The 71,551-nt window shown below is 46.8% G+C and overlaps 1 protein-coding gene across 1 annotated transcript; it reads right to left on the bottom strand.

The window, feature by feature from the left end:
• Window positions 1-27,416: 27,416 nt before the first annotated feature.
• Window positions 27,417-50,556, bottom strand: SHOX (short stature homeobox). The gene is made up of 5 exons (XM_056861983.1): window positions 50,232-50,556; window positions 46,043-46,251; window positions 35,994-36,051; window positions 35,811-35,899; window positions 27,417-27,885 (listed from the first exon to the last, which is right to left on the bottom strand). Exons 1-5 carry the CDS (start codon window positions 50,554-50,556, stop codon window positions 27,640-27,642), a joined length of 927 nt encoding a protein of 308 aa, XP_056717961.1. The 3' UTR covers window positions 27,417-27,639.
• Between the last annotated feature and the right edge of the window lie 20,995 nt (window positions 50,557-71,551).

Here is a 71,551-nt window from a genome sequence, read left to right as displayed (position 1 = left end):
AAAAAGGACAGGATCTGGCTAAGTGGAGCAAGGCCTAATGTGCTTGATCTCTTTAAAAAGTCTCTGTCTGGGAGAGGTGGATAGGATGGTCTCTCTGCTCTCTCTTGCTTTCTTTTTCTTTCTGTTAAAAGAGGCAGCAGCAGACAGCTGGAGCCAGTTGGATTTCAGTATGGAGGGAGTGGAGATGCTTTCTAAAGTTGGTGCAGATGTGGTACTCAGATTAACTGCCTCCTCCCCATAAAGGATAAGATAGACTTTTTACATGTCCCCTATTTTCCTCCCCACATTAGCATGTTTACATTGTTGTGTCTCACTATATTCAATGGGCTTATCCCCAGCGGCAACTTACCTACATTTAATTTATAGAGCATGGCAGTGTTCTGGCTAAACACACACACCACTCTGGCTGGGGATCCTTACAGATTTTTTCTCTGGGAGTACACACTGTCATTCCCCCCCCCCCCTGTTGTTCACATTTGCCAGTATAGGTGCTCCAAATAAATGACTCCCTGCAGACACAGATGAGTCACCTCTTGGGCTGTTTTAAAGCACCTGCTCCTAGAAGTGGAGGAAAGGCAAAACTCTTTTTTTGGTTCAGAGAAGCAATATTTTGGGGGAAGAAGCAAAATCTCTTCAAATATGTCTCTTCATCTTTAATGTTGACCTGTGCTAGGTTATTGTTATTTGAAAGTGGGTTTTTTTTATCTTGCAATGTGCACTGTGTAAATAAATAAAATTTGTTCTTTAATAATCATGTCCCTTTTCCTTTAAAATGTCTTACCTAATGAGCAATTATTATTCTATTCATGGATGGTAACAGCAAGCCAATATTTTTTTGTTTTGATCAGGGTTATATGGGGGGTCCAGATGGAATCTTTTTCTGGGGCCCATGGTGGCTCTTGGCAGTCTGGCTGCTACTGCACTAGTTTCATGGCAATGTATTTCATTTCTCAGCAGGGATGTATGCATGTCTTTTAAAAATGTCTTTTAAGACTATTTTCATCTTCCCCATTTTTTAGCAAATTTCTCATTTGTGTTTGTGTATGCCATTTTATGCTTCATGTCATTTATACAACATTAATGCAAAACTAGGTATCAGTTTAATGGGACTGGGGTGGATCCAACCATCCTTCACGTAGCCTTCCTCCAACTTAAGTGTCTCTTTGTCCAGCTTAAGTGTCTCTTCCTCCAATGGAAGAGCCACTTAAGTTGGAAGAATTCTCCTTAGATGGGAGGAAGATTCCACTCTTGAGCCAAAAGAAAAGGTTGGGTAAAAACATTTTAACAAATGAATGAATAAATTATGTTCAGAGAAGTGGTAGGATATGGGTAGGATTCACCCCAGTTTGTGTACTGAATTCCATTAATGTGGTCAAAGCAACTTTCCAGCTGGACACAGTCATCATAAAATCTGGTAACATCCCTATTTTTTTGCCCTGTCTATTTTGGAAGGTGAATCTTTCCATAGAAGCGTGAAATGTTTTGATTGGAGGCTAGAGCCCTGAGACCCTCCCAGAAAGTATCATGATTTATCTAGACACCTACCTTGTAGTACTGGAATCAATATTAAAAATGTCTTTTATTCTGTAGAGGAGGAGGAGGAGGAGGAGGAGGAGGAGGAGGAGGAGGAGGAGGAGGAGGAAAAGTAGTAGTAGTAGTAGTAGTAGTAGTAGTAGTAGTAGTAGTTGCCCGCCACCTTGGAGCTGTCCATAGTTACGAAGAACCTACTTCTAGCTCAGGCTTTCTCTTTGCCACCTACGTCTCAGTAACCAACCACCTTTTACTGCTACTAAGTCTCGCTTACCAAAATCTGGTGAATGCAGCTTGTCTTTCTGTGAGTCCTAGGCAGCTTATGAGAACTTACGCACCATCACAAGACAGCAGGATACCTAAAGACGAGCCCAGCTTATGTGTTGTTATTTTTTACTGTAGAGTAAGAAAAATAGCGAAAATATTGCCCCAGAAACTTAAAAAATAAAGTGAAGTAAGTCAACTAAATTAATTTTACTTCTTTCTCTTTATTTTTAGGCACCTTCACGAAGAGTTCCTCTGTAACATAGCTCTAGTGACAACTACTTCAACAAAAATGTCAGAACCTCAGCTCCACATTGAACACTATAGTTTGGTAGTTCGGTGGAATTTTATGGCTCATTAGTTAGCCTGGACTGTTGTAACAATTCACTTTAGCACTTCTATTTTTATTTTGTATGAGCAAATTTCAGGTGGAAAATTGATTGGTTATATAAGTTTTTTTAAAAAATAAATTTTATTGGTTTTTTAAAACTATAAATTCTTCATAATTTTAACAACAATGTAAAAATAATGTCAAAATCACAATTACATCAATTGTTGTCTTAATTTCCAATAAACATAAAAAATAAATTGACTTCCCCATCACCTCCATCTACCTCTTAATAAAGTGTTACTATCCTTCGTTAACATATTCTGATCCTAATATTAATCTCATTCTAAAGTTTCATGTTATATAAAATTTTACATTCTGGATCAGAGTAAAAAGTAACCTTCCATTTTTCCCAGATCTTATACATTGTCACAATGATTCATCCAAGCCTCCCATTTTCCCTAATTTCTCCAACTCCACCAGTTCTAACATTTAAATGATTTAATCCCTTTATTCTGAAACATTTGTCCCTTTCCATTTGGCTGCATAAAATGATCTTGCAGCCATTATAACATAAATTTAATCATGCTAAGTAACATCATCTCCAATATTTTAGGGATATTTTTCTGTTTAATCAATCTTATTTCATTGTAAATCATATCCCAAATCCATATCACAAGTCCACCCCTTATAAAAAAGGAAAAGAAAAAACCAATATCCTTACTACATTCCAACATTTTCCTTGAAATGATAATCACGTTAATATTGATAATTCCAATATACATTTATATCACATCGGTAGTCTATATAAGGAGGACTTGTTTACATAATCCCAAAATGATGTCTAAATCTTAATTCCACTACACCGTAAATAGCCATGCAACCCATCCACACTGTCAAAGCCTTCCAATCCAGCAATCATATTTAAATCAGTCCTTTAACCATGGTCTAATACTTCCTTCTGCAACTGAAATAAGTCAGTCAGGTATGGAAACAGGATCTCTTTATTCTCTCTCATTTCCTCAGGCAGGTTGCGTAACCAAAAATAATTCTTTCTGGCCTTCATCTCCGTCATGGCTTCAATCTGTTTTCCTTGACCTGCTCTCTTCTTCCTTATATCCACACGTCCTTCCATAACTTTTTTAGATGAAAAGTCAATTTCTTGCATGTCTGTTCTCATTGTCACAAGCTGGTTACCTTCTTGGACTTCTGTCTTCTTCTTTGTATCCTTGTATTCTTCCATAACTTTTTTGACAGAAGAATCCATTACTTGCATGTCTGTATTGGTAGCCATCATTTGAACCTTCATATCTTTTATGTCTTCTGTAACCAGATCCAACTTCTGATTACATATCTGTGATGATTGGTCAAGAGTCATCATCATTGAAATCAGTTGAGCCATCTGTGTTGATATCTGTTTTAATTGTTTAATTGTCGCCTCAGAATGTTTAGCAAGCATGTCCTGCACTTTTTTTTCCATGGTTAAATTCTGTAAAGTTTCCTTTAATTTCGTAAAGGCAGGGCTATGAATTAAGCCAGATCAGGGAGAGGTTCCAGACATTTACATAAGTAACTTAGTTAAGAAATTGATGGTCGTCTAGCAGGAGTCCATTGCATGTAGTTAATAAAGAATATTTCATTGACCAGCTTAATATTTTTTCGGGTTGAAGAAATAAGTATTTAGGCTTAAAAGAACTTTTTAAAGTTGAAAATACCAACGAGTTTTACCAGACGCTCTAGATCGGCAGAACCAGGAAGTATTCCAGGAATTACCTCATCGCGGACCTTCTATCGTCTCTTCTCTATGGTTGTTACCTTCAGGAATGGTTTTAGTGTAACACGAGTAAGATGAATTTCCGGTCCTACGACCTGCTTCCTGTTGATTTGCTTGCAGAACAATAGAGAGGGATATTGAATGAAGCACAGAGTCTTCCGGTCCAAGATATCCTCTTTGTTGTAAAACGTGGCTGGAGGACCTTTTTTACACTGGACAAATTCTCAAAGGTTTCTCCCTCCCCTTCCTTTAAGGATGCGTCGGATTGGCAGATCTTAAGTCAATCATTCAAGCTCGTTGTTTTAGTTTGGGCTGATCAGTTTGATAAGGCTCCTGCTGCTTTGTCTGATGGATCTCATGCAACAAAATCATCCAGTTCAATTAAGGGAGGAACACGGTTACCAGGAATGTTTTCTTCTACCCCCTGTTATTCGATAACGCCAGTGAAGAACAAAAGATTCTTATCTACTCACTTGGGCGTCTGGAGGTGAGGTTCTAATCTTAATGTAGTCCTTATGATGTTTATAAGGTGCAGGAGGGTAGAGTCTAATGCCGAAGTTGCGCTCTGGCGATTTCGATCCCTTCGTGCCCACGGGATCAACGTCTGAATCTCCGGGGGACTTAATAAAGCTCCCTCGGAGTATTCAGGAGATCAAACCGCATGAATGGCTGCAGGGAGTTCCTGCTTCCCAGCCCACTTGCAAGGGCTGGATTGGGGTGCGGTAAATCACCCCAAATTACACGCAAACTTGGATTCCCCCCAGGAGCCCCTGGGAGGACGTGGCACTCAGCCCAGCGTCAGCACTGGAAGTCCGATTGGTTATATAAGTTGAACATGTTAATGGGAGGATTCAAAGCTTGGGCTCAATGGTGTTGTTACACATGGCAATGCCCATGAACCATGCATCAGGGACTCAACATGCACATTCCCACTGGCACTGTAATGCATCTACAAAAACAATGTTACATCAACAGCATGTAGTGCAAATGGGATTGTGCTGCACATTGAGATGCACATGGCAATAAATATGCTCATTCAGAGGTGTACCTGCATCAAGGGTATGCACAGGTGCTCAGTCAAGGAAGAGAATTCATGAGCAAAATCTGCCACTACCTGGCTGACTCCCTTTATGGATTGGGGCTACAGGACTTTTCAAAAATTATCTCATGTTGTTTTAAGGAACAAGTAAGAAAGGTCATCCAAATGAGAAAAAAACAATGTTGCTTCATTCCCCAAGGAATGAACACACTTCAGAAGAGAGAAATGGGGAGGGGATACACCCACACATATGAAAGCACCTGAAAAACTAGATGATGTGAAAATATTTTAAATCAAAGCAGCAGGTAAAGCTGGAAATAAGGTTATCCTCACTAAGGATCTGATGTACCACGTTCACATTAATGCTTCATTTCCTGCAGACTGAGAGTAAATCAAAGCCTACTTTGGGTTTCCATATCTGTCTAAGATCTCATCTCCAAGAATTTATTATTTTGGCATTTCCCACATCGGCCTTACTTCTGGTCCAAATTTGAGTAATGGAGTATAACAACATATTAACCCATAATAGGCATAAAAAAATTTATCCTGGATACTGACGTGCAAAAGAAAACAAACATATGAAAAGTGTAAATGTTTCCACAGTAACAGGCAATTGAGAAATGAAAAAACAACAACAAAAGGCTTCAGTCAAAAGTGGAAAATGAAAAGAAAATCTCACTAATTGGTGGCACTTTTGCTGCGAAAGAATGTGAGGAAAACTCCAAAGCCAGCTGGGAAAAGCAAAACAGATGTGTGCAGTGTCTGGCTGAGCTATTGTCTGAGCTGTGTAATCGCCAATTGCTGATTTGATTTCATTTTAACAAGGGATTATTGGAGCAGGCAGTTTAGATTAACAGCAACACATATAAATAAACAGGCGACTCCCAAAACTCAACCATGACACCAAGGAAAGCCTGGACGACACGTACCAGGAAGAAGCTGATCCTAATCATGCAGATTCATCCCACAAGCTAGCTTTCAAGCCATCAGACCACCCAGCGCACACACTCACAAAGAGGGTGCCATTCTCAAAGGCAGAGCAATGATCTGCCCAGCTTGTTGCCCACCCCGCAGAGCATTCAGTGTATGAACTGGGCATCGAATGGAGTGGGAGAGATCAGAAGGAAGTGCCTGCTTCCTATAGGATGGCACCTGACTGATGAAGGGGAGGGGCACGGTGCTCATTTTCAAGTGGAAATCCAGGTATATGTGGCAAAACCAGGGTAGAAACTAGCCATGTAGTAACCTAATTCTGTTGTCAACCTGCCCTGGGTCCTAATGTTTCCGAGAAAGGCAGATATAAATATTCAAAGAAAGAAATATTTTATTATTATGACTCCATTTTGATGAGACTCATGGGCTTAAAATATGCACGATTTCGTTGATGTGCCAGCACTGGATACAAAGTTTCCCTTTGGCCTCCACAGATAGCAGCTGTTGCTAGAGCTATCACATCAATGAATGTGTTTAATCCCCTTTTAAATCATCTACGTTGGCAGCCAGTAGGCATCCTGCAAGCTTTGACATAAATACTGGGTGGACATACCTTTAAACTCCCTTGATTATACATGAGGTGAGCTTCTAATTGGTTCACCTCAATGTTGTAAGATGATGTTCGTTGGCAAGAAGGGTACCATGTTGAACAGCTTTTTGCCTGTACAGTAGCCACCTGGTCACTGCAGAATGCAGCTTCTTTCACTTCATTCAAAAACTAAATAATCTAATTTACCAGAGAAGAGGCAGCATCTCCCAGTGTTACGGTCATTCTGGTCTTTAAATTGGCTGACCTTATGTAAAGCATGGAATCACTTGCAATTGATCCTTTGTCTCCGCACAAATGAATATATCTTTTAAATGACAAACATTGGTTAGATTATATTGCATGTTTTTGTGTCTGTCCAGTAAGTGGTATCTATTCAAGAAGCAGTTATAAGAATGAATTTCAGTATTAGCTAGGTTCATGGACAGACGCTGAAGACACAAAGAGACAACAAATAGTAAGTCTAACCTCAAACTGATTATGAGAACAGTCATAATCATGCAAACAGATACATCTGAATTAATTTAGACATGTCCATATGACTCACTAAATGACTGAGAAATAATGGATCCTCAGCTCATAATCAGTAAGCAGGATGTGCACAAACTGCCAGCTGTTTGAGCATAACTAGATCCCAGTAACTCATCTTGTGGCAACAAATCCTATAAATCATGCATTCTGTGAAAAATTGCTTTCTTTTTTTTTGCCCGAATAGACTGCCAGTCAATTTCATTGAATGAATTCAAGTTCAGCAGAAGGGGAAACAGCTGTATGAACTTGGTATGAGCATCAACCTTTTCTTTTCCATAGATATAGAAAATCCATTAAATCAATTTGTAACAATGACCAGTATTCTTGACTTCCTTAGGGGTGGTTGACCCATTGGCTTTGTTGATGTAGTATTGAACAGCTAAATCATTGACTTACAAATTCTTCATGTTATGCTTTTCAGCTTCACTACAAATGACAGCTAGAGGAACAAAATCATGAACTGGTAGAGTAAACCTATCAACCCCGGTTCTCCAGATTAGAGTCCACCACTCTTAACAACTATACCATGCTGGCTGGAATGGGCTGGAGGCTCACTGGAGGGAAAAGGCATGGAAGCAGAAAGGGAAACTGAGCCAGCAAGGAGGAAAGGGGAGAGGGAGGAGGAGGAGACAAGGAGGAGGAGGAGCTAGAGAGGGAGAAGAGTTGTCTCCTGGAGGTTATTATGCAAAGAGGTGGGTTACTGTATTGTAGTTCTTCTCCCTTGTACACTGTTGTAATCATGAGGTGGGTGAAGCTAACCATACCTTCAGGTGCTTGGAATGGTCAACTGTACAAGAAAAAGTGACTGTGCTGGTGCCTTCAAGACCCCATGGGCCCTAGCATGTTGTTCCCCTACCCAGAGGGCATCACAAGGGGTCAAAGAAGAAGGGCATCGGGTGATCATGACTGTATCTTCCCAATGTTTTAGAATTCTAATTGAAATGAGTGCATGTTTTGGATCAGGATCAAAGAGTGGGAGGTCCAATTCTTCCTCCCAACTTTTACCTCTGCTGTTCTGAGACCTCTGAAAAAGGCAGGCAACATGTCCTCTCACCCTCCCCCACATGGATCTGTTCACATTTTAAAACACCGAGAGGATCCAATCATGGATCTCTCAATTTGACCCAAGGAGAAAATATATTCATGTCTTTAATATCATTAATATTATAAAATATTAATATAATGAAATACTTCCTTTGCATTTATATAAAGAACATTTACTATGAACTTTTCTTTTGTGAGAGAGAAAGACTGAAAGGTTTAATATACCTCCAGGAAAAGTGAAAGGCATTTAACACATTTGGGGTAGGGGGAGAACAATAAAGGTTCACAAATGGCTTGTGAAACTCCATAAAACAGCTGGAGCTTATTAATAGCCCCAGTCTGACTGTGATTGGAAATTCAAGAACCCAACAATAGGATTTTTTTACTGATCCGCTTTGAGCCTATCCTTCCTGCCCTGATAGTTGTGAATATCTAGAAAAGTAATTTTTATATGGGGTAGCTTTCCAACATGTGGTTCCTCTCCCCACCATCTGAAATGATACAGCTTGGTTAAAGGTGCCTTGACTGTACTGATCATATATTTCAAAGATGGTTGCATGAATTACTCCCATTTCTAAAATACTTCTCAATATATGTCATAATGAACACTTAGTGTAAACCAAGGGTCCCCAACCTTGCTGAGCCTGAAAGCACTTTAAGATTGTTGAGTAAGGATAGTTGGTTCCACCACAAAGGAATTGCCTAGGGCTGTTGGGGGAAAAAATTCAGTAAAATTTGGATTTGGCAAATTCAGATTTGGCAAAATTTGGCCCGTTTTTATTCAGGAAATGCCGAAGTCTGAACTCCCCCCGATTCAGATCCATGGAATTTGGTACGAGATTTGGAGTTTGCGAATAAATTTGGCCGTTGAAAGCCATTAGAAACACATTCACGGCTTTCCGTGGCTCCGGGGGGGGGGCATTTTTGGAGGTAGAGGTCCCAAACTTTCAGTGTAGCTTGAGGGGACCTTTCTTGCAAGTTTTGTAAAGAATGCTGGAGCCAGAATATTGAGTAGCATGGGTCATAGGGCCCATATCACTTCAGTTCTTGGCCCCTCTACACTTAGGGTTGCCATTCTCCAGGTGGACACACACAAATTAGCAACCTGTAAGTTAGTTAGCAAACAAAGAAACAGCTTCAAACTGCAAAACAATACAAGTTTGTATTAAACAACAAATAATCATGCACCATACATATGGTACAACAAACATGGATAATGTCCAGCCAAGTAAATTCTATATACAATTGAAGCCACCAAACTCTCGATATATTTCCCAACCCAGAGCTGTCAACCCTAGCTACACTGCCTCTCATTTTGTTTCCAGGCACAATTTAGGATGCTGGTCTTGACCTTCAAAGTCCTATACGGTTCGGGACCAACATACTTGAAAGCTTGTCTGTTCCCTTATGAACGTGCCCAGCCACTACGATAATCTTTGGAGGCCCTGCTTCAGTTGCCCCCACTTCTCAGTCATGGCACCAAAGCTCTGGAACTCTCTCCCCAGGGAGATTTGTCTGTCCCCTTCAGTTGTCATCTTCCACCAGTGGTGAAGTCTTTTCTTTTTTGTTTGGCATTCCTTCGTGGATCCCTCCTTCTTGACCAATATTTAATTGCTGGCTTTCTGTCTCTGTTAAGTATTTTAACTCTGTTTTTAATTGTTTTAATAATGTAAGTTTTGTGAAGGAGAGTGTTAAATGGTTTTAAAATGTAATTTTATCATGCATGTTTTAAATTGGTAGCTGCCTCGGTGGCCCTTGTGAGGGCATAAAAGCAAGTGATAAAATGTAAATAAATAAAATAAATCAATAATGCTGGGAAACACTGGTGTAGACAATATTTGTTTTAATAGTCAAGCAAGCAGATCAAAGAGCTTCTAACATAAGGCACAATGCCAATTACATTACTGGAGAATGAAAGCTATAGATTCATTTACTCCATCTAAAGAGCAAAGCTTCCTATCCACCACCACCAAAACAATAAATAAAATGAATGTTAATCTTTTAAGTGATGAATCAAGGAAGAATTTAGAGTTTTAATGTTTCCAAGATTTCCTAACTAAATACAATAAGTTGGGAAGCCTGTGGCAATATAGTTTAATTTGGCCATTTATCATTGGGCCTGGACTAGCAATCTAAAATGTGAATGAACTGGGCCTCTGACAAGGTTGAGCCCCCAGAGAGAAAAGCCGAAGGAAGACAAAGTAGAAAAAAAAGGATGAGAACACAGAAATGGACCCCAAACAAAGAATTAGAATAACTGTCTCTAGATCTGGTGAATAAGATAAATGAATAAAATCTTATCCAATTTTATTATCTTTAGGTTGATAAACCTTTGGGGGGGAAATAGGAAACACCTGTGTTAGATCAATGGCTAAATATTGCCTAAAGAAAATCTACACTGAAATTCAAAATATAGCCTTTTATGGTTTTTTAGAAGTCTCTGCTCTGTCCTTCGATGTGATTTCTAGTGAACTTTGTGGTGACCAGATTATAAAACAGTATTGTCCAACTTGCTGCTACTGTCTTGGCCATACCCAATGGATTGAGTGCAAGGATTCACTTCCGCTAAGTAAGAAGTGTTCCTCTGACAGAATAAATCATCCTTTTTTTATTTACAAAATGTATGTCCTGCCTTTCTGCCCTCGCAAGCACCACCAAGGCAGCTAACAAATTAAAAAGACATTTTATTAAAAACCAAACATAGTGAATTCTAACACACCCGTGAATCCTATAAGTAAGATACAAATATATCTATGAAACTTAACACATTAAAACATACAACATTAGAACACACACATAAAAGTAGAGTATCCAGTAACGACTGGTCACCTATTTTCAATGTCCTTAGTAGTAGTAGGAATGATATGGTGTAGTCTCATCTGGAGAGTCCATGTGCACATGGACAACCATCTGTCTCTGGGAAATATCAGCTGTACTTGGCAAGGTTCAGTAGAATGTCTGGCCTGATTTTGGCCTTCTGAGTCAAGGAAAGGTATGGCAAAAGGCAATAAACTCTGCCAGGATCTCTACCCCTGCCAGATATTAATCCTAGTAATGTGAAAAGGCAGCATAATTTGGAAATTTCTGCACCACCAGACTTTGGAACTCCAGAAACTAATTCCCTACTCTCTTCAGCTAACTTTTTAGGAGTATCTTGATTTTGTCAGTTTTTACACTCAAGATTGGACTTGCTTGTCGAAATAATGCAGAATATGTGTCTCAACCCCCCCCCTTTGATACATTTGTTCAGGTTGCAGATCTAGCAGTAAGCAAGAGTGGGAAAGTGCTTCAACAATTCTTGTAGAATATGGGAAAGAATTAGAGATGTTGAAAAAAAAATCGGTAAAATTCGGATTCGGCAAAATTTGGCCCGTTTTGATTTGGGAAATGCTGAAGTCCAAACTCCCCCGATTCGGATCTGTGGAATTCGGCGCCAAGTTCTGAGTTCGGGAAAAATATTGGCCAAATAAAGTTATTAAAAACAAATTCGCTCCTTTCCGCGGCTCCGGGGGGGCATTTCTGGAGGTAGAGGTCCCAAAATTCCAGTGTAGCTTGAGGGGACCCTTCTTGCAAGAACCCCCACGTTTTGTCACTAGAGCTATGTTACAGAGGAACTCTTCGTGAAGATGCCTAAAAAATAAAGAGAAAGAAGTAAAATTAATTTAGTTGACTTACTTCGCTTTATTTTTTAAGTTTCTTGGTAGTCCACTCACTCATGCACTTGTACAGGGGGCTGGAATCCTCCAAGGACCATAACAGACAAATTTGCATTTGGATCTTTGAGATGCTTATTAACATGGCAAACAGCCAGGCAGTTTTCCAATTAACCAAACGTTTTGCAGTCCCCCTGCCCCCCAAACACACTGGCCATTCCAGAATATAGAAGAAATGAAGATCAGTACCTGGAATTTTTTCTTAGAATGTCTTATCTTTGATGATATAAGGGGATTTATTATTATTATTATTTTTGTATTTCAGGAAGAAAACCACATCATATATTAAACATACCCATTTGGTAGGGAGGAATGATGTATTAACACCAATACATTAAACCAGTCATTTCCAGAGAGTGGGATAGGCGAACAACACAGAGAGAAAGAGTGAGAAAGGATTCTGCAAGCTGAAAGTGCTACAGATTATTCTGATTTTTGATTATATACATATGCATCTTAAAGCAACATTGAGCCCTTAAGGCAAAGTTCTCTTCTCAGCATCACACATCAATGGGTGTTCCACATGTTTAACATTTAAAACATGCTATTCAAAATATATTCATAACCTTAGCAGCCCCTCCCCATATACTAATACTATCTAGATGTGATCTGTCAAGACGAGCTACCAATGGAGAACACTTGTGGTTTTCCTCTTCTTTCCTTGAGTCTGCATATTAGGGCTATCAATCAATTAAAGATTTTTCAAGTCTATTAGCTGTTCTACTCAAATGGATTAGTCAATTAATTAACTATTCCAACACACTTTAGTACTGACAACAACACACAAAGTGTGGTAGAATTTAGAGATTAAGTGTTGGAGTCAAAGATGCTGGTGTAGCAGCACTTGCCGGGCATAATGGCCCTTCCATTGGCATAGGAAGAAGAGATCTTTGTTGATTCTTCCTGCGCACAGCAGACTCTTCACTTCACCCCATGATGTTTGTGAAGATTCCTTAACCCAAGGGAATAAAATTTCAGGGAGTTCAGTTAACTGCAATAGGATGGCGAAGGGGTAGGGAAGTACTGTTATGCCAGTTTTATTAAACTGCGGATGCTTATACACTGCAATATCTCATCACTCATGAAATGAAATGCAGTGATTAGATATTTAAACATGATGCCAACCAAGCCAGAAGAACTTAGGCTTTTTGTTAAATTTGGGCCCTTGGTCTTTATGCATGCAGTGAGAGCATTCAAATCTCTGAGGTGTTTAAAATCACATACAGGCATGACAGCAAATCTAAACAGACCCTGAGCACATTCAATGTTGCACAGGTAAATTCTTCTGTCTCATCCTATTTTATATTTGAGAGCTGGTGGAATATAGCCTTTACTGTGAAACATTAAACAAAGTTACATCCTACTAAACCCATTGATTTCAACTCTGCCTAGAATTGCAAGAATGTCAGACTAGAACCAGCATGACATAGGTTCAAATTCTCACTCAAGCATAGCGCTCACTGGATGACCCTGGGACAATCACTATCCCTCAAGTTAACATACTTCAGAGGGATGATGGAGGATGGAGAACCTATCTACTTTTAAACCTGCTAATATTTATTTATTTATTTCATTTATAACCCACTTTTCTTCTCCATGGGGACTTAGAATGGCTCACAACATTATCTCCTTCTCCATTTTATCCTTACATCAACCCTGTGAAAGAGGTTTGGCTGTGTAACCTGAGGTCACCCAACAAGCTCCCATGACAGAGGGGGGATATGAACCTGGATCTCCCAAGCATTCAGGCTCAGCATTTCTCTTCATTAATTTATCTTCAATAATTTGTTTTCTTTTCTTTTTTTTAATTTTGAAAGTAACATTTTTACCATATACCTGAAAACCCACGCCCTCAAAGTATGTAGAAAGCCTGGTCCTGTCTTGGAACAGGTCTGTCCTATAAAAAGGCGCAGGACAATCAAGTTCGTAATTAGAAGGGGCAATGAAGGGCAAGTGGTAGCATGGAAGGGCACATGGCAGCATGGAGAAGGCAGCATTGTCTTTTCTCTTTCTCAAGATTAGAAGCCTTGACATTATTGTCGTCAGGTTTTATGGACACAGATTAACAACTCTTGCTAGAAAATAATGAGGAACTCTTGGTAGAACTCAAATAGGCAACAGGTGCTTCTGATAGGGACTGTGGCTCAGTGGTAGAGCATCTGCTTGGCATGCAGAAGGTCCCAGGTTCAATCTCTGGCATCTCCAGTTAAAGGGACTAGGCAAGTCGGTGATGTGAAAGACCTCAACCTGAGACCCTGGAGAGCCGCTACCGGTCTGAGTAGATAATACTGACTTTGATGGACCAAGTATAAGGCAGCTTCATGTTCATGTGTTCATAGGCACTGAACCCCAACCATTTATTTGGGCTTTAGTGTGAAAATATGTTTGCTTTGGAAGAAAGTGAACAGTCCAATGCTTGATTTAACACTGCACCAGCCATTTACATCAGTCTGTACCTACACCATTGCATAATTTGTTATACTGCATAACTGGTGATATTCAGACTCCTGCAGAAGCCATTTGGAACACTTTAGACCCTGTTAAACTCCCTCCCCTAACATGCTTAAGTGATCCTTAGGCCTCATGCGGATCCTCCAGGATGGTGTTCATTTCCCCCTAAAAACTGAGAGTGGGAGTGATGTCACCTCTTTACGCTTTGCAGTTTCACTTAATGTTCAAAGGCTGGCTGTCTTCTCATCCATGCCATTTGGTGTGTTTCGGCGCCTTTGTGCGTGAGAGCTCCCATATTCATTAGTCAGTGTCAGGGTCATTAGTACACAGATTAGGTTCTTCATAATGAAAACCAAGCAGGGAGCCCCAGGATTGCATTTCATATTCTGGTTCTGGAAACAGTTGTTTCGCGTGTAGAATGGTGAGAAAAATCACAGCTTCAGGCAGACAGAGGCTGAATGCCTAAGAACCATATTCTGTCAAGAAAGCGATACTTTTTATTATTAAAACAAACAGACCTAAATAGAGCATCACTTTTAGTATCTTCCCAGAAAAAAATGTTTTTGGGATTTTGTAAACAATTATTCAAATTATCCACCATCCATTCTAAATGTTCTGTTCTGAATGTGTATGTGGTAGAGATTTCTTTTTTTTTTTTTTGCAATAAGCAGAATGGATTTCAAACATCCCCCCCAAAAAAGTGACAGGCATGAAAAAGTTAGCATCACATTTTCTCCTGAGAGACATCAGGCTTTGTTTTCATTAGCCTGCTTTTAGAAAGATGACTTTCTAAAAAGGTGATCTCGCTCAACAGTCCATGAGGCTGTTTCTTAGGAAGGCTACATTCTTTGGGCATTCCTGTTAACCTAAGAGAGATCAGATCCTCATCTGACAGTCAGCCCAGGGAAAGAACTGATCTCATTGGCTGGAATGCAAATGTGCTTTGAACATGGCTTTCCAAAATTTGTAGTGTGCATAAATCAATAATTGAAAGAACCTGTCCTTTTCCAACTGGGCAGCAGCTCATGTTTCTTATTTAAAATACAGTGCCTGTGGGTTGCCATAGTTACAGTGAGTTTCTGAAATAAACTTTACTCCTTTGTCATCCATTTGTATATATACAAATAGCTGAACAGCAGTCTTCAACCCTGGATAGGTTGACAAAATGAAGGCACCATTTTTCATATTTATCTTAGAAAATGAATGAGACTGCTAAGATCTTCTATAGATCTTCTTTGTGTGCCCCCACCTTCACAGGTCAGAGAGAGTGGTCACCAGGGATTAAGTCCTTTTCTGCTTTCCCTTACCTGGTTAGCTCAGGATAGCGTAATCTCATAAGATCTCAGAAGCTAAGCAGGAGTGGCCCTGCTTAGGTGGCCCTGAGTTAATATTTGATTGGGAGACCACCAAGGAATACCAGTTTCGCTATGCAGATCAGGCAGTGGCAAACCACCTCTGAACTTCTTTTGCCTTGAAAACCCTACAGGGTCACCATTAGTTGATTATGACTTAATGGCAAAAAACCCACAAACCCTCCACTTTGGAATATCTTTCACTTAGTACCTGGCCTATCTAGCGTGAGGAGTCAGGTGAAAACTTTTCTCTTTGCTTAGATGTTTTTTGCTGGCTTTGTAGATGTTGTTGATCAAGGTGTATATATGGGAAGTAGGAACTGCCGTGTCTTTATTGTGCTAGACCTACTGTAGAAATGCCCAGCTAGTCAAATAAAGAAAATTCCCCCAGAAATGCATTTTCCTAACAATATGTAAGGGCTTCATTCTGTTACTTGTATTGAATTTAATTCCAAAACGTACAAAGAAAAATAGAGACACCAGCCCAAATTGCTTATGGCATTGGATCGAAACATATGCTTTTGGAATGGAAAATATATTCTCAGAGCCAAAAGCATGCATGGATACAATTGAAAGGGTAAAAGCCTCAAAACTTTATTTTCAGAAAACAAGTGACATTTTATAGAATGCACTTGTTTTCAAAGCACAGAGAGATGATGCCATTTTTAAATAGCTGTTTTACATAATCAGTTAAGCAACACTGATGTATTAACTGAAGGTTTAAAATGTAGACTTTTAATCACATCTGTCTCAAGCCAAAGGTTGCAGGTTGCTAAAGGCATTCTAGTTCTTTGTTAAATGCAGTACGTATTTTTAACATGATTGTCGCAAGCTGTTATTTGTATATGTTATTGAGATTATTCCTATCATTACATCTCCACAAGAACATCATTTACCTTCAGATACTATAAACATTAATCGAACCCATTAACTGGTTAACAGCACCTGTATTAATAGTTTAAAAACATCCAGGCAGTTGAAAAATTCTAACATTCAGCTCATGAGTTTCCAGATGGATAACAGAGAGACAAAGTACAAGCTTCCACCAGCTTTTGCCCTGTTCACCAAGACAGCAGAGTTCTTCTGGTGTTTTCAATTTACACACATTACTAAAATAAATATGGTTCTTAGAAAAAGGGATATGGGCAAAATGTGGAGAGCCAGGGGGTCATGCAATGAGAATAAACAACTTTCTCTCTCTCTCTCTCTCTCTCTCTCCCTCCTCCCTGAAAAGTTAAAATGAAACATTAAATGTGTTAGTAATGTTTTTAAAACTATCTTCTTAGGCGTACTGCAAGAACTCTTCAGGGATTCCTTGATGCCAAGATCGGTAAAGGCAGATATACTTGTCAGAAGGGTAGTTTGTCTCCCATGGCTGACTTCCCCTCAGCAGCCTCAGGGGAGTTGTTGACCACACTGAATTATTCACACTCAGGTCGTATTGGTCAACCTGAGGCAGAAAATCCAAATGGAACCCCATCGCAAAAATGTAACAGTAAACCAAATTAATGGCAATTTGCTTTCCTTTACTGACAGACCAATATCTGCCTCCTGAATTGGGTCACCTTAGTCTGGCTAATTGTAAGATCTTCTCTGGCAGGTATCCCATGTAAATTAAAAGTACATCCTAGATCACACCCCAGAATCCTCTGCTATGTACAGGGTAGGATTGTGCAAAAAAGAAATTCGATAAATTTCGGGTTCAGGTTTTTTCAGCCCAATTTTTTTCAGTAAACCCGAAATAAACTGAATACCCATACCGGTAAATATGGGTATTTGGCTTATTTTCGTGTTTCCCCAAAAAATTCAGGCCTATTATAGTCAATGTAGATTTTTTCAAAGCTCGGGAGGGGGCATTTTTGGAGGGAGAGTCCCCAAATTTGCAGCATAGTGCAAAAGGACTCTCCTTCGATGGTCAGTTCCCTGAAGCTAATAAGTTTAACATTTACGCTCTAAGGTATTAAACAGACTGAAGGAATGACCTAGCTCTGTGGATACAGAATCAGATGAAAGGTCATAGAAAGCTCGACTCACCCTACCAACCCCTGCAGGATGCCTGTTAATACCAGAACATGGGCAGGACTAACTGAATATGTTTTTCTACCCAATAATCATCTAGTGGTGGGGAAAACCGACAATGTTGACCCCACCCACATGTTTCCAATATGGCAGCAAGGCATGATGGCACCACAAGGCATGATGCTCCCTAGCCACTATCCTAGCACGTGACAGAGTCTTCAATTAGAGTGAGAAGTGGAGCCTGTAGAATTGAAAAGGGAAGAAAGAGCAGATTCTGTTTCCAGAGCCTGTTTGTGGTATTTGTCATCCAAAGCAAAGTTCTCCCCGTTATGCCCTCCCATATCTCTGGGGGACTCATTTTGCTGCTCCAAGCTGTCACTTGGGTGGCTTCACCAGAGAACTTGCCCATCCTCCCACCTTCCAAACATTTTGTTGAAGACTGCATCCTGGGGAGAACAGAAACTACTTAAGAATATTTCAGCATTAAAATGTTGGTTTTTGTTGGCAGTCAGTGCTCCCATCCTGCCATATTTAAACTTTTAATTTAATCCATTGGAAGTCCTACTCATAAAGACAGAGCAAGTTATGAATGCACACTACATTAATTTCCTTTTACAAACATAGAAATGAAAAATAATAAGCAATCTTTCTGTACATTTGACTCAAAGAGTCTTGTTATGAAATATTTCCTTTGGCATCACTTCTTCTGAGTCCTTTTTAAGCACAGGATTACAAATATTCATAAGTTTATTCATATCTCACTTTTACAAGATGTACATTCATAACATGAGATTTGGCATAATACAATCGGGAAGAAGTACTTAAGGAGTCTGATGGATTCATAAAGGAAGGAGCATGGAGACATAATGAAAATTATAAAAGATGTCTATTTTCTTTAAATTTTCACAATTGCAGAGAGCTATATAAACCAGTTGGTTTTAGATAGGATATTTCCCCCCTTGTTATAAAATTCCCTGAAATTCCTGTAACTTCAAACTGTATATATAGAATTAATAGTCTACAGTGATATAGTCAATCATACCAACTACCCAAAATCCAGCAAAAGCAACTGCTTAAAAATAGTTTTAAATGCAAAGCAACATCAAACTCAACATAATTAAAATAGTATATGTTTAAGCAAAACAATAAATAAAACATCAAGAAAGAAAGAAAGAAAGAAAGAAAGAAAGAAAGAAAGAAAGAAAGAAAGAAAGAAAGAAAGAAAGAAAGAAAGAAAGAAAGAAAGAAAGAAAGAAAGAAAGAAAGAAAGAAAGAAATTTGCCGCTGGGATGCAATTCACATGTACCATAGGCCAAGATTTATGAAAGTATTGCCTTTCAATAAACTTTTCCCAACTTTAATATATTCTATATTTCTTGGTTGATTTTTGTCAAATACCAAATTATCAATCCAATGTGTCTGAATTAATATTAAGATTAGACTACCACTGTATTATGAGCATGGCTTTACACAAGTGAGACATCTACTCATCTACTGGAGAGCTGGTTCGTAGTGATTAAAGTCATCTACCCAACACTGTCCCTGCAGGCACCCTGCTCATTTCAACAGTGATACTACTGAATAGACAGAACAAACACCCCTCCAAAGCTAATCCTTCTGCTTGGAGTTTGCTTGAGATGTACATTATAAAGAGGCCGTTGATTGATCATGGGCTACTGGCTTATATTTGAGGCAAAACTTTGAGAGAGAGAAATTCCAAATGTAGCATGTTGATACAAAACTGTCAGCTTAAAAAAAAGTTAGGGCACAATCCAGCCAATGTTAAGCATCATCGGGTGCTATCCTAAGCAGAGTTTCGTTGTGTGTTTTTGCTATCAAGTCATAGCCAACTTAGGGTTTTCATGGTAAGAGATGGTGGTTTGTCATTGCCTCATCTACATAGCAACCCTAGACTTCCTTGGGTGTCTCCATCCAAGTACTAATCAAGTCTGACCCTGCATAGTTTGGCAGATACAATGAGATTAGGAGGGTGTAACTGTGCTTAGGAACATACTGATAAAATCTTACTGATTTCTCTGAAACAGTTAAACATGTACCTAAAATATCCAGCTGAAATCAATGGAACTTATGAGTGCCTCAAAGTCATACCTTTCTCAAAATACCTTGACATGATTTCCGTGTTTAGAATTCTTGTTTCTGTCCAATCCTTTCTGATTTATCATTCAGAATTTCAAGATATTGATTGTACCATATTGATGTTCTCACTGGCATTTGAATTCTTGATGATAAACTGTAATCACTGCATATTAAAAGGAGAATACAGGCCAGATTCTTTACAGAAAAGTAAGCCACTGTCTACTTCGACCACCAGTAAGTATGTGGATGATTCCCGGTTGCAATCCTTTTTATACTTATCTAGGAATAAGTCTTTAACACAGCGAGACTTACTTCCAAGTAAGTATGCATAGGCCCAAGCTTGTGTATGCAGCTTTTGTCAAAACCTGCCGTTTCCATAATTTTAATACTGTGTGTGTGTGTGTGTGTTAAGTGCCATCAAGTGGCTTCCGACTCATGGAGACCCTATGAATGAAAGTCCTCCAAAATGTCCTATCTTTGACAGCCTTGTTCAGATCTTGCAAATTGAGGGCTGTGGCTTCCTTTACTGAGTCCATCTCTTGTTGAGTCTTCCTCTTTTCCTGTGCCCTCAACTTTTCCTAGCATGACTGTCTTTTCCAGGGACTCTTGTCGTCTCATGATGTGACCAAAATACGGTAGCTATGGTGCATTAATGCTATAGTGCATTAAAATGATCAAATTGATTCTTTTGAAAGAAGATAAATAATAAGTAATACCACTTTAATATTTCTGAATAAAATCACTTAGAAACAATAGAGTTTCATGGCAAAACATTTAAATATCAGGGACCTGCATCATACCACTTAAATGGGTTCCAGCTGCAGATAATGTTAAAGGTTTAACCATCATTGCAGTCTGAACTCACTTAAACTTTAGTCTCCATTACCTTGATCCATCCATACCACAGAGAGAGCATTAAGCATGCACTACAACCATTTTACATGTTTAACCCTGTTGCACATGGGGGGGGGGGGAAATCCACAAACAATTTCTACATATGCAAGATAATGCACCCAGTTGCTTGATGAAACTTTTGAATCCTAACCTACACAACATATTGTCTCCTTGGGTGTAGAGAAGGATTTGCCCCACAGACTACTCTGGATCAGGACAACTGACAAAAGGACATGGAATCAGAGCAGGCCTTCAGTCATTCTATCCAATGTTAGGTGTATCACTGCCCTCTTGAGAGAGGAAATTCAGAAGCCAATTCTTCTGCTTGCTTTTAGCCCTGCACCCTTGTGGACCCAGGCCTAGCTGGCCTAGACTGTAAGAGAGGTAGCAGTTCTGGAGGGCTCTGCATAAGCACTGTGCTCTTCAGCTCGTTGCGCTCACAGAAGTGTGTGGGTTCTGGTTGAGCTGGGTTCGTTTCAGGTCAGCCAGAAGCAACCACTTTTCAGCAGACCATTTTGCTTCCAGCTGACCCAGAAATATGGCAGGGCAACCAGAGCATATTTACTTCAGTGAAATTGCATTAGAGGGAAATAACACACACACAGAACAGCACAGAGCACAGAGACTTGATCGTAGTGCATGGTTGGCCCTTCACAAATACAACCACCAAAGCCATAATAGCATGCGATTAAAAAGTATATTTAATAAAATCTGCCCACGTTAGGTTGGAGCATTGTTTTTCATTGTTTTAATCACAGAGCCATTTTGAAAATGCAGGGGAACACAGTATAGTCCTCTCATGGACCTAAACCTCCTTTCATGTGAGCGATCACTTTGTTGAAACAATCCTGTGTTAGGAGTGCCCTGCCTATGAAAAGTTAGCATATGATGTACATTTACAGCTCATTTCTGAGCCTTTCGGCAGCCGGGGATGGTGTGGCCAAGGTGCCGTCGCGGCGCCTCCAAAGAGGTTCCCCAGCCTACGATAGGCTTAAAAAAGCCTTTTTGGAGTTAAAATTTCAAAAATGGGGCATTTCCCCCCATTGAAAACAGCAAACCTGAAGAGGAGAAGACTGAGAGGGGATATGATAACCATGTGCAAGTACTTGAGGGGCTGTCATATTGAGGATGGTGCCGAGTTGTTTTCTGTTGTCCAAGAAGGTAGGACCAGAACCAACGGGTTGAAATTAAATCAAAAGAGTTTCCGTTTAGACATTAGGACGAATTATCTAACAGAGCGGTTCCTCAGTGGAACAGGCTTCCTCGGGAGGTGGTAAGCGCTCCTTCCCTGGAGGTTTTTAAGAAGAGGTTAGATGGCCATCTGTCAGCAATGCTGATTCTGTGACTTAGGCAGATGATGATAGGGAGGGCATCTTGGCCATCTTCTGGTCACTAGGTGTGGGGGGAGATAGTTGTGAATTTCCTGCATTATGCAGGGGGTTGGACTAGATGACCCTTGTGGTCCCTTCCAACTCTATGATTCTATGATTCTAAGGCTGCACCAGGAAAAACCTGGCACAGCAACGCTGTTGCTGGAGGGGGCATTCCTGGCCTGAAAGGGGTCAGGAGGCTGCCTACTGGCAGCTCCACCCCAGAATGCCCCAGGAACGCCCCCTGGGATGATGGCGCATGAATGGTTACAAACTATACTATGCCAATAAAGGCATTTGAATTTGAATGAATTGTATGGTGAATTGTGATGGCCTTCGGCCACAGAAAATAAACTTTATCACTGATCACTGATGGCGCAGAAACTTCCACCAGCGAGATGCTGAGCCAACATCCCAGGGCTGTGTTGCTGCGCCAGAATGGGGAGTACGGCATAAGCGCCCCAATGCTGACATTCATGCCACTCTCAGTGGCGAAAGCAGCCTGGATGATGGCATGGCCACTTGCTCACCCCCTGAGCTATTTCAGCCCCAGAGCTCAGGAACAGGCTGCCAGTTTTAAAACTTCCTGTAGGATGGATAGCTTTCCACATGCAGGGAGCTTTTGGGATGGGGTTATTTTCAAAAAAGTGATCCCCCCCTATGTCTATCCTGAGATGGCACAGGTCCATTAGATGCCCTGTGCCACATCCCTCTTGGTACGTTTGAATATGCTGTTTCACTGCTGAACCTGGCAGCGCATGATGGATCATTCAATTTGTATATAGTTTTTAAGTTCTGCGGGACAGTAAAAAACATCATTTGGACCTTATAAATGATATACTATTCAATTCATTCCTTCAACTACAGCAGAACAAAAAATAAATGAGAAAGAGAGACAAAAGTGCAGGAAAGTAAAGTTCTTCCCTAATATGAGTCAAACGTCTGGTAGCACAGTTAGTTAGTACAGCTGCCACCAACAGAAGGCAGATATATTTCCCAGTGAATACACTGAATCATGAGCATTACTTTGTTTCTGCTTTTATAGGACTAGCCATGGAGAAAGAAAATGAGTTGCGTATGTATTCAAAGCTAGGTACCCGCTTCCTTTTGAAATAATTGTCACTCTGATTGTTCATCTGGTGAGTCGAAAAAACCCTGAAACAACGGATGCCTTCATCGCTATGGCTGGAGATAGGCAACTTATTGGGGTGGGGGGAGCGATATGGTAAACCGTTGATTCCAGGTGCTCAATTATTTTTCCCATTTTTTTGTTTCTGGTTAAACAGATTTGCAGGTTTTGGAAGCACTGTGAAAAGTGGGGGGGGGGAGGTTGATAACTGATAATACCAGAATAAATGGGCATTGCGTGGGAAATGATGACTTTGTGGTGCCACCTTTAGCTGTCTAGAAAAAACTGCCTCTTGAACCTTTGTAAGGACAATATCTTCTGTTATGACTGCATGTTAAATGAAAACCGGGAAAGTATTTCTGCTGTTACCATGAGACAGACTGCCCTGTTCTGTAGATTCTTCAGCAGTGCTTACTTCTGACAATCATCCCCAACCCTCTTCCTCTTTTCCGAGAGATTAACATCGCAGTCCTATGTAGAATTATGCCAATCTAAGCCCACTGAAGTCCACAGTCTTCAACTGCAGCATCTTTGCCCAGGATTGCACTATATATCTCTGCAAGCTGTCTGCTGAAATTACTAACTGCTGACAGTTTTCCTACACCAAGGTAACTTCTGTGCAGGGAAAAAGTACATTACACCATCACATCTGAGCTGAAGCAAATGAATTTATTGTGTAGCAAAAACATGGACCAGGCAAGTGGCAAGTGCATTTCTGGAAAAATAAATGTACCTGCCACATTTCATAAGTGATATACTATTTACCAGGGAGATATGGTATATGAAGTGCCCCCTACTAATTGGCAAGAACAGTAATTCCCCAACTCAGTCCTGAACACAATGATCACAGTTCAGTTATGAGCTTAGTTGTATAATGCATGCACAAAGTGCATGGATTTAACTGGGTCTTAGCTGTGCATAACTGCACAATAGATAGCACGATGATATGCAATTTCCATTCTTTAGCATCAGAATATAAAACCAACAGTTTATCTTCTGGAAGGAAAATTAGTACTGGCCCAATTGTATGTTACTAACAAAGAAAACGTCACACCAATGGTCCATTTAATCCAGTATGCTGTCTCCAACAGTGGCCAGGTACTCCATGTTACAAAGCAAGTGTACAGAATTTTGCAGATGCATGAGAATGATTTTATGACATTGGTACATTCTTTATGAAAATAAAAGTATTATTGGCATATGAAGGTCATACTGTACAGATTACCAGTGTTAGAGAACATCTCAAGTTGGTATAAAAGTTACCTAATATAACAGAAACGTGTTGTATGGATAATGGCACACAAAGAAATGCAGCTGTGGGGTTAGGGGGTTGAAGAACCTCTTTTACTAAAGGTGGCAGATAGCTCCCAAAGAGAATTCAAAGGTATAAAATATGGCAGGTCAGCTTAACTTCCATTGTTTTCACGAAGGACCGCCTTTTGTGCTTTGAAAAATGCTCACTGGTGGGCCTGGTTTTAAAGGGCCAAAATGGGTCCTCTTAGCTGACTTAGCTGACTGACCTATTACGTCATGTTGAAAGCCAAGAGTTTCTATTGATAAAAACAGCTCCAGATCTGGAAGACGAGAGTCTTCATTTTAAAGCATGAAACTCTGTAGCAATGAGTGCATGTATGAATCGGGTATTGTATAATATGAATCTTTCATTAGCCCTCTCATAGTGGATAGGGGTTCAGTTCAAGCAGAACATATCTGTCATGTTACTTGGTCATATAATGACCTAAATGGTTGTGAATTCCCCCCCCCAAAAAATATATGTCTTGCCACAGACTTCTGCTTCCTTATGCTGAATTAAAGGGGACAGTATTGACTGCATTGAAATTGACTGGATCCAAAAGTTTCCCTTCTCCCACCTACATGCTGAAGCTGAGTGAAAACGAGAAGAAATATTTGCTATTTTCTGTGATAATATATGATTATCTCTTATTATAAATATGTTTTAATTTTCTAGTTGGAGTTATATACAGGTTCATAAAGTATTTACTGCTTGACTTCAGTTTTTCTATCGTTCTCTAGCATAAAGCGCAATCCAAAATTCGGCTCTTTGTGCTACTCCCGTTAGTTTAAATCAGTGGGACTTTTTGCACAAGACATTCCTTACAGATTATGCCCTTTAGCAGCTGCAACCTCTCCCACTTACCCAGATTTTGCAGCACATTCATGCTCCAAACTCAAAACCAGTTTAACTGTCATGGCTTTTCTGTAAAGAATACTGGGGACTCTAGTTCCATGACAACACTCGAGAGACATCTGCCAGAAGACTTAATGGTCTCAGAAGACTGAATTCCCAGGATTCTCTGAAGCACGTCAAGCTGTCAACCTGTGCAAAGCTGGTTTTAATGTTGCAGTGTGCTATATAGCTTATTTTGTGGTACCTATGAGCATGCATTTGCAGGCAGGATTGCAGCTCTATTTAATTTATGTTAGCACTATAGTCTTGGCATCACGAGGTATTGGGGCTTTCACAAAGAGGTAGGAAAGTCAGGAATCATGTAACAATGTTTAAACATGTCCAAAATAAAATCACTTTACACAAAATAAATATGTGGAGAAACGGGATAAAAATCCCAACAATGAGGTTATATGTTAGTTGGAAAATACCAACACTGGAAGGAGGGAGCAAGAATTGCAGATATCTACTTTTGAAAAAAAATGCAATGATTTTTTTTCTGTCCTGGGGACACTGATCAAAATTAACAGATGTCTCATACTGCAAACAGATTGCTTAAAAAAAGAAAAAGAAAAAGAAATACACCGGAGGGAAACGCGACAGGCTGAATGACTTTATGACATTGCTATCGAAAGGCAAAGATTCCATTAATGAGGCCTTGCTACTAAAGGCATAAACAGAGTGGTAGAAGTTGACAAGACCAGTATTTTTTTTCCAGAAGAAGCACCAGTTAATGCATTGATCTAATGGAATTTACATAAAAGTGAGGGAGACGGGTATAATCAACCCAAACACTTTGGTAATTTTAGTGCAATGGATTTTCTCCCATTTTTATGAGTCCTGGTAAATCATACTATCTGATGTACTTGAAAGGAACTAACGTGTGATGTGTACAAAATTTGTACCTTTTTTTATCTCAGCCACTGAACTTGTCCACCTCTATATGACACTGACTTGGTTGTTGTTTCCTTATTTGAAAACAATTGCCAAATAATAATAACAATAATAATAATTAATACAGACTTTTGAGTTTAGTGCCCAGAAATATGGCACATGAACTGGATTCAAAATCATGGCATTTTCTCTTTTATATTTGCAATTCATATTATTTACCAATCTGTAGAAGGCTCAGAACTATATTATTTTGGCAACAAAACGGCAACTCCCGGGTCTGAGCACACAGGACCGGATAACAGTTCCTACGGAGTTGGTTATGAACAGAATAAGAATGCACAGCTATTTTTTTTCCTTTTAATCTATAATATATACAGTATTGCACTTTACTGCACTTAATTGCATTTCATTATAATTAATGCTGCATCAGTATTATGCCTTTAAAAGTGTGTGTCCATCTTTGACAGATGAATCAACCATTCTAGATCCTGTAAACCAGCATGGTTTTCTATTGAGAGATCCAGACATTTGGAAATTAAAGTGATGAAGTAAACCTGTTCATATGGCAGGAGCAACTTGGCTGGTTTCAGATGATATGTAATAAAACAGATGTGTTCATAATTGTCCCCATTACCACAAATTTGGGTCTCTCTCTCTGTCTGTCTGTCTCTTCACATACACTCTTTTGCTGTTGTTTGTTCCATGCGAAAGATGTAGCCTTTTGGACACATTTTTGTGTTATTGCTGCTTGGCTTAAAGAAGAAAACTGCCTTGTCTCAGATCTGAAATTCCACATCTAAATTCAAACCAGTTCTGCAGCAGCGGTAGCAGCAGCAGTCCACGGCGATGGAAGAAATTCATGGGATTGAAATAATACTGTTGGCAACAAAGAAGAAACATCATCTTAATGGAGACCAGCCCCACGGATACTTTTTAAGCTTTCTTGTTTCAATGTAATTGGTGATTTTTCAAACGGTGTTTAAAGTTAGGCACATGCACAAAATAGCAAAACTGGCAGCAGCAGACAGGATGATCACTTTGGCCAGGGTCAAACTCCAAGTGTTCCAAGAGTCACGGGTTTCACATGAGTTGGTGGGTTTTCCCCCTCACCAACTTTCCTCCAAAGGTTGTCTGGATTTTTGCTTTCAACCAACGCATACTGTTGGGATTCAGGATGTTCTCGCCCTAGCAATATTTGTCTGACGGCAATGGAACGGTTTAATAACTAGCACTAAGTGCCCTTTTGCAAACGAGATGGCCAAGTGGACGAGTCCTTCAGTCCTCAGATCAACTGAATAAGTTGCTGAAAGGAAGAAGGGGGGAAGGATTGGCCAGTGCGGATCGTCTCGAGAAGTACTGACAGGCCTTTTGAAAAGTAACAACTGTCCAGATCCCAGCCAAGCTTGGAGATGGGCTAAAGGAGATGAGGAGGGAGAGTTATTGTCCATCCTTGGCAACAAACAGGCGTCTGGGAAGGAAATGTCAAAGCCCCAGGGCCTCTGCGTGTTTCCTGGCCTTCAGCCTCAAATCCGCGATACTTGAGTTTTTGCTGTTGCTCTTTGCAGCTGCAGCCACCACGGCAGCTGCAGAGGCAGAATCTGCCAAGGAAGCAATTGGGAGTCCAAAAGGGGGAGGAGGGAACATCAGGTAAGGGGCATGCGCAGCCAGGTGAGGGTGGAGGTGAGGGTGTGCATGGGTGACTCCTTCCAGCTGCAGCTGAGCTTGGACCTGGGGAAAGAACCACACAAGAGAGTTAGGCCTGGTCTGCACAATGCAGCTGACCACGTTCCTGGCTGGTGACATGATGTCTGGCAAGTGCAGTGCAAAGGATGATATGTATTGTTGGTGTCAAGCATTAAAAAAAATCCCTTGCAATGTGTGCGTGTGCCTCTCGGAGCTCAGGAATTTTCATATCCTATGAGTCGGTGCTAACTGTCTAAAGGAAGTTGTGGAATCCATCATTTTGAAAGAGAATCATAGACACACAGACAGCTGGATGTCTCCATTCTTTCAGGTGGTCTGGAAACAGAACTCTATGGCCACCTGCTAATAAAAGTGTCATTCCTAGGAGCATAATGCAAATGTTCTAATTGCCAAAAGCTTAAAATATCCCATAATCATCATGAAATCATCATGAAATTCTTGAAGTTGATGCTTGCAATGGCAAGCCACCAAATCAATATGCCAGATCCAGGTGATAACTCTTAAAAATGAACAAATATGTCAAGTGAAAAGAGATATTCCTTTGTGATTACTATATTGTCTAGACTAGACCTTAGGAAAGGGAATTTTCATGATATAGTGGACAAATGGCCCAGCATGTCAGTCAATAGCTGGTCATCAAGAGCAGATGTAATGCTGTTCAGGTGTGGCTTTCTAGGGGAGAAGGCAAAGAAGCATAGCTTATAGTCCCCTTGGATACTGGGACGTTTTCTGTGGTTGGAAGGGAGCACCAAGATCACTTTTTAGGGAATCCATCCTCATCGGTTCAAATGGGTAGCCAAGTTAGTCTATGACTACAAACATAGCTCCTTAAGGACAAGTACAATTTTATTTTGAAGACATGGGCTGTAGTCCACAAAAGCTTGTGCTGGGATAAAGCAAGGTTAGTCTTCCCAGTGACACAGATTTCTGCTTATCATGATCATTAAATAATTGCACATAGCAGTACTGCCTTGCTTTAGGGAACTTTAGGGAACCATGTGGCCTGGTGTGGCACTGAGTGGGCATGGATTTCCTTTAGGGTGGGGCTTACCCTGAGGACCTTGGCTTCCAGGCATCCAAACACTGTGTGTGTGTGTAAGTGCCGTCAAGTCGCATCCGACTCATGGCGACCCTATGAATCAATGTCTTCCAAAATGTCCTATCTTTGACAGCCTTGCTCAGATCCTGCAGATTGTAGCTCTCTTTGTTGAATCAATCCATCTCTTGCTGGGTCTTCCTCTTTTCCTGCTGCCCTCAACTTTTCCTAGCATGACTGTCTTTTCCAGGGTCAGTTCCAACACTAGTAGATATTAAATTATCTGCAAGTTCATGCAGAAGAAATCTGTTTCCTTGCACGGGGAAGATACAGTGCAAGGAAGACATTCTCCCAATGAACAAGAACAAAGAGGAAACAAATGCAGTCAGGATGTGTTTTATAATTTAAAAAAAATTGTCTGCATTTTAATCTACTGCTCACAGTCCCTCAATTTGGGCATGGCAATCAGCAGAAATCTACTTTCCAATATCCCTTTCCTTGTTACATACCCCTGAGACAATGCTAAATTCCAAAGGGGTCATCGTGTTGATTTGCTGAACCAAACCAAAAAGGAGTCTTGAGAAATCTTTTAAAAACTAAATATTTATTATGTCATAAATAAGAAAATGCAGTGTTGCACAAAGAAGAAGAAGAGTTGGTTTTTATATGCCGACTTTCTCTACCACTTAAGGAAGAATCAAACCAGCTTACAATCACCTTCTCTTCCCCTCCCCACAACAGACACCCTGTGAGATAGGTGGGGCTGAGAGTATGGAGAGGTGGGGCTGTGACTGGCCCAAGGTCACCCAGCTGGCTTCATGTGGAGGAGTGGGGAAAGAAATCCAATTCACCAGATTAGCGTCCACCACTCATGTGGAGGAGTGGGGAATCAAACCCAGAGTTTTCCAGATCAGAGTCCACCGATCATGACAGGAACCTTCTTCTAGCAATAGCTCAAACAAGATGAACACTTCCAGGGAGGACAGGAAAGTTCATTTGTTTGTGTGTCTATAATTTCCAGTTTAATTCCCTGGGTGGGGAGTGGGATAGAGAAAGACAGGGCTTTCTCTAAAGTCTTAGACTAGGATACGGGAGACAGAGGTTCAAATCCATACTCTGCCATGGAAGATTAGTGGGTAACCTTGGGCCAGTCACACACTCTCAGCCGACAACACAGGGTCATTGTGAGGATAAAATGAAGGAGAGAACTGTGTAAGTCCCTATTGGACAGAAAGGTGGGGTTTAACGAAGTAAATAAATAAAGGAGATACTGCAGTTTGAAAAGATTAGCAGTGCAATCCGAAACAGAGTTATACTCCTCTAAGTCCATTGTAGCCAATGGCTTAGAAGGGTTTAGCTCTTCTTGGGACTCCATTGCAGCTCATATCAACACCCCCAAACCTTAACAGCAATACTTGCAGCCCCAACCTCTGCAGAAACCACTCTGCAGACCCTATGCACTTCATGGGACGCTTCAGCTAAGGAAATTGGGGGGGGGGGGTTGAATCTGTTTAAGGCTTCATTCTGTTCACTGCTGGATGCATACTGCTGCATTCTCCATCTGGTCTCTTCCCCTTTTTCCTATTTGAAGGTTTTCTGGTCAAAATGGCTATTTTAAGATGTATTTATTTATAGCCACCTATAAACACTCTGATAAAGGATTCGAAATAGCTAGAGAGGCTTAGCTCACCCTGTGTTGGGGAGGGTGTCCCCAAGGGTTGCGGAGTGGAAAAACAAACGCCTGTGGGTGCTCGTGATTAAAATTATCTATTCCACCTCTGATGAAGTGTGCTGTGACTCAGGAGAGCTCATGCTGGAATACATGTTGTTAGTCCTTAAGGTGCCACTGGACTGGATTTTAGTGCTACAGCCCCCAGGAATTTAGTGCTACAGACTATCAGGGCCACCCAACTGGAATTATTGAGTCTGGTGTGCGAGAGAGTGGCTATTCAATACTTTTAATTTGTTTTTAGAAATTGCTAAGTGCCTGTCAGTCATCCTAGTGCTTTTGCATTCATTGCAAGCAGCCTTACTTTTACACCCCCCCTCCCCCCTAGACAGAACGCTGCCTGTGAAAAGGGCTGGAGAATTTGTGAAAACCATAAAGAAGCACTGATAATTGGGGGGTGGGGGGAGCTTGGATATTCTTGCACACATAAGTCCCACCCGGTGGTCTTGTCTGGGGGTTCGTTTATTTTCTCCATCTCCTTCCTTGCCTGTAGCAGGAGAAATCCTTTCTATCCCAGGCAACTTTAACCTTGTGGGGAAATAGGGACACTTCCTTGGTCAATTTCGTTCTGGTCCTTAAGAGGGGAGAGAGATGAAACTGACAAGCCAGCATCCAGGCAATTCTATGCGGTGCAGGGTAGGCAGCAGGCCAGGAAATAAGAGCCCCCCCGCCCCAAGATTTTTGGGTCTCTCTTTACTTCTCCCAGTTTTCTTCCAGAAACCCTGGGGAAACAAGCTGGAGCCAGCCCTACTTTCCTAGCGCCTCCCTCGGCGGCAAGGGGCACTTTGGCAGCAATCTGCCAAAGTCATGGCTTTGTTTTGGTAGGGCCTCCTTCCTTCCCTGACCTTGGCCTGAAGGCGTCTAAAAGTAGAGCTCACCTCTGCCACGTATAAGCTAAACAAGCTATAGCTTAGGGCCCCACTCTCTTGGGGGGCCCCAAAAAAATGTAAAGGAAAAAAAACTGGATGTACATTTCCAAAATATCAGATAAAAAACAAATAAAATAAAACCTACATACAGCAACAGTGTTTTGTGTTGTGTAGGCTCCTATGATGTAAGTAATGGGCTCCGCCTGCTAGCCTACACCCTTCTTAATTGTATTTCAGTTCAACAATTACTTTGATAAAATACATATTTTGTTATGTGCAAATGGCTTTAGATACCTATTAGATCCATAAATTACCATATAGCATATACGGTTTTCAACACAAAAAACAGCGACAATTTGTTGTTGACAAAGGACAGCTGGACCTATAAAGGGCCCCATTACCTTCAATAGCTTAGGGCCTCACCAAACCTAAATCCGGCCCTGCCCCAGGGACTGCAAGAACCGCCTGCTCACCCCATGCGCCCTGCCTGGCGACAGCCTGTGTTGTCGAACTGAATCTCACAGGCGGCTTTTCTGACCAAGTTTGTTTAAAAATCACACCAGGCTCTTTGAAGAAGGTTGCTCGCTACCAGCACCCCTGTTCTGTGACCAGAGAGCGCCTGTGGGATCTGGGGTACTGCTGGAGATCTCTGTATAGGCCTAAGTCTACATTTGTAGATGTCAGCCGAGGAAGCTTTCCACGACATGCGAAGATCAAGGTTATCACGGCCCCTGACTGGAGACCAAGACGCCGTTTCCAAGCGCAGCAGCTGGCTCGGTTTAAAAAGCTGGCAGCCCTCCTGATCCTTGTCCTCCGCCATCAGCAGTGCAAACGGTGATGCGGCGCAGAAAGCGAACCTTCTTCTCCGCAGTTCTAGATGGGAAGTTCTGCCTTGGATTTGCCACTCTCTAGATGCACCTTTTCCCCATCTGAATTCTCAAAACTCTGCATGTGGGGGGCTTGTTTTTGAGTTTTGAGAATTCGGATGGGGGAGACGTGCATCTAGAGAGGGGCAGATCCAAGGCCAAACCTCCTGTGCATAAATGGCACATATAAATGTCATGCCTGGACTTTCCCAAGATGTTACCGCTGTTCTTGGAAAGGAGGCAGAGGCGGCTGCTGGAATAGCTGCTGGGACTTCTGCATCCTACCCTCACCTCCGCGCACCCCCAACCACTTTTCTTTTATCTGCAGCTTGGAGGGGAGGGGCTGTGGCTCAGTGGTGGAGCATCTGCTTGGCATGCAAAAGGTCCCAGGTTCAATCCCGGCATCTCCAGGTAAAGGGACTAGGCAGGTGGGTGATGTGAAAGACCTCAGCCTGAGACCCCTGGAGAGCCACTGCTGGTCTAAGTAGGCAATACTGACTTTGATGGACCAGTAGGGTTGCCAGATCCCTCTTCACTACCAGCGGGAGGTTTTGGTGGCAGAGCCTGAGGAGGGGGGGGTTGGGGAGGGGGGCACTTCAATGCCATAGAGTCCAATTGCCCAAGCAGCCCTTTTCTTCAGGTGAACTGATCTCTATCGGCTGGATATCAGTTGTAAAAGCGGGAAAGCTCCAGTTTCTACCTGGAGGTTGGTAACCCTATGGACCAAGGGTCTGATTCAATATACGGCGGCTTCATGTTCATATGTTCATGTGTGTATTTCTGCCTAGTGACTGACCACTTCATGGATCTGATGAAGTCAGCTCGAATTCACCAAAGTCAATGTTGCAATTACTTGAGTTCGTCTTGAAGCTGCCCCTGGAGTCCTGTTTCATCCTCAAGGAAGCCCCCTTGAACTAACCGGATCCGCCCCAATGACTGGCAACAGGCGCTCCCTCACCAAGGCTATACCCAGGCCTTCTTCTGACCTGAATCCCTGCTATTTAGTGATTCCTTCCTACGCCCTTTCCTTTGCTCTCATTTATTAATGCTTTCCGCCGCCTCTTGTCAGGCTAATGAAGATTTATTTTAAAGGCAAAACTGGAGGGCCAGAAGATCACTTTGATCTTTGGTACAGCGCAGAGCACAGCGGAGGAAGGTATCGGCTGCAGTATAATCTTGATCATAAAAACCCCCTACTCGCTTCTAACCTGTATAGTGCTTTAGATGTCCAGAGGAATTCATATACAGTTATCTCAGTAATCCTTACAACAACATCCCTATAAGATAGACAAATATTACACCCCCTGTTGCAGATTGGAGTTTACACTTGCCTGACTGTTTTTCTGACATGCTAGGTTTTCCTAACCCTAACCCTGTGGCGCAGAGTGGTAAGCTGCAGTACTGCAGTCCAAGCTCTGCTCACAACCTGAGTTTGATCCCAACAGAAGTCAGTTTCAGGTAGCTGGCTCAAGGTTGACTCAGCCTCCCATCCTTCCAAGGTCAGTAAAATGAGGACCCAACTTGCTGGGGTTAAAGGGAAGATGACTGGGGAAGGCACTGGCAAACCACCCCATAAAACAAAGTCTGCTTGGTCAACGTGGGGATGTGATGTCACCCCATGGGTCAGGAATGACCCGGTGCTTGCACAGGGGACCTTTACCTTAGGTTTCTCTTTTGTTTTGTTTTTTAAGAGAGAAGCATACAGTCATGCGAGCCACTCCGCTGCTATCCCAGAGCCCCGTTTAACACCTCTCTGAGAACCAAGCCAATGTTTGTCAACAGCTACATGTCTCAAACTGGTGACTTTGGACCTTTCGACCTAACCTGGTGGGTGGGTAAAGGATTGCATTGGTGGGGTCCTGCTGAAATCTCTGAGGACGCTAAAGGAACGCAACATTCTGGGATATAGCAGAAGGAACCAGAAGGGCAGCACCTCTCAAAAAAGTTTTCTTCATCATCCTAATCCTCACAGAACAGTCAGTAATCCTTACAACAACATCCCTATAAGGTAGACAAATATTACACCCACTGTTAGAAAGGTGCAGTATAAATCCCCATTGTAGAGAAAGGTGCAGTATAAATTAAGTTAATGAATATAGTTTAAGATGGGGGCACATAAAATGTCAGTTGATGGGTGAGTGGAAAGGAGAGAAGGAAGCAGGGGAGGGGCTGTGGCTCAGTGGTAGAGCATCTGCTTGGTATACAGAAGGTCCCAGGTTCAATCCCTGCCATCTCCAGTTAAAGGGACCAGGCAGGCAGGTGATGTGAAAGACCTCTGCCTGAGACCCTGGAGAGCCACTGCGGGTCTGAGTAGACAATACTGACTTTGATGGATTCAGTATAAGGCAGCTTCATGTGTTTATGTGTTCGAAAAAGAAAGAAAACGCCCTCTGAGGTTTCTAGGGCTAGGATGACCGTGTTTCTTCCTGCTCTTAAACAGGACGCCTGAAAATCAACTGGTGTTCATGGGAAGGCTGCATCTGTTGGATTTCTAACACACATCTATGGCAGGTACTGTCAGGCCTTTGCCTTTTTTTGGCTGGAGCAAAGGCTCTTGACATGAGTCAGGCCAGGTTCTGGCCGCATGTCAAGTCCTTGGTTCTCATGCCTATGAATGTCTGTGTACAGTTCCGCTCATCCTGTTTTCTGCAGCTGTGGTGTTTAGTCTGTCTTCCTGGGAACTGCTTATCTCAGGGTTGCCTAGCAATGTTTACCTTTTCAGTCCGTAGTGTTTTTAACATGTAACCTGCCTGTGTTCCCCATTACTAGCCTCACCTGCCTGTAGGCAGTCAGTCCTTTAATCTGTCTTTTTGTTCCTAATAAAGTATTACTGCTTCAGAGCTACCTGCCTGGATGAGTTTGCTTATGGGATGCTAGGGACAGAAGTTTGATACTGACAGGTACGGGGGGGCCCCACACACACACAGACACACCAAAAGTGATAAAAGAGCAGAGTGCAAAACCCAGTCTTGGTCCTTAAATTGGGGCAAATGAAGGGAGTGGGTTTTTCCCACCAGTGCAGCGGCCCTAAACACTCTTCCTTCAAATCCGATTGGCGTGATGGGGGATTATTTCGGAGTCAACTTTCTTAGGGTGGGCAATCGCCTCTGAAACCTCTTTTCCGTACCGAGACTGTGTTACCTAGTGAAATGAGCTCTGATTCAGGAAAGCTTGTGCTAGAATATGTTTGGTTAACCTTTAAGATGCCTGGAGCCTCCTGCAGAACGTGGGCAAAACTCGCAGCCCTTTCCCCTGGGAACTGAGCCATGGGGCCAGGCTTCCAAATGCGGAAGGCGTGGCTTCCTGGCCCCACCCCCGCAGGCATACAGCAGGCTGGGAGGGCGTGCCTCTCAAAGGCCCTGCCCCCTTGGCCTCAGGAGTATTGGCAGCAAGTGTCAAGGGAGACAGGCGTGAATAGGAAGGGGTGAATAGGAAGAGAAACGAGCTACCTGCTGGAAAGGCATCCTCAGGGCCCCCATGTTGACGTAGGGCGCCACCCGGCAGGCGTCTAAGTGGCTGGCCGTCCCGAGGATCACCCCTGCAAGCAGAGACACGCCGCGGGTGAGGAAGGAGCCTGGCTGAGCCCAACGGGCGACCCTCCTCGCAGACCCTCCTCGGGGAGCGGTACCCACCTTTATGCATCTGGTTTTCTTGCTTTCGGCATTTGGCTCGTCGGTTCTGGAACCAAACCTTCCAAAGAGAGAGAGAGAAGAGGGGTCGTAACAGCTGGAACAAGAGTCACAGGAAAAAAGCATCATGCTAGGAAAAGTGGAGGGCAGCAGGAAAAGAGGAGGACCCAATAAGAGATGGATGGACTCAATAAAGGAAGCCATAGCCCTCAATTTGCAAGATCTGGGCGAGGCTGTCAAGATAAGGACATTTTGGAGGACTTTGATTCGTAGGGTCGCCATGAGTCGGAAGCGACCTGACAGCACTTAACAATGGCTGGAACTAGGGGGCAGTCGTGGAAGCTGGAAGCCCAGGCCAAGTTTGGTCCTGTTGGGGGGGCAGATGGGGAGGGGCCGTGGCTCAATGATAGAGCCTGTGCTTGGCATGCAGAAGGTCCCAGGTTCAATCCCCGGCATATCCAGTTAAAGGGACCAGGCAGGCAGGTGATGTGAAGACCTGAGACCCTGGAGGGCCGCTGCCCATCTGAAGAGACAAGACTGACTTTGATGGACCCAAGGGGTCTGGTTCAGTATAAGGCAGCTTTATGTGTTCAGATGCCGTTCCAAAGGGGTCTGACCTCGCACTAGTCTCTGAGCCTCCTCCGCAGGCATAGGGCAGGATTAGTCACAAGAACATAAGAAAAGCCCTGCTGGATCAGACCAAGGCCCATCAAGTCCAGCCGTCCGTTCACACAGTGGCCAACCAGGTGCCTCTAGGAAGCCCCCAAACAAGACGACTGCAGCAGCACCATCCTGCCTGAGTTCCACAGCACCTAAGATAATAGGTCTGCTCCTCTGATCCTGGAGAGAATAGGCTGACACACTTAAAAAAAAAAACTGGAAGGGATGGGTAAACTGATGAGAAGTGATTCAATTATGAACAAGGAGCAGGGTGGTGAGATGGGTCCCCCCCCCCAATTCACTCCAACTCCTCTACACTGACAGCAGATGGGGGCACACGTCATATAGCTGCCACCCTATGAGCGGGCACCGTGCCAGATCTACAGCATAGCTTCCCGCCGGGTGTCGCAAGAATACACACCATTGCGCCGGGGCCACACGGACTCAAGCGCCAGGCTTCTGTTTCTGATCATGCAATGTGGCCTGCCTTCCCTGAAGATCGTGGCTTTCTGTTCTCATGAGGCGCAGGAGTTCTGTGCGTGCCCGAACCTTGCGCGCCGCGTCCCATTTATCTTGCATTGCGGTCGGCAACGCAAGATAAATGGGACGTGGCGCGCAAGGTTCGGGCACGCACAGAACTCCTCATTCTGCAGCTGGGAGAGACTACTTTAGATTCGTTCAAGCTGGAAGGACCTTGTCGAAAACAAAAAGTCCATTTATGCATGGGAGGTTTTGCCTTGGATTTGCCGCTTTCTCGATGCACCTTTTCCCCATCTGAATTCTCAAAACTCTACATGGGGGCTTATTTTTTGAGTTTTGAGAACCCAGATGGGGAAAAGGAGCATCTAAAGAGCAGCAAGTCCAAGGCAAAACCTCCCATGCATAAATGGCTGTAGCTGAATCTATCCAGGAGTCAGACAAGCATACGTCACAGATACCATTTCCGTTAAACCTCCTTTCCCCATTTTAATTCCCGATGTAATCCGTATTCTTCTACATATTGTTATGATGCAATGAATTTGAAAAGCACCCTTTGCCAAGAGCCTTGGAGAAAGACCTGCGTACCAACCCTCGGACTACCCCACCAGCAGTAAAAGGGTAAGCCGCGGTTTTTAAGCATATTTATTCTAAAGTTAGTTGTTATTTCAATGGTAATTCCTCGCCAGAAAGTGTATTAAGCAGTCCCAGTCCTACGCAGAGCGACACCATTCTAAGCCCACTGATTTCAATGGAATCAGAAGCGTGTATAGGATGGCGCTGTAAGAGTGGCAAACAGTGCCGGGTTTATGTATAAGCTAAACAAGCTATAGCCCCACTCTCTGGGGGCCCCCAAAAGGTTAAAGGAAATAATAATTATTTCACTATTAATATACTTCTTCTTAATTGTATTTCAGTTCAACAATTACTTTGCTAAAATACATATTCTGTTACATGCAAATGGCTTTAGATACCTATTAGGTCCATAAATTACCATATAGCATATATTCAACACAAAAAACAGGGACATACAAAGGGCCCCATTACCTTCAATAGCTTAGGGCCTCATCAAACCTAAATCCGGCCCTGGTGGCAACCTTAGTGACCTTCCCAGCACGGTTACTGAGCCTAACCTATTTCACTGGGTCCAAAGGAGAGTGTTGTTAGCTGCTTTGGGTCCCCAACGGAGAGGAAAGTGGGGTATAAATGGACGGGGAAAAAGCAACGCAGCCATGACATGGGTATTTCACCCATGGCATGGGTATTTCTATTTCAGCTAGAACTAAGCCGCCAGTTGTAAAGAGACCCCACCAAACCTTTGGCCTTACCAGTGTATCTGTAAGGTCAACAAAGAGGACCAGTCGTTTTGGGCTGGGAGGGGTCAGCAAACCCCACTTTTATATGCAAGACTCAGCTGCAACGAAAGCAGTGCGTTGTAATGACAGTTTTTGGAGTTGCTTTTTCATACCTCCTAGATAACCTTAACATTCTTATTTTGATCTCAGCGAGACATTGTTCAGGGCCGACCTGGCCATGTGAACAATGTCATTAAAGTGAGTAATAACCTTAACATTTAAAAAAAAGGGCAAATCAATCATAACCATGTTAAGGGGTATTTGTGCATGGGGCATCTGCCCATTTTACCGGTGAGAACACTCGTCACTCTGGGAGCAGAAGCGGTGAGTTTGCCCCGCCTATAGATCTCTCGAGGAAGGACTGCGGCAGAGCTGCAAGGGGGCAGGGGCTGCTCCACACCGGCCCCGAGACTGTTCCAAGAGTTCCTAATACCACGGGCCACTGGGGGTGGGAAAGGGAGTACCCCCATGGCTTGGGCAGAAAAAGTCATCTGCCCAAAAGCCAGGTGGAGAATAAGCAATTTGTGTGTGTTAAAGTGCCATCAAGTCGCTTCCGACTCATGGCGACCCTATGAATGAAAGTCCTCCAAAATGTTCTATCTTTGACAGCCTTGCTCAGATCGTGCAAACTGAAGGCTGTGGCTTCTTTTATTGAGTCAATCCATCTCTTGTTGGGTCTTCCTCTTTTCCTGCTGCCCTCAACTTTTCCTAGCATGACTGTCTTTTCCAGTGACTCTTGTCGTCTCATGACGTGACCAAAATACGATAGCCTCAGTTTAGTCATTTTAGCTTCTAGGGTCAGTTCAGGCTTGTTTTGATCTAAAACCCACTGATTTGTTTTTTGTTTGTTTGTTTGTTTGTTTTTTGTTTTTGGCAGTCTATCACTCTCCTCCAACACCCCATTTCAAAGGAATCTATTTTCTTCCTATCAGCTTTCTTCACTGTCCAGCTTTCCCACCCATACATAGTAATAGGGAATACGATGGCATGAATTAATCTACTCTTGGAGGCCAGTGACACATCCTTACACTTCAAAATATTTTCTAGCTCCTTCATGGCTGCCCTTCCCAGTCTCAATCTCCTTCTAATTTCTTGGCTGCAGTCTCCCTTTTGGTTGATGGTGGAGCCAAGGAATAGAAAGTCTTGAACAATTTCAATTTTAATAAGCAATTTAGGTCCTGTTAAGTGTGTATTGTTATGATGCACATCAAATAAATTGCAATATAACAACACACACACACACACACACATGTTGGGGGGAGGGAATTCCACCGCAGACTGTAGGGAGACTGAAGGGCTGATGGACACCTCGTTGTTGCGCATCAAGAATCGCATTTGGAAACCCTTTCCCGGAACTCAAAATCAGACGGCTGGAGGGACATTTCGGGCACTTTCACACAGCCCAATTAATGCACTTTCAATCCACTTCCAATGCACTTTGAAGGTGGGTTTAACAGTGTGAAACGGCAAAATCCACTTGCGAACGATGGATCGTTAAGACGCACTGAAAGTGGCTCGAAAGCTCCGTTTGCCCCACGGCCCTGCTATGTGGTATTTCGGATTTCTGGGACCTTTGCGTTCAGGAAGGAATCTCTGTGTCAGCTTGAGCCGCCGGGAACCCTTCTGGAGTGACTCCTACCAAAGCCAAAAGCCAGAAGTTCAGCTTTTTTAAAAAAAAATTATTATTTTTTTAAACGTTTGTTTCTAAGCCTTGGGTTTCATTTTCTCCATACTTTCGAGCATCCTTCAGGCTCGGACTTCCAACAATCCCAAAAGTCGTGATTCTCGGGAGCAGCGAGAGTCGGATCTCACGGCTGCGTCCTGGGAGCGGGAGGTGCCAGATACTTCGCATCCTCCTCCGGGCTGGCCGGGGCGCTTTTCCTCCTGCGTATCCCTCCCTACACCGGAGCAAAGCGGGCCTTCTCTCGGCCCCCTTGGAGGGAAGCCGGAAGAAAAGGGGTCCCACTTCGCCCCGCAATTTTAAGCCGTGCCCCCCAACGTCCGAAAAGTGGTCCTGTGAGCTCCGTGTTACTGTTTCGAGCAGATTTCTTAAAACTACTGTGTGTTGTGTTAAGTGCCGTCAAGTCGCTTCCGACTCATGGCGACCCTATGAATGAAAGTCCTCCAAAATGTCCTATCTTTGACAGCCTTGCTCAGATCTTGCAAATTGAAGGCTGTGGCTTCCTTTATTGAGTCTTTATTTAAAACTACTAGTTAAGAACTATTGATCCACAACGGGACGAAATCCAAAGATGGGTAGCCTTAGCCTATATACGTTTAGTCGAAAGAAGCCACTCCAGGATCGGGGAGAGATCACAGGCAAGTGCGTGTAGGCGTTTACTCGGAAGTTACCGCCGTGGAATATAGTGGGGCTGACTTCGGTGGGAACATGCCTGGGGTGCGCGATTTCGACCGGTTGCGGCTGCAATCCGAAACCAAAACCCGCCGAGACCCCTGCACGGTCCCCACATTTATCGAGCCGCGACCCACCAGACCCGAGGGAATCGACGCAACTGAACCGAGAGGGACTTTTTTCGAGTGATGTGTTGTCTATCTGTTTATCAAACCGTTTAATACCCCGCCTTTCCTCTTGGTTCAAGGCGCCTTACAACAATAACCAAAACGCCCCAGTCTAAAGGCAAGGCAGGCACGCAGCCGCGCCCATCTATGACACAACACAATCCTTCCATTCCATAAACCTTTAATGGCATAGAATATACTCAATATATGTACATCTTTCCAAATTTGAGTTTAAGGGATTATGTTTAATCCTGCCGTCCAGGTTGGTTCCCCCCCCCCCAAAAAAAAACCCACTGTAATCCTTCCCTAATTCTGTAAACTCTCCCCTTATTCCACAAAGGCAGAATTGGGGGTGGGGGTTTGTCAGCGCCCCTGTTGAGTATATATATATACTCTATATATATATACATCTTTCCAAATTTGAGTTTAAGGGATTATGTCTAATCCTGCCATCCAGGTTGGTTCCCCCCCCCAAAAAAAAACAAAACTGTAATCCTTGCCTCATTCTGTAAACTCTCCCCTTATTCCACAAAGGCACAATTTGGGGGGGGGGTTGTCCCCGTGTCTCCCTGGGGTGCCCAACAGCCTGGGAAGCGTGTTCCAAGAGAGAGAGACGTATTTTTTTACAAATGTGTTTCCAGGATGCCGCCTCCCGCCCGGGGCTCAGCGCAGCGCCCCCTCCCCTCTTCGCCCCGCCCCCCCCCGCCTTTTTTCCACTCGCCCAGTCCAGCGTCCGGGTTAATTAACACTAACTGCGCTTCTCCCCCCCCCCGCGCCCGTTCTCGCCTCCCAGCTTTCTTCCGTGCCCTTAATGATGGCTATTTACAACGGAGTAATTAGTGCAAAGAAAGGCTTCCAGAGGCATTCATTATCCAGGGGTACTTAAGCGGGACTTGGCCTCCTTGGCGCTGGAGCAGGTCGCTTCGTCCCGCCGCCGCCCCCTCCCCTGCCTTGAATTAATAGCTGCAGAAGGGAGACGGATCAAGCCCTGAGAGCACCCACTATCTCCCCCCCCCACAAACACGCACCCACTATCTCTCCCACCCAAACACACACAGGAGCGCCCTGGACCCAGGACCAGCACCCTTTCCGTTCCCATTCCCTTCTCCAGCGCTGCCTTGGCTTCCCCCAGTAAGGTAACCCAGCAGGCAGCTTTGGACAGGCGACCGCGCCCCGCTTTCCTGGCTGTCCCTTGAAGCCTGTGGGGTTCGAGCCGACCCTCAATGGTTTTCCTTCCCCCCCCCCCCACGGTAAAATCCCATCCATGTGAATGCAACTCCGTTTCCCAATTCGGGGGGAGGGGTTAGACCGCGCCCAGTCCTCGGCCCAAACACCTCCGTCTCGAACTCGGGTTGGACTCCCAGCTCTCTTTGCCACAATGGGAGTCCCACTTCCAATGAAAACTCCCCCCCCCCTTACTAAAACGAACTATCGTAAAGAACAAGATTATTTTGCCAACGGGGATCCTTGTATAACGTGCCTTAAGTATCTACTGCGACCCTTCACCGTTAGTATGAATTATCAGTAGCACCCTCCGTGCCACGTTGAAAGCCCCAAACAGCCTTTTACTCACTTCGTTTAAATCCAGATCGGTTAGTCCGGGGGGGTTAAGCCAAAAAACCTTTTTACCATTCTCTAGCTCGTTATCCCAGTTATTAATTCGAAGGGGGTTTGCCTTCAAAGAGATGGGAGGCGCCGATCTTCCGCTACCCCGATTGTGCGGTCCGAAGCCTGGTTAAATGCATTAAAGGAGAACTAATCAGGCAGCTAATAGCACGTCCCAGGGTGACGCCCTTTACTTTGCAGGAACGAGCCCGGAGCGACCACCACACACTTGCCTCGAAACAAACGCGGGGTTGAACTCACGGGAGGTTTTGCCTTGGATTTGCCGCTCCTTGGATGCACATTTTCCCCATCTAAATTCTCAAAACTCTGCAGGGAGGCTTGTTTTTGAGTTTTGAGAATTTGGCTGGGGGAAATGTGGATTTAGAGCGTGGCAACTCCAAGGCCAAACCTGCCGTGCGTTTTCACCCCTTAAGGAAACTACCCGGGGAAATCCGCGCGGTCGTCTGAATCCCCCTGGCAAGCGCCGGAGAGGGTTTTTGCCGCCTTCCGGACACTGGGCCATTTATGCATGAGAGGTTTTACCTTGGGTTTGCCGCTCTTGAGACGCGCATTTCCCCCATTCAAATTCTCAGAATGTAACAATAAGCCCCCATGCAGAGTTTTGAGATTTCGGATGAGGAAAATGTGCATCTAGAGAGCAGCAAATCCAAGATAAAACCTCTCCTGCGTCAATGGCCCAGGTCTTTGGCTTGCTGGACTGGGAATTGTTGGCACAGGGTGGCTAGGAGATGGCCTGGTGGGGTAACTAATCCGGGTTAAAGGGGGAACAGGGCTTGGGGAAGGCTGGCTCTCCCCAGGCGCGGCAGGAATCGCGCCCCTTCCCTTTCAGCTCTGGAAAGGGGGGAAAGTGAAGAGGCATATAAAAGTGATGCATTAGCCGGCGCGCACCGCCATAATAAATCAAGGCGGGTGCGATTCCCGATCAGTTCCAACTAGTCATGAATATGCTAAGTAAAGCGCAGGACAGTGTTTTAGACAGTTATTTCTTCATTAAGGATCACTCAGTGATTTCTTTCACAAATGCTCTAATCTGATTTCCTTTTGATTTCCATTAGAGACAGTGAATAATGACATTTAATTTAGCCCTGCGCCATAAAACCCGAAGATATTTGCTCGTAATTGAATTACTGCCTGCTCCTCACTATGGTCTCATAACTTTCAATTATAACCCTGACAGCTGGGCGATATGAGTTGCCGGTACAACACTAAAAATAAAAGGTTAATAAGGAGAAGCTACCGTCGGAGCTCCCAATTTATTTACAGCACTTTTCCACACTAAATTGAAACGAGATCCTTTAACAGCAAGGGACAGGCGCGGCAGACTGGGACCAGGAAGCGATTCTGCCAGCATTAAAAAATATCTTTGGGGGTCTCCGCGCGCCCCCCTTCTCCCTTCCCCTTTTCTCTCTCTCTCTTTTATCAGCAAGAAGAAGCCAAGAGAGCCCCATTTGGCGGATCAAGCCGTGTTTGTGTTTTGATTTAAGGATTCTCTGTAAAAAAAAAACCAAAAAACGGCCCTGGCTCGATTGCTTATTCTCTTCCAGTCGCTTCTTGCGGGAGGAGGGTGGGGCGAGGAAGAATCCTTTTTCCTCTTTTAGAATTCCCACCTGAATCAAGATAATCATGTGAAAGAATGAAAAAGACTTAGCGGGGGAGGGGAGGAAAGGGGGAGGGGAGGAAAAGGGGGTGGAATATCTCAAGACCTGCAAACACTCGAGACACCAATTTTCCTGCAACTATGAATATCCTGTTAAGGTGCCTCGCTGCTCCGGTAATAAACTACTTGAAAGGGAGAGCGCGGAATTCAATTACAAGTAATTTTTTTTTTTTAATAGAAACGCTACCAGTAATTTATTTTTATAGAAACACTACATCAAGGCTCTGGCGGGATATTATAGGGCCCGGGCGAGAAGGAGCTGGAGCGATGACATAAAAGCTGATGTCCCCTTCAGCCAAAGTTTAATCTTTTCATTCATTTATCTTGGACGGTTAGATCAATCTTCGGCGGCGGGGGGGGGGGACGGACACACCCCCCTCCGTCGCCCTCAGAGAAACCCCCCTCCCACCATCGTCTTTTAAAGGACATCAAATCAGAAACCCCTGTCCTCTTGAGTGGGATTTTAGTTTTTAGGGTTTTTTAAAGAAGAAAACAGGGCGAGGGACATTTTTAATACATTTATTAAAGGGGAAATGTGGAGAAATCCCCAAGCCTTGTAAAAGTTAAATGACTTAAGCTGAAGGCAGAGGGTTAGCTGTCCAGAATCGGATTCCTACCATTAATCCTTGCACACGGGCGTTTCAAAGGCGTGACGTGGAAGTCACCCCCCCAAAAAAAATCAATACGCCGACGCGACGAACGTATTGGGGATCGCCTTGAGACCGGCTCTCCGGGTGCCCATTCCCCTCCCCTCCCCACTCCTCAATAGGGAAATCGAGGAACCGTTCAAGAAAAGAACAGGAGCTCCAGTCGAGCTTGTTCTTCTTTGCTTGCCTCCCCCCCCCCCCCAAGGCTTTGTACAGGCTGGCCTCGTCGGTCCCCTTTTCTCTGCAGCGTCTGCCGAGAGAAATCGATGGGGCCGTGATTGCTCCGGCTGACCCCCTAATGCGTGTGCGGGTTTCCCAGTCCGGCCTCTAACGAACCATCCCCGCAGGGCGGACCTTTGAGAATACTCAACAGCACGCCTCCCTGGGCCAAAATCTCAGCAAAGAATCTCAGCCTATTCTGCAGGGGTTTCTTTAAAAAATCTCAGCCTATTCTGCAGGGGTTTGGGAGACAGGCGATTTGAAGGGAGGGGTCGGAAAAACCAGGGCAGATGGAGGCCCATGAATTTCATACCCTTGTTATGCAAGTCAAACGGAGGGCCGCTTCCCCCCACCCCGCTGGCTCGGGATAATCCAGTCCCAAAACGCCCAACGAGCCTAGCTTGATCCACCCCAATTGTTCTCCTCTTCCGCATCAGCAGAAAGAAGCACTTTTAAGGCCATTTATGCAGGGGAGGTTTTGCCTTGGGTTTGCCGCTCTCTAGACGCCCGTTTTTTCCCATCCTCAGATTCTCAAAACTCAACAAGAAGCCCCCCCATGCAGAGTTGCGAGAATTCACATGGGGGAAAAAACGCGCATCTAGAGAGCAGCAAATCCAAGGCAAAACCTCCCATGCGTAAGCGTCTAGTTGCTGGCTGAGGCGCTAACCAAGAATCCGGTTGGTTTCGGATTGGCTGAAGGGGGCTTGGAGCCTTCCCTGGGGGCCCGAAGTGCAGGGGGGGCCTCCGGCAGCCGCTCTCCCCAGACGGCACCCGGGCATCTTGGCCTTGCCCGCCACGACGGCCTTGGGGGGGGGGGGGTCCGGCGCTCCAGATCCGGAGCGAGACCAGGAGGGGGTCTCTTCGGCCCGTCCCCCCCCCCTCTCTGCTTACCTGGACGCGGGCTTCGGAGAGCCCCAGGCGCTGGCTCAGCTCCTCCCGCATAAAGGCGTCCGGGTAGTGGGTCTCGTCGAAGAGCCGCTCCAGCTCGTTGAGCTGCTCCAGCGTGAAGTTGGTCCGGCTCCTCCGCTGCTTCAGCTTGGTCTGGCCGTCCTCGTCTTCGGACTTCACGTCCTCCCGCTTGTCTTTGCACTCGTAGATCCCTGCAAGGGAGAAGGAAAGGGACGCGGCCCCGTTGGACACCGGAGGAGGCCTCGGAGCTGCCCTCCGAAGGACTGGGGCGGGGGCGAAGAGAAACCCTCCTAAATGACTCAGCGTGCGGACTGCACAGAACGCTTCTTCTGGCCGAAATCGGGTCTCGTGTTCTATACATGCAACGGGTTTTTTTGGTTTTTGTTTTCGGTTCTCTGATTAACGTTAATTCCCAGAGTTTCATCGCATGTTTGACCGTCCAGATTTTTTTTTTAAGTCTGTAAGAAGAGTAGGGCTAGTATGCATCTTTAGACATGACTTTATTCCCCCCACACACACACACCCCAGAAACAAGTCTCCAACCTCTAGCTAAGGTGAGCCGCTGTCCCCGCTGAGCGCACACAACCGGTCACCTCCAGTTCCCGAAGGCCCCGTCTAGCCATGTAGGCCAGCCTTCGACCATCACAGCTATATGACGCCTGGCCCTGGTTTTTTTTTTTGGGGGGGGGGGCTGCACTGCCTATACACACCAGAGCAGAGTTATAGCACCAGATGCCCCCCCCGCCCGAGTCTCAGCTTGGCGGCGATTTAAGCCCCAGCGAGCTATTAAAAAAGGAAATGACACCCTTGGGGGAAGGGGGCCCCCAGCTCCTAGCTTGGCAAGCTCCAATCGGGAAAAGGATGCCCTGGGGTGGATCGGGGCCTCTGCCTGCCACTGGGGGTGGGTGGGCATATTGCTTTCTAAAAAAAGATATTGGGTGGATTCAAACGCCAAAGCAAGACAGAGAAAGTTGAAGGGTCTGGTTTAAATATATATATATATATATATATATATATATATATATATATATATATATATATATATATATATATATATATATATATATATATAGACATTTAAACCTCTGCGAGAGAGGCTTCGCTCAAATCGAAGGCGCACCTGGCATAAAAGCGTGGACTAGAGGCAAGGCAGGGTGAAGGGAGCTTCGCGGGGGCTACACAGGAGTCGGAGACCGCGAGAACGGGACAGGAGCCCGGCAAACGGACCAGGCGAATCGGGCAGCTCTGGTCCCAGCAGGGTCCCGTCGCTGTTTGCAGGCCCAGGAAGGAAGGAAGGAAGGAAGGAAGGAAGGAAGGAAGGAAGGAAGGAAGGAAGGAAGGAAGGAAGGAAGGAAGGAAGGAAGGAAGGAAAGGGGGTGCTCCTTTGGCAGGGCAGGCCCGTCTCTGCCTGCCCTGAGGAGACCCCCACTAAGGCTCCCAAGGAGATCTCTTCCTCCGCTGCAGCCCCCGGGGAACGCGGCCTATGGCCCCTTTGCTCCATCATCCCTGCAGGGCTGGCCTGCAGGTCTTCTGCTGAGCCCTTCTTTTTTTCCTGCCCCGCATTGGCCAAGCATCCCGTTTCAAAGGGACGGCGGGGCGAGGGGGCTGATGGAGGGGGGAGGGGAGGGAGCTTTGAAAGCCCCCCCCCTGCCTGCTTTGAAGGCGGCGGGGAGCCGGCAGGGGAGGCTGACTGCGCAGCTCTCCTCTTGGCTTTGGCGCCTCGGGTTCCTCAGGCCCCGGGAAGGCGCCGCCAAGGGAAAGGGACCGCCCGATCCAACCCCTTTCTTTCCTGGGAGCTCAGCCCTACGGAGAAGGTCGGTGGTAGTCCCATGCTCGTTCAGGACGCTCGGGGCGGCGGCTTCCATCTTTGGGCCGCCACCGACCCAGCAGTCCCCAGATTTCCAACTGAGAATCAAGAACAAACTGTGTTAGGATCGAGGCCAAACACGGCTGCTTCCTTTACTGTCTAGCTCTGTTGCCAAAGGGTCCCCCCCCCTTTGCTGTCTCTCTCCCACCCACAGACCCCCAGAAGGCAGGACACTCAGAGCCCAGATTCCCTTGCGTGGAAATGTCTCATTCAAACCCACACGAATTATTTCCAAGGACACGAGTTTAGGGTGGTAATATTGGAGCTCAGCAACGATTTCCCTTAACGGGTAAAAACCTTTGATTTCAGTGGGACACGCTGGAAAAATTAAAAGGAGCTTAGTATTCCCGCGCAGGTCTCAAAGCCAACATCAAGGCGAACCTCTACAGCATGGACATTACCAGAGACATCTTTCCGTTTCCTTTAGGGGCGACGTGATGTTTTCCTTACAACGACGTCCAGGGTGGGGAATCAAAGAGCAGGATCCCGTGATGGTTTTGTATTGCTTTTGTGTTTATTTTTATTTTTTTGCTTTCTGGCTATAAAACTGATCAGACAAAAGGGACACCATTTCAACAGAGCCTGTTGTCTCTAACGGCCAGATCTCTCAACAAATTATCCAGAAGTCACTTATGCTTATTTCAATAGAATTGACTTCCAGACCGGTGTGTTTGATCACAGCATCCCCCCTTTTTTTCCCATTAAGGTTCGAAGGGCTCCCCTCCTTGCGATTCTTTTGATGAATACAAGTCTCAGCGTCCCAAATCATTCACAAATATGGTAATGATTTTGTTTCTGTAATGTTTACCCGAGACGCCGGTGCTAGACCTCCTCTGTGTCATTTGACCTGTAATAATTCAAATGCAGACTAAAAATGAATGATTATATATATATTTAGAATACATTCTAGAATTTAGTATTTAGAAGAAAAAATATTCTAAATACTAAATACATTCTAAATACTGTACAGCAGCGTGTAGGGTGAATTTATTTGCTCATCTTGCAGTATCGTCGCACCAGACTATTCAGCATGTATGATCGTGTTTGTACAGGGATATTAAGCAGAATTTAAACTATCACTAGGGCTTGAACGTTTCCCTGATATTGGAGAGGGTTTGACATATACAAAAAAATATGCCGAATTATGAAACGTACGCAAAGGCTGAGGTTTTAAGGAGCCTGCAGTTGTTGTTTTTTTAGCGACAAGGCCTTTCTTGAAAATGGTGATTTTGAAAGAGGAATGCAGGATATCTGAAATACCTTGATGCAGAGACAGGGTCGGTTCCAAAGCCCAGTTTTGATTTCCGGAGTTCAAGGAGCGGAAGGAGACAGCCAGGGGAAAGAGGCCTGGCCGACGATTAGGGGTTCAATTGTCCCTCCTAATTTTATTTTAAAAAACCTGGCTTGGCGGTCGTGTCTCTCCGCCCGATGGCCGGGGCACTATTTGATCCCCCCCAGACAAGCCCAGGAGACGCAAAGCCTGTCCCAACCACCGAAAAACACGTTCTCAACTTTCCAATTAACTCCCCGGCCTGGGCCCATTTCAAATGCCTCTTTCTCTGGGAAACTGTGAATGAAAAAGAGCGGTCAAGGCGAGGAGGGAAAACTCGATCTAACAGCAGGGACTTGAGAGGAAAGAACTGAGCCCTGGAAAAACTCACGGAGAAACAAAACGGGGTTGCATTGAGAAAACGGGGGGTGTCGCCACCTTCCCCCCCATCTTCCTCTCTCTCTCCCCAACCTTCTGTGACCCCTAAATTTCTGGCACACACCCCCCCTTAAACTTAGCTCTAATCGAAGGGGCTACACAGAGGCGCAGTCCCAACCAGATGCCCTTGCTCGGTGAAAGCGGACTCTTGAAAACTAGGGCAAGAGTCCAGTAGCACCTTAAAGACTAACAAAAATATTTTCTGGTAGGGCATGAGCTTTCGTAAGCCACGAAAGTAGCTGTATCTGAAGAAGTGAGCTGTGGCTCACGAAAGCTCCTACCCTACCAGAAAATATGTTTGTTCGTCTTTAAGGTGCTACTGGACTCTTGCCCTTTTTGACTACTGCAAACAGACTAACACGGCGACCCACTGTGAATTATCTTGAAAACTAAGCAAAGGGCAAAAACGATTTCCAGCCTCGGCGCCCTCCTCCTTCCTCGCCTATTGTTCGGAGCCGAGGGGAGGGGAAACGGATCGGAAGTTCCCAACTCTCTCTCCCCTATTCTAGCTTCTTTCCAAGCTCCGGGAAGTTTGGCCCTCTCCAGCCTAGGGATGGTCGCCTTGTTGGGGGGTGGGGTGGGGGGCTGCCGCTTACCTTCGGCGGTCCTGCCGGCGTGGTTGAAGTCCTTCAGCTTGTCCTTGTCGCTCTCCGGGTGCTCCTTGAAGAGGTGCACCGGGCAGTGGGCGCCGCTCTCGGCCAGGTCCTGCAGGCCGGGGCCGTCGGGGTGGGCCAGGTCCCGCGAGCGCGCCAGCCCGCTCTCCAAAACTTCCCGGTAGGTGATGGTGTCCTTCTTGCCGGGGCCCCCGCCGCTGCCCCCGCCGCTGCCCCCGCCGCTGCCGCCTCCCCCGCCGCTGCCCCCGCCGCCCTCCTTGCTTTTCTGGTCGAAAGACTTGGAGACAAACGCGGTGAGCTCTTCCATGGCGAGGCGGCCGGGCAAGGGCAGGGCGAAGCGAGCCTCCTCCCCGCTGAGATCCACTCCGGAGCCCCGACCTCGTCCTCTGGCCAAGCGGCGTGGAAGGGTGCCGGGGCAGGGGTGCGGGCGGGCCGGGGGCGTTTTAAATCATCCTCGTCCTCCGCCACCCGGCCGCCAGAGCGCGCGCAGAAGACGGGGCGCCGGCCAGGGGTTCGATCCCTCCTGCTGTCATTGATGCCTTTCAATGGGAGATCCCACTATTTATACCGGGCTACCTCGGCCCAGCCCCCCCCCCCCCCAGCTCTCGCTGTCTCCAGCAATTACTGCCTGCTCCATAGTCGCGGGCGGACGCGGAGGAGCGCGCTCCCCCACCTCAGGCCAGCAATTGGCTTTCTTTGCATTTCATCACGCTTTGGCATCCCTTGCACCTTGATTTAGGGGACAGCCAAAGAGCTGAACGAGAGGGGGGGAGGGAGGGAGAGAGGGAGGGAGAGAGGGAGGGAGAGAGAGAGAGAGAGAGAGAGAGAGAGAGAGAGAGAGAGAGAGAGAGAGAGAGAGAGAGAGAGAGAGAGAGAGAGAGAGATCCAATGAAACTCCCCCCCCTCCTCTCCCTCCAGCCTCCTCCCAAACAGGTATCTCTCTGCATTCCCCCCCCCCTCTCTCTCCCAGAAAGGAAACACCGCCAAAAAAATAAAAGTCGGGGAAGACTTGATTGGCTCGAAGGAGGCCCTTCTCCTTAAGGACTCGCGCTGGGAAGAAAGGCTCGTCCGGTAACTCTTGCTAAACAACCGGGAAGGGGGAGGAAAGGCAAGAGAGAATCTGATTGTTCAATAAAAAGGTAACATGCCGGGCAAGCTTGCAGGCGTGCGATCCTTGCACATCTTCGCTTATTTCGCTCGCCGTGGTTTTCTTTCTTCTTCTTTTTTTGAATCTAACGCGGTCGCCTCCCCCACCTCTCCCCCCCCCAAAAAAAACAAATTCTTTGCAAATGTTGCTTTCTGGCTTCTGGTAAGGAACTGGGGGGGAGGGGGGGCGAGGAGCCTCAAGGCGATTGTCTGTTTGGTTGGCAAGGGACTCGGAAGGGTTGGGCGACGCAGCAGGACGGGCTTGGCTTCTGCAGAGGACGGCGGGGGAGGTCCGGGGCGGCCCCGTTTGTCTGTTGCAGCCGAGACAGTCAAAAAGGTCCGCGGGCCCCTGCTGGATCCCTGCCTCGCTCGGGGCCTAAGGGAGGCCCGCTTGGTCAGACGCAGCTGGCCCGCGAAGGCCACCCGTGCCTTGGTCTTCCTCGGACGGTTTCGGCCCTCGGAAATGCCAGAAGAGTCACATATCTGTCTATCTGCTCATGAACAACAGCCGAGTATGAAACTGCCTGTATTATTATTTTGAAGTGAGGGGGGGGGGGAGAACCATTCAAACACGTGCTGGACACAGATATCCCTGCCGCTCCCCCCCTAGGAAACCAATCCGGCTGCGCTTACCTCCGGAACTCTAAAGGTGTGTACGCTGAACACGTGTGCAGCTGGAGTCTATGCATGGTTACTCGGAAGGAAGGAAGGAAGGAAGGAAGGAAGGAAGGAAGGAAGGAAGGAAGGAAGGAAGGAAGGAAGGAAGGAAGTCCCGAGGGCCTGTCCTTAGGGCCATATCCCGAGCCTAGCAATGCTCACTCAGAAACCAGCCTCGGGAGTTTAATGGGGTTTGGGATTTCAGCCCTAAAATGCCCTCTTGCCCTCCCTTCCCGGGAAGTAAGCCACGACAGTCGGCCAGGCTGGCTCCCAGTACATCGCGGCGAATCCGGCTCCGGCCGTTGAAACCAACCCCATTGAAACCAATCCCATTAAACTCAGGTTTGGACTGCTAAGCGGGTGTCATTTTCGCATCCCGCCGCCTCAATTCGCACTCAGGCGGCAGCTTGACCCAGCAATGACGTTTCTGTCCCCTATTAGCAAAAGTGCCGAGATAACAGCCCCATATCAAGTGGAGGCTCCCCCCCCTCCCCCTTCGCCGGGGCGGAAAGAGGATGGACGTGAATGACCACATCCCCTATCGGGACGGGATTAACCGTCCTACAAAACGTGTGTTTTGGTCCTAGTTCCTGCACCGCTCTCCCAGATCCCTAAAACATCCCTTTCAGCTCTAGGATCCTTAACGGGAGAACTGGTTAATAGAGCTACCTGTGTCATGTTCTGCTTGTCTGGAGCACTGAATCATTGTTTCCTTTCTAACACGCCTCCTTCTCTCCCCCCCCCCCCAAAGCTGACTGCCATCCTACGCACGCTTACCTGGTAGAAAGCCCCATTCAACACAGGGGGCTTGCTTCCGCGCAAACGTGCATAGGATCGCGATTTTCCATGTTAGTCGCTTGGAAAGAAACGCCGTGGGTCGCAGCAGAACTTTTCTAGCTGGCGTGTCTCGGGCCAGGGTGCAAGAAGCCCGGGGGATGCCTGGAAACGGTTCCCAAGCAGCCAGGCGCGCTCCCTTTTCCGCTGGGCCCCCTCCCCTCCCCTCCCCTCCCCTCCTCGGAAGGCTGTTCCTAATTAATGCTGGGCTACCCACAACAGCAGCCTTGGCACCTCCGCCAAGGGAGACGGGGGGGGGGAGGAAACAATTAATAAAACGCGGCTTTTTAAGAGGAGATCAATTCCAGCGTGGGTTTTAAAATAATTATCTGGAGGAACGGGGATTGATCGTTTGATCCCGGTGCCTCCGTCGGCTCTCGCCTTCTCCCACGGCGGACAGCGCCTTGAGCCAGCGGAGGGAGACTGGGAGGGGGGGGGCTTCGATCGGAACCAAGGGATCTGGTCTCCCCGCCCATGCCAATCAGGGGCCAGTAAATAACCCATGGAAATCGACTGTCGGCGCTGAAACCATCAAGGGGCGCCCCCTCGATGCTTCTGCCTTCTGGTTCCCAAGACGCTGGGGAAATTAATTGTCCGGGATTTCTAACCGGTCTCCTGGATCCAGATCGCTAACACAGCCGCCCACATATCCCTCCTCACTGTCACCCAAGGAGCTCGGGGCACTTGGAGTTGTCTTCACAACAACCCTGTGAGGTAGGAGGCCTAGAGAGGGTCAGTTGCCTTCCCTCCATTCCTCCGTGGGGAAACTAGCATTCCCTTCTGGGGATCAATAGAAAGACAAGAGCTGCAATCCTATGTACCACTTACTTAGGAGTAAATCCCCTCGGAACCCAGTGAGATTCATTTCCGAGTAAAGTTGCACAGGGTTGTGCTATGAGGCTACAGGCATTTAATAGGGAGTAAACATCATTGAGTAAAATACGATTTGCTTGCTAATACAAGTACATCACCTTGGGCGGTCAAGCCCGTGCATTCTCCTCTAGGTATACTGAAAGTAGAAGAAGAAAGAAAGTAGATTCCTTTGAAATGTGGTGTTGGAGGAGAGTGTTAAGGATACCGTGAACTGCCAAAAAAACACATCAGTGGGTTCTAGATCAAATCAAGCCGGAACTGACCCTAGAAGCTAAAATGACTAAACTGAAGCTATCGTATTTTGCCCACATTATGAGAAGACAAGAGTCACTAGAAAAGACAATCATGCTGGGAAAAGTTGAGGGCAGCAGGAAAAGAGGAAGACCCAACAAGAGATGGACTGACTCAGTAATGGAAGCCACAGCCCTCAGTTTGCAAGACCTGAGCAAGGCTGTCAAAGACAGGACATTTTGGAGGACATTGATTCATAGGGTCGCCATGAGTCGGAAGCGACTGGACAGCACTTCACACACACACACATACTGAAAGAGTGTGAGCTTCGGCCCATTCTTTAGTTAGACTCGCCCTCGCTCGGAGTTATAATACTGAGTTGTTTAAGAATGCTGAGAAGTAACCAATAAGTGATCTGGAATAGGCAAGGGCCGCAAAACCTCCTAGCAAACTTGGATGGAAGACGCAGGATGACAATAAAATAAGCAAAGCTCCTCCTAACCACCCCCAGTTCTCCCCACTGGAACTAGAACTGCCTGGAGAGTGAAGCATCTCATCCATAGAAGGGCGAATTTCGACTGGCTTACAGAAGAAACAAGTTTTCCTTTAGTCCTTCGGTTATGTTCCAAAACGTTGTCATTTTGCCTGCACAACCCTAGCCCGAAAATCCACTGTAGTCCTCAACGGGTATATTCAGTGGCACGGAGTCCCTAAGCAAGCATTTTGAATAAGCGCTCCACACGTTTCCTCTACCCGGTCGAGTGGAAGGTCACTCCTGTATTTATCCAGCGGAGGCGTTTACATTAGGGCAAATGTTGGCCAATGAAATGTAAGTGCCTTGAATCCTCACCCCCCCCCCATTCAATAGCTTTGTACAGGAAAGGTCAAGTGTGAACGAGGGTCAAAAAGCAGGTGGAAAATCTGCCGCTTTTAACACCCTGCCTTCCAAACACGTGGGATCGGACTTCGTGCTTTAGAATTAGGCCGCTTGAGAAACCTCCTTTTAAAGTTAAAATGGGGGGGGGGGGTATCTTTGCTTCAGTGATTAAACTTTGGGCAAACAAATAGGACCACCAAAATATTGTCGAAGGCTTTCACGGTCAGAGTTCATTGGTTCTCGTAGGTTATCCGGGCTGTGTAACCCGGATAACCTACGAGAACCAAATAGGACCACCATTTGATGACCGTCCATCATCAAAGGTAAAGGAAGCTGGTGGTCTCCTTTTGGGGGGACAGACGTTTTGGGGGAAGGGAATCTGGGAGGTTCACCCTTTCTCAACCAACAGTGAGCCCAACGATACAAACTATGCCTGGCCAGATTGCCTGCCACGGGTTAGCTTGGACATCTGTAAGGAGGAACGTTTCACGCATCTAAAGCCAAAGGGGTGGGAGGCTGTGCAGCTAAACGGGTCGTCTGTACTCCCCCAGTGTCCAGCTTGAAGATGTTTTCCTTTGGCCAATTACGCAGGGAAGGTTTTGCCTTGGATCTGCCGCTCTCTAGATGCACATTTTCCCCCATCCAAATTCTCAAAACTATACATGTTATTTTTGAGTTTTAAGAATTTGGATGGGGAAAATGTGCATCTAGAGAGCGGCAAATCCAAGGCAAAACCTCTCAGGAATAAAGGTTGGTCTCTGGTCCCGGAGACTCGTTTCTTCCAGGGCCTTGGGATCAGAGGGAGGCGGTGCCCCTCCCAGGCCTCCAGGAAGAAGCCAGGGGCGGGAAGGGGGGCTGCATCCATATAAGGGCCCTACTGAACTCGAGCCGGGGAAAGCAAAACCACGTCGATATTTCCCCCCCTGACGTTTTTACGAGCGTCCCGTGGCAAACATTGGTTCACCTATTTGCAACACAAATTAGGGTTCGTTCCTCTCTGCGCGTTGATGAATTGGGCCATGGATGAAAAAAGGAGGAGTGGGGGTGGAAATGCCAAACACTGGGTTTTCAGGAAGGCAAAAAAACCCAAAAACGTATGGGAGAGCGTGCGACCTGGATCTGCTCGGTGGGGCTTGCGAACTTCTTTCTCCCGAGGAATGGGTGGGGAACCTCTCTCGGCGGCGGTGAATGGCTCCGGCCCACCGACGGGCTCCCCTTCCTAGCAGCTCCGCAGGAAACCTTCCCGGCAGCTCGTGCTCCTCTCTCGGGAGTCCCGGGCTCCGCCAGAAGCCCTTCCCAGCCTCGCCCGATCAGGTCGAAGCAGCGTCTGCATGCCAACCGCTAGCAAGCCCGCCCGACGGCGGGCGAGAAAGGCAGGGAAGGCAAACCCACCCCCCGAAACCCGCGGCCTCTGAGTCTCCTGCCGGAACAAAATGAGGTCCCACCTCAGCCCTGACTCCAAATTTGCGGAAATCCCCGCTGGACGCCTCCACCTCGACGGGACGCCCCCTGAGGGCCCATGGCGCCTTCCCCCGTAAGAATGGGAGATGAGAAGGGGGGCTCACAGCAACCCCTCCAGATGCCCTTCCCCACCCAGCACATGCGGATTCAGAAGGCCCACCCTGCCTCCTTCCTTACAACAACTGGAAGGAAGCGAAAGGGAGGCCATATCAGGTTGCCTTCCAGTTGTTTGGATCAGAACCTGGCGGGTTCTGATGGGCCGTCTCCGTCCACCTCTGGCCGAGTCCCCTCACCTGGCGTCGCTTCCCTGCAGCGTCTGCCTCGCCAGCTCCGTGAACTGTGAAGGTCACCCGGGCTGCGGGCAGGGCTTGATGCGACCCTTCCACCATGCCTCGGAGCCAATAATAATAGAAGAAGAAGAAGAAGAAGAAGAAGAAGAGTTGGTTTTTTATATGCTGACTTTCTCTGCCACTTAAGGAAGAATCAAACCAGTTTACAATCACCTTCCCTTCCCCACAACCGACAGCCTGAGAGATAGGTGGGGCTGAGAGAGTGTGACTAGCCCAAGGTCACCCAGCTCGCTTTGAGTGTAGGAGTGGGGAAATCAGCCTGGTTCACCAGATTAGAGTCCACTGCTCTTAACCACTACTCCACGCTGGCTCTCCAGCTCTCGCTGAGAGCCAAGGAAGCCCCTCCTGGTCCCTGGGAAGCCCGGCTGCCTTGCGGAGAGCTAAGGGCCCCAATGCAAGTCTCCCGCAGCTCAGCACAGGAACCTTGGCCGAGAGCGCTCGGAGTCAAGGCCCAGGGGTGGGAGGGACGCCCCCCTGGAGCGGCAGTCAAGCAGCGGGGCAGGCAGGGCAACTATCAGGGCGCGGCAGGGCGGCGGGTTCGCACAACAGCACCGGCTCAGCACAACGCAGGCCAAAGAGGCGCCTGGCTTGGGAACCCATGAGCACCTGAAGCTGCCTTGTACTGAATCAGCCCCTCGGTCCATCAAAGTCAGTCTTGTCTACTCAGACCGGCAGCGGCTCTCCAGGGTCTCAGGCAGGGGTCTTTCACATCACCTACCTGGCTAGTCCCTTTTTAACTGGAGATGCCGGGAATTGAATCTGGGGCCTTCTGCATGCCAAGCAGAACCTGTGGTCTCTCTCTCTCTCTGTGTCCCCTCGGGGTGTGATCGAGCCTTACCCCCAGCGCTGGGCTGGCACACCCGTGAAGGTCAACCCCCCCCCACCCCGCAGTCTTGTTCGCCTAAAAGGCGGCGGCCTGCCAGAAGAAGCCTTTCCTTCGGCCCCACCCAAGCTTTCGCGGGCCAGAGCTCGGGAGTTTCTTAGCCCGGAATGGGGAAGCCAGTTCTGACGATCGCCCCTTCCCCAAGCCTTTCCCCGGGGCCAGTGCGACGGGGAGAGCCCCTCTTCCAGCCGCCCCGGCAAGGCGGTGTTTTTAGCCCAAGTCTCCCCACTTGCTAGTTTAACCGACGGCTTCCTTGGCCGGTTTAAGCTCCCCCTTTCGCTCTGCCTCTCCCTTTGTGTGCGTGTTAAGTGCCGTCAAGTCTCTTCCGACTCATGGCGACCCTATGAATCAAAGTCCTCCAAATTGTCCTATCTTTGTCAGCCTTGCTCAGTTCTTGCAAACTGAGGGCTGTGGGTCTTGTTGGGTCTCTTTTCCTGCTGCCCTCAACTTTTCCTAGCAGGATTGTCTTTTCTAGTGACTCTTGCCTTCTCATAATGTGACCAAAGTACGACAGCCTCAGTTTAGTCATTTTAGCTTCTAAGGTCAGTTCAGGACTGATTTGATCTATAACCCGCTGATTTGTTGTTGTTTTTTGGCGGTCCAGGGTATCCGTAACACTCTCCTCCAACACCACATTTCAAAGGAATCGACTTTCTTCCAGGCAGCTTTCTTCACTGTCCAGCTTTCACATCCATACATAGTAATGGGGAATACGATGGCATGAATTAACCTAATCTTGGCGGCCAGTGACACATCCTTACACTTCAGAATCTTTTCGAGCATTTTCATGGCGGCCCTTCCCAGTCTCAAAACTCTGCACGGGGGCTTATTGTTGAGTTTTGAGAATTTGGATGGGAGGGAAATGTGCATCTAAAGAGTGGCAAATCCAAGGCAGAAACCCCCCATGCATAAATCCAGGTGGCAAATCCAAGGCAGAAACCCCCCATGCATAAAAGGGCATAACACAGCAAATCTCCGGCATGAGTTCTAGATGCTGGGAGTTTGGGTTTATTGTGTTTGGAGTTTTTGTTGTTTACACGAAAGCAAACCTCTTTCCCACCCACCCCCAGCGAAAACAGCCCCCCCCCTTTGACTGTACATCAGACCGAGAATGGCTTCGCAGTTTTCCGCCGAAGGTGGCGATTGGCCCGGCCTTTGGGCTGCGGTCTCCACCCCCCCACCCTATCCCTTCTTCTCCCAAACTATTAAATATTTATCAGGATCGATCGAGGGATTTCAGAGGGTGCATTTGCGTGTTTTCCCTTAGCGCATTTCATACCAGAGATCTCTCTTTTTTTAAAAGAAAAGAAAAGAAACTGCGCGCCCTTTCCTTTATGCGCCTCATTGATTGAAGCAATAGCCGCGTCTCCCGCGGAGGAGCTAATAGATTTTAATTCAAAGAGGGGCCCTCAATCCTGATTATGAATGGATTGGATTGATCCACTCCCAGCCACACGGCTCCATCTATAAAATGTAATAAAAGGCGTGATTATGGCCGGGAACGCGGGGCCGCCGTCACGTGACAGCCCTCCCACCTCCTCCCCCACCCCCACCCCCATGTAAAGATTTATTTTGGGATCATCCGCGGGAGGCAAATGCGTTGGGATGAATCAGCTTTTATATGGCACACGCTCCCAGGGCCCGATCCCGGGAGGGGGAGGGCAGTTCTCTTGCGCAAAGGCCGCGGGAACGAAGGGGCCCCATTCAGTCCCAGCAGGCCGGAGCAAGAGAAGGTCCCGAACCTGCGCTGGGCCCGTCGCTTGCGCCGCCCTTGCTCCTGCCCCAGGAAAGCTTCTCGCCCGCTCTCGCAAAAGCAGCGCCTTGAAGGGCTTCCTCCCGATTACAATGTTTTTCTTCTTTTTTTCTTAAGGAAGGAACAGCCAAATATACCCGGTGCTTTTTTTGGGGGGGGTCGTCTTGTTAAGACAGAGGTTGCCCCTTCAAACTCTTTGGCATGGGAGCTTTTGCCTTGGATTTGCCGCTCTCTAGATGCACATTTTCCCCATCCAAATTCTCAAAACTCAACAGTAAGACCCCATGCAGAGTTTTGAGGATTTTCATGGGAAGAACGGGCATCTAGACAGCGGCAAACCCAAGGCAAAACCTCCCATGCATACGTGGCCATAAAGTACTGAGGTTCCCTGTGGAAACCAAGCAGAAGGGATGAAGTTGCTGAGACGTTGAAGTGACAGATTGTTGGCCGTGAGAGGGCACGATCCAGCCAAGCCTTAGCCTTTCTTTGGACTTGGGCTTAATTTGGTCCTGAATTGTTGCGAAAGAAAGAAAGAAAGAAAGAAAGAAAGAAAGAAAGAAAGAAAGAAAGAAAGAAAGAAAGAAAGAAAGAAAGAAAGACTATCCAGATTGTTTTGTTGACAGCTGTAAGAACCTTAATCGATTCATATGTATGAATAATCCATCCAGAGTAGATGGGAAAGATGATGACGGCATCATTCCAGGCGCCTCTTGAGCAAGGGTCCTCAGCTCTTTCTACCTAGCCTGCGAGCACCTCTCGATTCAAGCCGGGCTGGAGGAAAATTTAAACAGCCCTGTCATTCGAGTCCTGACATCTTTAAAATAAAATAAAAATCCCCCAAGCGTCATTGAATTGAGATTTTAAAAGATCAGAACTATAGTTCACCATATTCTTCAAGTTCTGGGCCTATAGCAGCATCTTCATAATACGGTTGTCTTTTTTTGACAACCCGGGGGAAGACGCTTGATCTCACAGAGGGCGGCGGCATGGATGTGCTCGAGTAAGAGCACATCCATGCCCGGCTCCTCAGACCGATGTCCCGCGCCAGCTAAAAATAAAGAGGCCAGTGCTTTGGGGCACATCCCTGCGCCTAGTCTTGACGGCTTCCCAGGACAGAGACGGGGTGCCTGTTACGTTTTCAGCTTATATATTAGTGCTACAATTGGACCTCTGACGTCCTCCCGAACAAAATAAGCCCTCCAGCACATCCCAGAGCTGGGATACATTCAGCCCGGAGTCTTGGGAAAGCGAGAGAGTTCAGAAAGCTGAGATTTATGGGCTGCACTTTGAGTGGAGAAGTTCAGGGGAGGGCTGGAGAGCTTCCCAGAAAGGGAAGTCGCCCCCGAGGGCTGCCTCCCTTTACCAAGCCCCGAGAGACCGTTCCCAGTTAACGGGGTGCGTTTCCCCCACCCCACCCCACCCTTGCCCCCGAGCAAAGGAGAGATGAGCCGCCACAGAGCTGTCGTCCGCCTTGGATCAACCGAGAAGGCGCTGAAACGGAGGCGAGCCGGGCAGCTCCGATGGAGCCCGGGCTTCGGTCGCGCCTCAACCGGGGAACGGCCAAAGCGGGCGGCCTGCGGGATTCTTCCATGTGTGCGGCGGGCGATCCCCGCCGTCCCTTTCTCGTGCCAGGTCCCCCTTCCTGATTCATAACGGGGAAGGGGCACATTTAAAAGGGTTTCGGCGACCGGGGGAATGATCTCCTAAGGTTGTTACAAAGAAAGAAAGAAAGAAAGAAAGAAAGAAAGAAAGAAAGAAAGAAAGAAAGAAAGAAAGAAAGAAAGAAAGAAAGAAAGAAAGAAAGAAAGAAAGAAAGAAAATTACCAACTCTTGGTTTTTTGGTTAAAAATGTAATTTTTAAAGGAACTATTACTTTCCCCTCAGTTCCCAGGAAAGATTTACAGGATTACGAAGGCGGCAAGTGGAAATATTATACACTGGAAGCCTGGCGTCTCTCTGGGATTGTACACTATTTGATAGCAATTTCCAGATGTTTAATATCTTGCGCACGAGCACAAGAATCAGTGTATTAGGGGAGACGCTGTTATATTTGATTAATTTGGTGCCGTTGAGGAAACGCTCGCATGGGGGGGCGGGGGCGGGGCGGGGATGTTTTGTTTGCAACAATTTTTTCATTCATTGGGAAGCTGGTGGCATTCCCAACTGGATGAATGACCTTCTAGGTGCAGACAGGATGCACGCAGGCGGAAAGGGGGCGGCGGTGCGAGGCCGGCCCCGGGGCTTCAGACAGAGGTGCCCTATCTTGGCCGCTTGCTCGGGGCGACCTGTGCGGCCCTGGAGGGAGGGGGTCTTACGGACCCCTCCCGCCGATTCGGCGCAACGCAGCAGCCTCGCAAGGCTAAATCAACACATTCCAGTGCGTCTCTGGCCATTTATGCCCGGGAGGTTTTGCCTTAGATTTGCCACTCCCTAGACGCACATTTTCCCCATCCAAATTCTCAAAACTCTGCATGGGGGCTTATTGTTGAGTTTTGAGAATGTGGATGGGGACATGTGCATCTAAAGAGTGGCAAATCCAACGCAACCCCCCCCCCCATGCATAAACGGCCTCTGGCTCTCTCTTTGCCTGGGGTTCGGTTCCACCGCTGGCTCCCGAACCCGCTGGGGGATAGGTGTGCCAAAGGTGTGATCCGAATTTGATTCGAAATACTCACTTGGAAGAACTCCGGCAAACGTCGCTTTCCACTCAGGCCATTTATGCGCGGGGAGGTTTTGCTTGGGATTCGCCGCTCTCTAGATGCACGTTTCCCCCATCCAAATTCTCCAAACTCAACCATAAGCCCCCATGCAGAGTTTGGAAAATTCTACCCAAGCTCGCTCCTAGAAAACGGCGCAAGGAAAGAGACAAGCTCGACTTCGCAAAAAAACGCCCCAAGTCTAAGCCCATTTCCGACCCGGCAAAAATTCAATACTTCCTACATTTTAGTCGCTCCCATTTAAATCGGCAAGAACCCCCTCACCGATTTCCTAACTTAGTTGTGTCTGAATCTGGCCATTTTTGCTTGGAATGCGATTTGCTCTGAAGGACATGTCTTTAGGATCCGGTGTAACATCTAAACACGTGCAGCCCGATCCTAGCAATGGTTATTTGGGAATCAGTCCCAGTTCAACGGGAAATACTCTCTAGGAAGAGCCTCAAATCCGTGGAAGGGTGCTCCACCGTTCGCCAGAATTGTGCTCTGAGTTCAGTCGTGGGAGGGAAGTCAGCTGAAAGCAAGGGGGACTGGAATCTCTGAAGGGCTGTGCGTGTGTGTAACTTCCCGGGAAAGGCGCGGAGGATATTGCAAGCGTGGGATTTCTTCACCCGCGCCTAATTCTCAGTATGCCAACCCAGCTGGAAGCTTCTACTCAAATTAACTGGACAGGACTTCTGAAAAAAAAAATCAGACCTCCTAAGGTGCCCCCATAGATTTGCCAGTGGGCGAGGGGGGCAGTGTCCCCAGCCGATCCGAGGCACGTTTGCTCAGAAAAGGGGCCCCTGTGCGTCCCGTGAGATTGACTCCCTCAGGTATGCGCTCCAGGTATGCGCTAAGCTCAAGTCTGCCGGAACGGTCCCCCTCCGGAGGAAGTGATGAGCAAAAGTAAGGACTTCGCATAAGGCGCCGGTCCCGAGCTGCTATGGGCAACGGCTGTAGGGTTGCCAGCAGCCCTGGAGCGAACTGTCCCGTCCCTTTGTGCGTGTGCGTAAAGTACCAAGTCGCAGCCGACTCATGGCGACCCCTCCCCCTTTTTTTAGGGTTTTCAAGGCAAGAGAGTAACAGAGGTGGGCTGCCAGTGCCTTCCTCTGGCCCGTCCCTTTAAGAGAGTGGAAATGAGTAGAAAATGTGTGGAAATGAGTAGCTGAAGATGCTCAAGGCGTGGGGGTAAACACCCTCCCCCCGGGAAATAACATCTTATTAATCCTCTGTTAAGGGGCAGCTGGGAACTCTAGCAGCAATGTCAAGTGGAATTCTGCTGTCCTCCCCGGGACTGGAAAGAGGCACGCTCGTGGTTTCTCGACACGTGATAAGCGCCTCCCGACAAGTTCCCTCTGTCGCTTAAGATCCAGGCTTGACCATGCATGCGTGGGTGTCCCCTCCGGGCCGTGGGAATCAGGAGTCCCGCTGATTCGGATTCGGAACAGGGAAGATCCTGGCCAGAATCCCGGGGGAGAAAACGGACCCGCCTGCCCAAGGAAGGGGAAGGGGCTTGGTGGGATGTGGCGGTGGAAACGGGGACGGCCTGCGCCTGAAGGCGCCCTCCCTGGCCCCACCTGCTCCCCATCTACCTGGTCCCCCGCAGACACAGCTTTCCGCGCCAGGCAACGTTTCTGCTCCGGCTTCCAGCCCAGAGGCCGGGCCCAGCCGGGAGTCTTGGGTTCAAAGCTTCCCTCTGCTACAGAAGGCAGATGGTTCATGGCGGAGAGGGCTATTCATAGCTACTGGTAAAAATGGATGCTAGTCTTGATGCATACCTGTTCTCTCCAGGATCAGAGGATCCTAGCAATACTGAGTGCTGTGGAACACAGGCAGGATAATGCTGCTGCAGTCGTCTTGTTTGGGGGCTTCTTCAATGCACCTGGTTGGCCACTGTGTGGACAGACTGCTGGACTTGATGGGCCTCGGTCTGATCCAGCATAGCTTTTCTTACATCCTTATGGAGGACGGGGCTATCCATGGCTACTAGCCAAAACGGATGCTAGTCATGATGCATACCTGTTCTCTCCATGATCAGAAGAGCATGCCAAATATATTGGGTGCTGTGGAACGCAGGCAGGATGGTGCTGCTGCAGTCGTCTTGTTTGGGGGCTTCCTAGAGGCACCTGGTTGGCCACTGTGTGAACGGACGGCTGGACTTGATGGGCCTTGGTCTGATCCAGCAGGGCCTTTCTTATGTCTTACGAGAGAATAGGTATGCATTATGTCTTACGAGAGAATAGGTATGCATCAAGACTAGCATCCATTTTTACTGGTAGCCATGAATACCCCTTTCCTCCATAAACATGCCCACTCCACTCTTAAAGCCTTCCAAATAGGCAGCCATCATCACATCCTGGTGCAAGGAGTTCCACAACTGAACCATGCATTGTGTGAAGAAATACTTCCTTTTATCTGTTTTGAATCTCTCACCCTCCAGCTTCAGCAGATGGCCTCCCGTTCTAGTATTATGAGAAAATTTTATTCCAGCACAACCGTGCCTGGTATTGGTGTAAAGAGATGCCTATTGTGTCTGACCAAGCGGGCTCTGCACACGAAAGCTTATGCTGGATTAAAGTGGCGCTAGTTCCTGAAGGGCTCCTAGGCAATTCTTTATTTTTACAATGAAGTCAGGTTTAGATCACAAACTAATCTGGGGCTTCAGGATACCAGATCCCTTTCAAATCCCCTTGATTTGTACGGGGGGGGGGGCACGTGTCCTGTAGCACTGGGCCTCAGTAGCAGGGCCTGCACAATGGGTTTGTTAGGAAGGCTGGCCAGAGGGACTCCAGCTTCCCTACTGTTTGCCGTTGTAGCAGGGGTGCATAGATAGGTGCCGTCCCAACTGCTGTATGGAGACCCCCAGCAAAGGAGCTTTCAAGGCAAGCGAGTAAGCAGAGGTGGTTTGCCATCACCTTCCTCTGAGAGCCAGCGTGGTGTAGCGGTTAAGAGCATGGTTTGGGGCGGTGGACTCTGATCTGGAGAATCTGGTTTGATTCCCCACTCCTCCACATGAGCTGCAGACTCTAATCTGCCGGACCGGGTTGGTTTCCCCACTCCTCCACACGAAGCCAACTGGATGACCTTGGGCTAGTCACACTCTCAGCCTCACCTACCTCACCGGGTGTCTGTTGTGGGGAGGGGAAGGGAAGGCAATTGTAAGCCGGTTCGAGTCTCCCTTAAGTGGTAGAGAAAGCCAACACAACTTAGCTGCCGAGATCCCACGGCCCACCCCCATGCCTCCTTCCCTTCCAGACTGATAGCACAACAATTTGTGAAATGAGAATAAAGAATCGCAGACGCAGGCGACTTTTCCCCTACTCGGTGAAGAACCCCAGCTTCCTCCCTCCCCAACACACACCCGCACCCACTAGGGATGGTGGAGAAGAAAGTCGTAATTCCTCCGAAGCGTCTAGGGCCCAGATCTCTCATTTTCCACCTCCTTGTAGGATCGCTGCCTCGACCTCACTGGCAAGAACCCCTCTCTCGCGGGGAGAGCCGAGCCCTGTGGGTTCAGCTTCTGGCTGGGCCAAGACGGGCATCCGAGAATCGCCCTCCCGGCTTCTGTTTGGGGCGTCTGCCTGCAGCTCTGGAAGCCTAACAATTGGGGAGGAGCTGTGGCTCAGTTAGTAGGCTCTGCTTAACATGCCGAAGGTCCCAGGTTCAATCCCCGGCATCTCCAGTGAAAGGGACTAGGCAAGTAGGTGATGTGAAAGACCTCTGCCTGAGACCATGGAAAACCACAGAAAGAGGCTGTGGCTCAATGATAGAGAGTCTGCTTGCCATGCAGAAGGTCCCAGGTTCAATCCCCGGCATCTCCAGTTAAAGGGACCAGGCAAGTAGGTGATGTGAAAGACCTCTGCCTGAGACCCTGGAGAGCCACGGAGAGGGGCCCTGGCTCAGTGATAGAGCATCTGCTTGGCATGCAGGAGGTCCCAGGTTCAGTACCCAGCATCTCCAGTTAAAGGGACTAGGCAAGTAGGTGATGTGAAAGTCTTCTGCCTGAGACCCTGGAGAGAGGGGCCGTGGCTCAGTGATAGAGCATCTGCTTGGCATGCAGGAAGTCTCAGGTTCAGTACCCAGCATCTCCAGTTAAAGGGACCAGGCAAGTAGGTGATGTGAAAGACCTCTGCCTGAGACCCTGGAGAGCCACGGAGAGGGGCCCTGGCTCAGTGATAGAGCATCTGCTTGGCATGCAGGAAGTCCCAGGTTCAGTACCCAGCATCTCCAGTTAAAGGGACTAGGCAAGTAGGTGATGTGAAAGTCCTCTGCCTGAGACCCTGGGGAGAGGGGCCGTGGCTCAGTAATAGAGCATCTGCTTGGCATGCAGGAGGTTCTAGGTTCCATCTCCAGTTAAAGGGACCAGGCATGTAGGTGATGTGAAAGACCTCAGCCTGAGACCCTGGAGAGCCGCTGCCGGTCTGAGTAGACAATACTGACTTTGATGGACCAAGGGTCTGGTTCAGTAGAAGGCGGCTTCTTGTGAAAGCCGCAGGGAGGCCTTGCGGAGCGGCCCTCAAATGGGCTGAGCGTCAAGGAGGATCCAAGGAGCCAGAGGCTGAGACTCCGCTCTTTGAAGCAACCAGCTCGGGTCCCTGGACGGGGAAACGAAAGCTCTTAAACAAGGAGCAGGGTGTGAAGTTCCCGGGCCTTTGGTCCTCCCCCTCCCCCCTGTCTCTCACTTCCCAGATGGCCCTCCGGTGGTGGTGGTGGTGGTGGAGAAGGAGGAGAAGAAGACGACGGTGGTTGTTTTTTATATGCCGACTTTCTCTACCACTTAAGGGAAAATCAAACCGGTTTACAATCCCCTTCCCTTCCCTTCCCCACAACAGACACCCTGCGAGGTAGGTGGGGCTGAGAGAATGTGATTAGCACAAGGTCACCAGCTGGCTTCATGTGGAGGAGTGGGGAAACAAATCCAGTTCACCAGTTTCGCCTCCCCCCCCCCATGTGGAGGAGGGGGGCATCAAGCCCGGGTCTCCAGATCAGAGCCCGCTGCTCCAAACCACCACTTTTAACCACTACACCACCCTGGCTCTCACCAGGGGAAAAGGGGAGATCTTAAACCTGGCGCAGGGGGTGAAGTTTCTAGGCCTCTGGTCCTCCCCCTCCCACCATCTCTCACAGCCCAGAGGGGGGTAAGGGAGGTGTGTGTGTATTTTTGGGGGGTGAGGATAACATCAACCAAGCCAGCTCCAGTCCAGACCTGGGCCATCCCGGGCCTGCCTTCTCTTATGACTGCTTTTCCTTATTCTTATTTCAGGGCGAGTTGTAAATGCCCTGAAATTAAACAACCATTAAGTCAAGCCAGCCGAGGGCTCTTTATGACCTGGGATCGAGTTCGAACAGAAGAGACGGGTCGTTTTTTATTTGGGGCGGCGGGGGTGCGAAGAGAGGCCACCCAGACCAGCCCCGGACTCCAAGCTCGAGCTGAGCTGGTTTTGGAGGGGGGAGCTTGTCATCAAAGGTGGTGGGGTGGGGGGGGAGAGAGGCGCGTTGGCCTTTTAAAAAACAAAGGGCATTTATACATGGGAGGTTTTGCCTTGCTGCTCTCTTGATGCACATTTTCCCCATCCGAATTCTCAAAACTCTACAATAAACCCCCATGCAGAGTTTTGAGAATTCGGATGGGGAAAATTTTTCACACAACGCATAGTTAAATTGTGGAACTCCCTGCCCCAGGATGTGGTGATGGCTGCCAGCTTGGAGGGCTTTAAGAGGTGAGTGGACATATTCATGGAGGAGAGGGGTATTCATGACTACTAGTTAAAATGGATACTAGTCATGCTGCATACCTATTCTCTCTAGTATCAGAGGAGAATGCCTATTATTTTGGGTGCAGTGGAACACAGGCAGGATGGTGCTGCTGCACTCGTCTTGTTTGTGGCTTCCTAAAGGCACCTGGTTGGCCACAGTGTGAACAGACTGCTGGACTTGATGCCTTGGTCTGATCCAGCAGGGCCTTTCTTATGTTCTTATGTTCTTAAAATGTGCACCGAGAGAGTGGCAAACCAAGGCAAAATCTCCCGTGCATAAGTGGCCAAGGACTTCGGTCGTTGGAGTGAGGGGGAGAGGTGGTTATGGACGGGATTAGGGGATGTGAGGCTAGGGGAGCGGGGATTGTGGTGAGGGGCCGGGCGGCCGGGCTCCTAGAAGCGACTGCAGCCCTGATCCTAAACACAGGGTCGGGGCAGGAATTAATCCCATCTTGATTCACAAGGATCTGTTTCCCCTGGGAATGATGTTATATCGGAGGGGACTGGAAACTTCATTCTCAAGAACAGTCCCCGTAGCTGCCTCTTCTTTCCACAGTGCTTGGCAAGAAGATGAGGAGGGGCACGGCTAGGCAAGGCGCGCAACCCCCCCTTTCAAAGCATGCTGATGGCCTCCAGGAGAAACCCTGATCCCGACCGATGTCGCCGCCTAAAATTCCTGTAGCGATCCTTGCCCGGTCTTGCTTCGGAATCTTCACAACAACCCTGTAATGTGGACCAAAGCTTCAACAAAAGGTCGCTTTAGTGGGGTTGTGGGGTTTTTTTAACCCACACTTCTCCCAAGGAGTTCAGGGCAGTGCACCTCCTTCTCTTCCCCCCCCCCCAAGCCTTACAACAACTCTGCGAGGTAGGTTAGACTGAGAGCGTGACCGGCCCGTGATCACCCGGCACGTTTCACGGCAACCTGGGGATCGGAATGGAGGGTCACCCCAGGCTTGCTCTCAAACCACCTGCTTGAGTTTGTGGCCCAAGCCAGATTGTTCCTGATTCTCAACGCCCCGAGGACGCTACATCTGCTCCTGGTTACCGCGGGGGTGATGAGCCAGCAATGAAAAGGGGACGCGTCTTCCTCGAGGTGGCCGAAGTGAGCCACAGGAGGATCCCCTGCAAGGTGTGAACCTCCGTTGCCTTGCCCAGGAACCTTTCGGGATGATGGGGTTGGATGTCAAGCTGTCCGCAAACCACAGTGCTGCTCACCGGTGTGGCCCAGCTGGGCCGTAGAACCGGGCAGAACTGCCTGCTTGGGGGCTTTCAAAAATCTGGGCCAACATAACCTGTTAGAATATCTGTCGTGAAGATATTCCTGCATTTAGCAGAGTGCCTTAAGCTTAGCGGCAGCAGAAGCTACACGTGCGTGTGTATGAGAGAAAAATAAAAGGAGCAGTCGTTTGCTCTAATCAAACTAAAGTACATTTATTGTGGAAATACACCTTGGATAGGAAAGGACAAACAAGGGTTCTCTACCCTGATCTAACTTGCTAATTCTCTAGGTATAAAAGAGCATCTGCCTTCCACTCCATCTTGGGGTGGGAAGGCCCGGACCTGAGCGGCCGGCTCTGTGGATCTTGCTTGGATGGTGGGTGAAAGAGAAGAGAGGGAGAAGCGAAGTTTCCCTGACAATACATCCTCTAAACATCAAAGGGGCAGGAAATGAGGGCAAGGTGTAACTAGAGATGACCTCCCCCTGTCCTGTCTGTCTATCTGACTCTGTGGTCAGTTCCCCCTCTCAATGTGCAGGCAAGTGACACCGTCCTAGAAAGGGCAGATTTTGCAACAGGGGGCTCTGCTCGTGGGAAGGCAGCCGGGCAAAGCGCTGGAATGGAAAGGCTGAAGGCGACATACTGCAGGTAGAATTGACAATTGCAGCGGATCAGGGGAAGGTCTTTGCTGCCCCTCTGGCCATTTATGCGTGGTCGATTTTGAAGATCGTTCAAAGCTCTTTTTAAAAAAATAATAATATGTGGCTTTAAAAATGCCTATTCATGGTCCCGACGCAAAAGGAGAAATTCCACCCACCCCCCAATCGCCTGCTCCTTCGTTCATTTGCAGAGCCGTTAGCATGTGCCTAACTAAGGCACCGCTGTAGTTTTGCATGGTTCCCTCTGGTGATTCTTCGCAGCAGCGGCGGAGCAAAGAGAAAAGGTCTTTTGTAATGTAAAGCAGGCGGTTCAGTGTGCAAAAGTAAAAAAAAAAATCTGCAGGGCAATTCAGCCTGGAACACGCTGCTAATTGTGTGTGTGTGTATATATATAGTGCTGTCAAGTCGCAGCCGACTTATGGCGACCCCTTTTGGGGGTTTTCATGGCAAGAGACTAACAGAGGTGGTTTGCCAGTGCTTGCCTCTGCACAGCAACGCTGCTAATTACCAAGCATAAATGTGTTTTGATCATGGAAAGGGGAGTCAAAAGGATCCCAGAGCAAAATGTACCCCTTCAAGCCCCTGCCAACGCGCGGGCCTGGAAGAGATTCAGGGAAGGGCACGACCCAACTCCCGCACACATGCAACGCCTTCCCCTTTTAATTTCTTAGCAGCCCCAGGAAAAAAAACACATCACTTGTAAAAATGTGGCGTTTAGGAAGGCTTTTCACACTGAGGAAGCAGCGCTGCCTGTCTAGAGGGCTCCAGCCCTAACTAGGCTTAAAAACCAATTGAAAGAGAAGCGATAGAATTTAATCTCCTGGAATTTAGCCCTCCCAGCCTCAATTCCATTGAAATTAATCAGACTTCTTTTTAAGTAAACCGAGATTGGATCGAAGGGGCGCAATTGAACATGGAAAGAAGGAAAGAAGGAAGGAAGGAAGGAAGGAAAGAAGGAAGGAAGGAAGGAAGGAAGGAAGGAAGGAAGGAAGGAAGGAAGGAAGGAAGGAAGGAAGAAAGAAAGAAAGAAAGAAAGAAAGAAAGAAAGAAAGAAAGAAAGAAAGAAAGAAAGAAAGAAAGAAAGAAAGAAAGAAAGAAAGAAAGAAAGAAAGAAAGAAAGAAAGAAAGAAAGAAAGAAACTCCACTGGAAAAAAGAGATCCTTCATACACAATCTCATACCCGAATTCTCTTCTCTTTTTATTTTAGCCTCAGAAAGGGATGGACTACAAACTTCCCGGACTTTTCTATCCCCTCAACAAAGAGATCAATACAGAATTGAGGTCCCGATCTAGCTACAGCTAGTCATTATAGCAGTCCTATTAAAAGTCACACCTAATTTGATCACACTGTTCTCAACAGGCAGATTCAAGGCTAACTTCAGCAGGATCCGAGCTAGGATCTCCAGCTGACCATGCTTATGACTCCAGCCGGCCAACTAACCCCCAGGCTCAAGTTTCCAGTTCCGGACTCCTCCCACGCCATGACTGTGGCACGTGGTCACCTTTCTTTGCTAGGGGTTGGTTTCCTCGTAAGACTGGCTGCAAAGCTAAGCACACTTGTTCAGTGAAAATAAATTTTTAAACGTTTTTTTAAATGTGATCAGCTGGTTTTTTCGCTTCCAGGTACACCGGAGTTTACACAATAGCAATGCTGAAGCTTGTCCTGTTTGGGAGGAAACAGGCCATGGCTCAGTGACAGAGCATCTGCTTGGCATGCAGATCTCTGCTTGAAACACTGGCAATGGCAGCAGCTACATTTCAGGTCTGTGGGCACTGGGCAGCATTATAAGCAGAAGGAGGAGGAGAGGAGCAGACTCCCAGCATCATTCTCCTCTGAGTCTGGGAGACACAAATTCAAATCCCAGAACCTGCTCCATGTTGGCAGAGTCCAGTGCTGCCAGCCCCCCCC

The sequence above is a fragment of the Euleptes europaea genome, chromosome 16 (genome assembly GCF_029931775.1).
Source record: "Euleptes europaea isolate rEulEur1 chromosome 16, rEulEur1.hap1, whole genome shotgun sequence".
NCBI lineage: Eukaryota > Metazoa > Chordata > Lepidosauria > Squamata > Sphaerodactylidae > Euleptes > Euleptes europaea.
Note: the sequence above shows the minus strand (reverse complement) of the source record. Positions and strands in the feature narration are given on the sequence as shown.

Excerpts from the sequence above, each read along its gene's own strand:
- SHOX (XM_056861983.1), bottom strand. The coding sequence starts at position 50,556 with ATGGAAGAGCTCACCGCGTTTGTCTCCAAGTCTTTCGACCAGAAAAGC. Across the intron at positions 46,252-50,231 it reads CGCCGGCAGGACCGCCGAAG|GGATCTACGAGTGCAAAGAC; the intron begins GTAAGCGGCAGC and ends TCTCCCTTGCAG. Across the intron at positions 35,900-35,993 it reads AGAAAACCAGATGCATAAAG|GGGTGATCCTCGGGACGGCC; the intron begins GTGGGTACCGCT and ends CTCTGCTTGCAG.